This window comes from Pithys albifrons, chromosome 3, assembly GCF_047495875.1.
Source record: "Pithys albifrons albifrons isolate INPA30051 chromosome 3, PitAlb_v1, whole genome shotgun sequence".
NCBI classification, from domain to species: domain Eukaryota; kingdom Metazoa; phylum Chordata; class Aves; order Passeriformes; family Thamnophilidae; genus Pithys; species Pithys albifrons.
In genome coordinates, this window is record NC_092460.1 from 83,091,383 (window position 1) to 83,163,471 (window position 72,089).

Here is a 72,089-nt window from a genome sequence, read left to right on the forward strand (position 1 = left end):
TAAACTTCCTAATCTCTCCAGTGAAAGTAAATATGTGATACTGATTTAAGTTTTTCCCTTCCCCGGAAGCAAACCTTAAAATCTCTTCTTCATCTACAACCTATATTGAAATGCTGGGAAGATGCACATTGCTTTAACATCAGAGAGTAGCAGGTTGTACAGGTTCAGTACACTGAGGATTTGGTTTGCCACTTGAGTGGGAAAAGCTGATTTCTGTTCTTTGTTATACAAGTCTGTTCAAGACACAAGTGCAAGGTATTTGCAATTGCAAGGTGCCGTGTGTTGGAAAGAAGGACAGACATCAAATGAAGCATTGTAACATGTTATACAATATTGACCAGAGTACTAATGTTTTGTAGTAGAATATGTACTACCATGGAAACTTGAAAGGTCTCATTTTCCTGTTTGACAGTATTGCTGACTCACTGTGTTTGTCTAAACAAGTCATTTAAGCTTGCTTGACTCTCAGTTTTGCTGTCTGAAAGACAAAGGTTATGGTGTCTTGTAACAGAAATTGAGAGCTCCAGATTAATGAAAGCACTCTATCAGCAGAAATACTGTTAGTATTAATTATCTAACTGAAATTATATATGAACAATGAGCATGTATCATCATCTGTTTTCTAGGACAACTGCAACACTTCTTTTTAGCTTCTCTGCTCTCAAGACTGTATCTTTATAGCTTAAGAAAGCAAATATTTAAAGATACTGGTATCAAACCAGGAGCACCTGATAAACCTCTAAAATATATTGCAGTGAAGGATGGTAGAGCTGCAAACTGATATTGAAAGACTTCAAACACATGAACTATAATATATTGTTGACTTTTCTTGTAATGCTTCCTAACATTACACTTTTTTGCTCCCCCTACAAAATAAAATCCTTCATTCCTATGTTAATTTCTCCCAGGGGAAGCCAATGAGTCTTGGTGTGAACAATATATTAAATCCAGCATAAGGCATTCTAACAAACGATTGCAACCACTATGGCCACACTACAGCTCTGATTTAATATATCAGTCTGGCAGTTCAGACTTCAACCTGAATTTCTGCTGGGCTGACTTCTCCTGCATTAGGATTTTTCCATTCTTTAGTATAAATGACATACTATGTATTTTGCCTAATGAAACTGGCATGTGCTAGCCTTATTTCGTACTATGTTATAGTAGGAAGTGATGTAGAAATATGTAAATCTGGTAATCAGATGGATCTGACAGATGATTAGCCATGTCTCAGTAGAGAAAGGTAGTCAGTTAAGATTAAATAAAAAAGGGTCTGTTTCTTGCCACATGCATTTTGCCATTGCTTATAATTCACTGCAGACAAAGGTCACTTCCAAGGTTTATGCTATTCTTTACTTATTTAGGATCTGATTTTATGTCTGTTGAAATCAAGTGAAACATTTTTAGGAATGCATCAGCGGATTGAGCATTTTGCCTCAGTAGTCTTATGTCTGTTCAGTCACATGCATTTCAGCTGCTGTAATATGTTGAAAATATGGCCACAACAGAAGTCACTGTAGCCCAGAAAGCCCTTGCTCAGTCACATACCATAATATAGGGCATCCCAAATTGACCTCAATGTTCTCCAAATGCTGTTCTACACACCTTAGATAATCCTTTAGTAAGCAGGTGTGTTTCTACTTCTTGCCTCCACCTGATCAGGGTCAGAAATGGAGTGGCACGCAGGTTCCCAGCTCAGGGGTTCTGAGTTCAAAGCAGCCCTGGCACAGTGACCAGAGGTAGTTGTGACTGCAAAGCCAAGCACATCAAGCAAGGGTTGTCTGTTGGCTAACACAAAACTCACAAAATATTAAAGTATCAGCTACAATGAATATTTCCCTTCCATATAGCAAAGGAGTGCCTCAGGAGGAGTGCAATGCCAAGTGGTGTTAATGACAGGGCTCACAGCAGACACAGTTCTCCCTGTTAATTTGTGTTTTGCCACAACACGGAAGGTCCCCTGATATCTCAGTCTGATGTCTGACTAATCCTCCTGTGACATGCTAGGGTAAGCCTTCATATTTTGGTATCTCTATGGGGAAACCATACAATTCCAGATGAAGCTGAAAAAAAACCAGAAGTAGGTTAAGGAGCCCATACGTCATGGGCAAGTGGAAAGAGATAAAAAATGAGCTTTAAAGTGTACACAATGAGCTTCCTTATTCTCATGCATTCCAGTTATCTGGCCTGGAAGAGAGGGTGAGATATGCAGGGTATGTATCTTATTGCTTGAAAGTTTGTCACTATATATCCTAAGAACTGAGCCCTAGGGTAAAAAGTTACTGTGTTCTGCATATAAAGTGAAAAAGGAAACAAAAGATAAACTGAAAGTTTTATTTGTAAACACAGATGAAAATACAAGAGACCAAGGGAATATAGTCTTTACTATTGACTGTTTAGGACACAATGAAAATTAAACTGGGAATTATTTAATAGCTGTGAGACATGCAATAAAATATTTGTCAAACAAAAGTGTATGTCATTTTTATGAAGATATCAGTTCTTTCATGACATATATCATACCTCACTAGCTATTATTTTGCTTTTATGAACACATCTTCCCAAAAGAAGGAGATTTTTTTCCCTTCTTCTTATCACTGTTTTATTACAATTCATCATTAAATACCTAGAGGTGGAAACTTTGAAGATTAAAAACATATTTACTTTAAATCATGTTATATTGAGTTCTATTTGTATAAAATTATTGAATAATTTTTCTGTTTTATGTATTTGCATCTTTTTGATATAGTGAAAATTTGTTCAAATGTGTTTTCCAGCAATAAAAGTCAAATAATTCAAAAGGGGAATATAATCTTTCTTTATTGACCTAACAAACAACTTCACACACTGTGTATGGCTGTATTGCAGTAAAATCTAGGCATAGACAAAGCAGATTAACTGTCTGTGGTGATTCCAGTTAACAATACAGCAATTGCTGGAGTAGGTCATCCACATTCTCAGTCCGTTCCACTTCTTCAGGGATGGCTTAAGAAATCTTCCCAATTCAGACCTCCTTCACATGCAGATGGTTGTGCAACCACAGGATGTGCAACATCTTGCTGGCTGAAAGCGTCTTGGAAAAGAAAGGGACTTAAGAACCCTCCAGATGAGCTCTGGCTGTTTTGGAAATTGCTACTGCCAGCTGGTATCTTGCCCCTCTGCCACACATAGCACAGCTGGCAGAAAGAAGCATATGCCTAGACTTCAGCACGACCATTTGGAGCCTATATCACTTTGAACTGACTCAAATTTAGCTTTGTGCTTGCACACCAGGCTGAGCTCTGCAGCAGCTAGTGCAGGGGAGCTGGTGTGTGCTGGCTGCTGCCCAGTACACAGTCAGGGCGTGAGGCTGGCAGAGAGGCAGGTGGATGGCAGGGTGTCAGTAAGAATGCAGAGAGCCCTGGAAATACTCAGATGATTCCATCTGGACATACCCTTAATATAACTTAATTTTAGGCCTATTCAACCCTATAAGGATATCTACATTAATTTAATTAAAACAGAAGATAAACACTACATACAATTTTTCCATTGGTTTAATATCCAGCCTTGCATTCCTTTATTTGCTTCCATCAGTACTTTGGTTCTCCTAACACTGCCTTTCTTCTTGCACACCCTTCCTCTTTTTCTTATATCTTTAGTACCCCCCCAAGAGATTTAGCAGAGAATCCCCATATTCACATGCAGCGGGTTTGTAAATACAAGTGCTGTGACTGTAAAGGGGACAAATACCACCCTAGTCTAGGTGGCAGAGAAAAAAAAGATATCAGAAAATATCTGTGCTTGCCATGCAAAGATTCATAGCCACTTTAAGATGACTGGTTTAGTCAGCATATTTCAGCAGACTTGGGCTATTTCGGTCATGAAGAGGTGAACAGGGAATAGAGAAATCAGTCAAGGTGATGGATGAGATGCAGACTTGATTGTTTATTCAAATTATTCCCACAACAACTGAGTCTTCCTGTTTTCAGACAGCATTTTATGACAATCATTAGGAGAGGGCAAAGGTGACAGGAATTTAATGGCCAAATTAGAGTTATTGAATGGTGCCGAGTATGAAAATATTTTTAAACTCTGAAGCAGAAGGCAGTCTTTATCAGTGACCAACAACATTCCAAGCTCCTTTCTCTAAACTATTTGATTCTATGTTTTGCTGGGGGGGCGTGGGGAGTTTGTGAGTTTGTTTGTTTGTTTGCTTGTTTGTTTTTTCTCTTGAAAGTACATCTGTAACTCCAAACGTATTCCAGAGAATTTCTTCAGTAGCTCCCAATTTCCCTTCAGGCCCTTTCTCTTAAAAGAAACATGGATTCTTCCTATTCCCTCCCATGCTCCTTGAGTTATTTGAATAAATACTTCAAATATATCTTTGCACCGTCCCCTCTTTCCCTTGTGTGTTAGTCACCATGTTGGTGCAAGGGAAGCAGCAAGGAGAAGGCAGTAGGGCAGGCTAATACTGAAAGGCGATGTGCTGCAGTGCAGGTCTGCACTGACTTCGGCTTGAAAGGGGCTAAGGTTTTGTACAAAGACTCCAACATGTTTATACAAAATTCTACAATTTTTTTTCATCTTTAAGAAGACTTTCCTTGTGTTTGACTTGAAGAGAGAGGAGAGTGTGATGGGCACAGACACTGTAAAAAGAACACCTTTTTTCTAGGTATGCCAGGTTTTATCCTTTCTTTTACCTCCAAAAATACTGCTGCTTAGGTCAGTATTGTATTAAGCGTGCTGGTACTTTCCCTTGATAGATGATAACCAGCTCATACTTGCATTCCTAACCCAAGCAAGTTGTATACTCCACTATACAGAACAATAAAAATCCTTCTTATCTTGTAGAGAATACAAATGTTTAAAAAATACCTTTCCAACTTCCTTGAAAGAAAAATTACATCAGTCTGGTCCACTGAGTCTTTCAACAGCATTAGCTTGCAAGCAGTTCAAAGGTATTAAAATGTCATATATTAGACATTGAATAAAATAAAATGGTGCTGAGAATTAAAAAAATATTTTTTGCTACTTTATAAAATAATGGAATAAGTGCAGCCTAATTAATTTAGTGGGTGTTAGTGAGATTTAGTCAAGAAGTTTAAAATGATATAACATTAGAAAGACCTCAAAACATATTAATTTTCTTACTTTCAGATCTTGTGGTGAAAAAGTCAAAGCATGTACAGAATGAAAATACAGCAAGAAGAGAAACAGAAAATTTATTACCGTAGATTTATGTAGTTCCATTAAGAAACAAATCTAGGAGTGCATCAGACTTAATGGTAGACTAAAATATGATTTAAGAATTTCTCTTGTCATAAATAATTTCTAAAAAAATTTCCTTTTCCCTATCTTTTCAAATGGCTCAAGTTAACATTTATTTTTGATTAAACAAGGACAGTTTTCTTGAGTTCACTTGATGGCAGGTGTTTACTGTGTAACAGGTTGAATTTGGACTCTTGCCATTACTGCCTGGAGTTTCTGCTATGATCCAAGAGTTCAAAATTTGAAAATGAATGCTTGAAAAGATACAGTTGTGTATAATAGTTCACCAGAGAATCACTGGGAGTCATTGGCATTGTGGAATTGAAAACCAGATCACATCAGGGTCTGTAAGCTGGAACATTTGCAGCATAGTTCAGGACTGCTGACATTATCAGGACTTGTCCAGCTTGAAGAGTACTACATAAAAATCTCGCCACTCGAAAAAGACAAATTCACAGTGCAAGATGTATTGAGAAATGTCCTTTATGATAATAAAAGTGGAAAGCCTTTCTTATGAGAGCAGCCAAAACACTTTGGGCTTTTCATCTTAAGCCCAACTAAGCTAACATGACTTCTTTCTACATACTTATGAGGTTTACTGCATGTAAGTCAAAAATACTAACCAAACTATTTGTAAGAACAACTGGAAATAATCCAATTCTATACTTCGGCTTCAAATTAAAGATTTCTAATTCTCAGAGGAGTGAGATTTTTATACCCTTTTCCAGAGACCTCTTGAAGACAATACTTATTCCCTTAATAATACAGTTTACAAAATACATTGCAAAATTCATTTGCTTAAGTTAGTGAGGCACAATATCTGGAAACTGACTCTCTTGAAGAAGATCCACCTTTGATGATAAATGTTGCGATGTTACAGTTGACTAGATTAGACTTCAAAGACCAATATGAAGTAGTAAAATTCCATACCATCTCCAAAATTATCAGTAGGACAAGTTTTCCATGGCAGGAAATTAATTCTTTGGAGTTTTTCAAAGCTATTAATCTTCAGGAGTAGAGATGAATACGCATCTTCAGCTTGCTTCTCTCTGTCCTCTATCCCTAGATCTCTATTTTGAGGTGACTTATAAAAAGAAACTATATTTCAAAATGGTCCTTTTACAGAATGTAAAATAGTATCCATGATCCTTATTTATTTCTCCTCAGTGCAGCCTTGAAGGCCTCCAGCTACTTTCTTGCTGGTCTTTAAACAGCATACAGTCATGACTTTGATAAATTGCCCTTTACATCGACAGGACTGGGATCTACCATGCATTACTTAACATCCTTTATCTCTGTGATGTATAAATTAAAATCCACTTTCTACTCAAAAATAACATCAAAATTTTACATAAAAGTGTACAGGTTATTTTCATGTTTGTTTCTAAAATTTGATTTAAATTCCAATTTTAAAAGGCATGGTGGAGATTGAAAAGGATCCTGCAGAACTCTTTGTGATCACTCTCTTTGCAAGGTGTGGAAGTAAAAAGGTAAAATGAATACTGAGGATGGGAAGACTTCAGCTTCCAAGCCCTTCATTATGACATGTTTTATGAGGTTTTCATTCTCATAGTCTTAGCAAAATGATAAAGAGAGCTCATAAAATATTGATTTGCATTATGTTCTGTCAGGCTGACTGGAACTCAAGTCAATGCAGAAACAGGTTTGGCAAGCTAAATCTTGATGAGATCTGAAGCAAAACACTGGCTCTTCATTCCTTGTCTTCTATTTGACTAATCAAAGGCAAAGAAATATAACTCTGTTGCGAAGCTTTATTTTGTAAGCCATAGGGAAACATCTAAACATGACAGCATGTAGCAATAATTGTCTGAATTATGCACCATCTTGTAAATACTACAGGTCCTTGTATTGCACTTACGTAATTCAGCATACTTACACCACTGACTACTAACTAGTATATTGAGTTAGAAACAAAATAAAAATCACATATGTTGCTGAACTCTTACTATGTCACATTCCACTGTGAGAGTCTAAATTCCACTTCATGCACATCAGGAAAATTCACAGTCAAGTAACTAGAATGCCTACAGTAAAATAATCAAAGAAGTAACAATGAAATTAAAATATCACCTTCACTAAAGCTGACAATTGTTATTTTGTAAAGGTAATCATTTGAGTATCTCTGTATCTTATGTGAATGAGAATCAACTTCCAGTGTTCCAACATAGTACAGAATACATCCACTGCAGACATTTGTTGGTTTGTACTGCAAACATCACTAAAATAGAAAATGAAAACTGAACAAAGAAGTTTCTCTTGAACTACAGGTAAGCTGGCTTTGCTTCTCCACACTTACCAGAAGATATAGCTTGCAAGCATTGTGCCTTTTCAGCTATTTCAACAACCATAGGGTCATATTATAAATATAATAATTACTACAATAAAAGAAGATTAAAGCCTGCTAATATGTTTATGTTAGTGATGCTTTTATTGTGATTAATGAACTCTTTCACTTTCCTGTTCCACCTTTATGTCTTGAAAAATATACTGTATTGTTGATAGGATTGCTTCTACAAGAAAATAAACAAGTTGTTCATTTAGTCCATTTTTAAACATTCTCTAAAGTGTAAGTTGTTTCAGATGGTTCAGATTCTTATGTATTGGACTTGAAGAGATCAAAAATAACTCATCCAAGATCCAAGAAGAATTCAGGGATTTATCTTAGTAAATATACATACCTCAGGTTTTCCCAGCTGATTTACCACAGCTGATAATTTTGCCAATCATTAATTTCCTAAGTTTTATTTGTCCATTTCAGTCTAGTGACCACATCATTTGGAGCTTTGCAGTCAGTTCTGAAAAGTGTGTCAGGAGGACCAGGACAAATGCCAATGTGAAAGTTTGGTAATAAAAAGATAATGCCTACCACACTTCTAGAAAGCCATTATCAATTGCACCAGAAAGAACAGGAAGATAATTTGCAGTGATGAGTGTTTAACCTTGTTGGGGTGTTTTGTTTGTCTATTTTCTAATGTGTATTTTCAAAAATCAGTACTGAATCCCTTCTAAATTAGCAATAATTAATACATACAACTTAGCTGTCACACATTTGATTAACAGTGAATTGTTTATTTCAATCACCTCTTATTTGTGGTACACAAATGGAATGTTTTGTTTCTTAACCTGCAAATATTTACAGGTCATGAGCATTTGGCAAAAAAAACCCCAAAAAATAAAAAAAACCCCAACAACAACAACAAACTCCCCCACAAACAGCAAATATTCTAAAGATGTATGCTTTTTCATTTATGTTAAAATTTATTTTAATTTCTTGATGTATGAGAAAAAATCTGAAGAATCCATTAGGTCTGCTACTATTGAAAACTTTTAACACTTGCTGCTAACCAAACATATTTAGGCTGTGGATGTGGTCTATCTGCACTTCAGCAAGGCCTTTGACACTGTCTCCCATAATATACTCCTGGAAAAGCTGGTAGTCCATGGCTTGGACAGGGGCACTCTCTGCTGGGTTAGGAGCTGGCTAGAAGGCCAGGTCCAGAGAGTGCTGGTGAATGGAGCTGCATCCAGCTGGTGGCCAGTCACTACTGGTGTTCCCCAGGGGTCAGTGTTGGGCCCAGTCCTGTTTAACATCTTTATTGCTGATTTAGATGAGGGGATTGAGTCCATCATCAGCAAATTTGCTGATGACACCAAGTTGAGAGGGAGTGTCGACTTGCTGGAAGCCAGGAGGACTCTGCAGAGGGATCTGGATAGACTTGAGAGATGGGCCGATTCCAATGGGATGAAGTTCAATATGGCCGAGTGCCGGGTTCTGCACTTTGGCCACAACAACCCCATGCAGCGCTACAGGCTGGGCACAGAGTGGCTGGAGAGCAGCCAGGCAGAAAGGGACCTGGGGTTACTAATTGGCAGGAAGCTCAACATGAGCCAACAGTGTGCCCAGGTGGCCAAGAAGGCCAATGGGATCCTGGCCTGTATCAAAAATAGCGTGACCAGCAGGACCAGGGAAGTGATCCTTCCCCTGTACTCTGCGTTGGTGAGGCCACACCTTGAGTCCTGTGTTCAGTTCTGGGCCCCTCAGTTCAGGGAAGATATTGAGGTGCTGGAGCAAGTCCAGAGAAGAGCAACAAGGCTGATGAAGGGACTGGAGCACAAGCCCTATGGGGAGAGGCTGAGGGAGCTGGGGTTGTTTAGCCTGGAGAAGAGGAGGCTTAGAGGTGACCACATCACTGTCTAGAACTATCTGAAGGGAAGTTCTAGCCAGGTGGGCGTTGGTCTCTTCTCCTAGGCAGTCAGCAATAGGACAGGGGGCACGGGTTTAAGCTCTGCCAGGGGAAATTTAGGTTGGATATCAGAAAAAAATTCTTTCCAGAGAGAGTAATCAGGCATTGGAATGGCCTGCCCAGAGAGGTGGTGGATTCACCATTCCTGGAAGTTTTTAAACTGAGATTGGTCGTGGCACTGAGTGCCATGATCTAGTAAATGGACTGGAGTGGACCAAGTGTTGGACTTGATGATCTTGGAGGTCTTTTCCAACCCAATCGATTCTATGATTCTATGATATCAAAGATTGTATTTGTTACTTACCATGTTTCTCAACCAGTTCTACTTAATATGTAATAACACTGAATTACATAAGAGAAAAAGTGTGAATTTACACTGTGGTGTCCAAAGAAGAGCTGGTGAAGGGTCTGCAGCACAAGTCTTATGAGGAGTGGCTGAGGAAGCTTAGGTTGTTTAACCTGGAGAGGAGAAGGTTCAGGGGGGCCCTTATCAACTCTCTGCAACTACCTGAAAGGGCACTGTAGCTGGAGGGGATGTCAGACTCTTCTACCAAGTAACAAGCGACAGAATGAAAAGGAACAGCCTCAAGTTACATCAGGGGAGATATAAATTAGATACTAGAAAAAGTTTCTTCACAGAAAGCATCGTCAAGCTTCCGAACAGGCTGCCCAGGAAAGCAGTGGAATCGCCATCCCTGGAGGCATTTAAAAGACATGCAAATGTGGCGCTTAGTGGCATTGTTTAGTGATGGACTTGGCAGTGTCAGGTGAATGGTTGGACTTGATTGTAGAGGTATTTTATACCCTAAATAATTCTATGATTCCATAATTATATGGTCAGATGATAGAGGGAAGACAGAGCCAGACTCTTCTTGGAGGTGCACAGCAATGGGACAAGAGGCAAAGGACACAGGTTAGAGAACTGGAAATTTCAGTTGTATGATAAGATTTATTTTTTTAAATCATTGGGATAATCAAATACAGGGACAGAACATGCAGAGACATTACAGCATCTCCATCTTTGGAACTGTTTAATGTTCAGCTACACATGTTGATTTGATTAGATCTGCTCTGTGCAGGGGATTAGACCAGTTGACTTCATGAGCTCTGGTCCAGTCTGGACTATTCTGTGATCATATGTTCACTTCAAATGCTTTCAGAACCCATTTCCTTTACGCAAGTGCCTATTTGAACAAAACTTATTAAAAGGTAGTTATCTCTAAATGTTTTTCCTCTACAAAACTGTGTTGAAATTAGCCAAGAAGTTGAGTGCAGACTTTAAGAGTGATTGCGTAAATCATGTTCGACAAAAAGAAAGGGGGGGGGAGCGGGGGCAAAAAATGTAGTTAATCAAATTTTGGCAGGTAGTTCTTTAGAATAGCCCCATCCAGGTTATATTTAACTTTCTTTCATCTGAAAAAGTAAAAGATTCAGAGAACAAAGCATTGTTGTGCGAACAAAGGACTGTTGTGCGAACATTAATTTTGGACTCTCTTAGCTGGGCCCCAATCAAAGCTTTCTTTGTTAGGTAGTCTTATAAAGTCAAAGCACCATAGAATCAGAGGCTGCACATAAGGGGATAAGAAGACCAAAACCCAGCTGACTTTCCTAGTGCAGCTTCAGAACAAACTACATATCAGATTCAAAGCTGGTGTCAGCCAGACCAAATTACCTAATCATCAGGTGAGCATCTGGTTCTATATAAAAAGTTAAAAAAAAACCGTATTTATAGAAGAATTAATAACACAGGTTGGAAACATGGTGGTTCACACATTTTGGCAAAACTTCTTTGTCGGTTGTATATATGTCTATCCTTGCAACCTTAACCCTAGAAGTCCTTGTACAGTCGAACATAGAATTTTGGCTGTGGTAGCTCACATAATCCTTTCATATAGGTATTAAAGCAAATTTCATTCAGCATTAGAAGAACTTGAGTAGAACAAAACAACGTGAATGTTATCTTTAACTCACTCATGAAAATCTATTTGTGTAAAAATACTATTTTGGATGAAAGACAAGCAGATCTGGAGTGTAAACCACCCAAGTTTAAGAGCCTGCTCTATGAAATATGTAGAAGGACTCATAATCTAACGTAAATTAAGCAAAGTAGAACATGAACACACACATCTCCACTAGTACAGAGCGCATAGGCATGGAAACTGTACTAGCTAGACCTAAGAGGTTAAGTCAGCAAATGTTATACCACTCCCCTAATTTCTTACTTCCTTCCCCTCAGACCCTCAATGCTTTTCCCCAGAAACTTCACTCAACTTAAACCCTTTAATTAAAAATATTTGAGAAAATCTTTGCCAAAACTAGGAATCCTAGAAATTAAATTTAAAAATGCAAAGAATGCACTGATCTTGGGGCAGCAAAATGTCTCCAGAAGGTGTATCTTTAACTAATCAAATATGAGATCCATAATGAATGTGAGAGACTTAGAAACAGTGCAAATATATCCCTTTTACCAAAACCAAACTTCGTTCATCATGGTGTAAGGAAAAATCAGTATTCTTTCAATATGAAATTTCAGCCTAAGAAATCTGTACATGCTTTATCTTTTAAAGGCTGATGAAGAAACTTGATGATAAAATGATCAATAAACATAAATATAATAAAAGTAAGCCCAAAATGCTTCATTGAAGTCAAAGAACCATTTTTGTGTATTTTGAGTCACATAGCCGTCAAATGAAACTCCTATATAATGCACTTAAAGGCTGCTTTTGCTAACCCCAAGAAGCATTAAGATTCTTTACTAAGTGTCTATTTACAAAACAATACACGTGCTACTGCTATCAGGACAGGTTTGCAGTGCACTTTATCACTGTTATATGCATGAAGCAATTGCAGGTTTTAATTTTAGGTTTTCTGAAAAGCTCATAATTTTTTCACTTCAAAATAAAGCATGTGAACAAAAAATACTCAAAATGTTTATTGACATGTAAATTTCAGTAGTTACTGGTGGTTTACTGCTACAAATAACAGTGTTTCATGTATTGTCCCTTACAGTGTAGTTAAGCTCTCTGTGTGGCTAGACACATGGAAAACCTTTGAGTAAAGGCTGTTGACAAGATTTCTGTTAGCAAGCAGGAAATAGAACTGACTCTAAATGCATGAAGATTGTTTATTTAAACGAGAGAAAAAAATAGAGATCTTTTTCTTTGATTATTCAAGACAGTGTTGTAGGAGAGCTGACATTCACTGCCACGCAGGTGCTGTGAGTTGAACTAGAGGACTGAAACGGTCTCAGGTACACTTACATTGATTCCAGAAGGAAATTTTTAAGGGGACATACAGATACTAGCTCCTGACTCAGGATCTTACATGAAACAGGAGAAATAAACCTGCAAGTTCCAACTCAGCTGTAAATTGCTGAGTTTAGGAGTCTTTAAAACAATTTGGCTTCACTTGCTCTCTTGTTATTGCAGTTAGTCTTGCATTCAAGTGTGCACATATAGGTGTCCACCCGTGCATTGATGAGAGGAAGAGAGCAACTTTATTTTCAGAGTTTAAAATGGTACATTTTTTTTGCTGCGTGGTTATCAGTTGTGTTCACCGTGGCATAAAAAAAGTATAAGGAAAAAAGTACTAGCTTTAACCATGACCTAAAGTAGGCAATGCATGCAGTTCATCATCACCCACAGTTGCTCTCACTCTAATGCAGAAAAGCAGAACTTGCTGAATGCACTTGAGCACCCAGTCCCACTACTGAAATGGTTGTTGCCTTCCTGGGGAGTGAGACACTTGGAGGCCTCCAGGGCCCAAAGTCTGCAGTGACCACTGCCATGGCAGCTTAGAGAGCCTAAGGCTGGGGTAGAGCCAGGCCAAGTTTGCTACTATTCTAGAGTGGCTGTTTCCTGTTCGTTCAAATCTCAGTCAAGAATCACTAGTAGACTTCATGGCAAGAACTCCATTTATGCATGAGATTTTGTGTGATTATCAAAGTAACATTCAGGTTTGAAAAAGCTACATGAGAATTGCTTGATGGTCTTAAAGAAGTGAAGGAAGCAATGAAGAGCTTTGAACCTGCAGGATTATATGGGAGAGAATACTGGGATGTTAGCTTTTCCACTGAGACATGATTTCAAAAGTACTGGTAATCGTCAATAAAGAGAAGATAAGATAAAGGCTTATATTTGTCTCCTGTAAAAAAGGACCAATATCATTTCATAGGAGAGGAAAAGATAGTATCTGAGTCAAATCTATAGGTGAATCTGCAGAAGATGGAAAATACAAGCTAACATTCATGTCCCTAAAATGAAGTCTGGTAATTGGAGTGTCCATAATCCATCTATTGGATACACAGAAGGAAAGAGTTCAGCAAGGATCATTTTATTTCTGTCACACATCAAGTTTTCTAAAACTTTGCAAGTGCTATTTCAGATTTCACAGATAAGTATTGCTCAGTTTTGCTGTAATGTGGGCTGAATGAAAGGTGATTTCAGGGTAAAGGACAATTTCAGTATAAACAACTAACATCAAGGCATAATTTCTGTGCAGTGGAAATTCTTGTAACCCTAGATCTGCATTGCTCCTGTGACATCTGTCACTTCGACTCTCAGAGAATGGGAATGGCATGAGGAGATATCTTCCAGGCTGACATATTAAAAATCCTACTTGGAGACCCAAATCAGTTCACCTAAAATAAATATCTATAACTGGTCAGTTGAATATTTCCATGTCCTCCCCAGACTACATTTCCATTGGCTACAGTGAGAGTTTGGGTGCTTTGCAGACAGAGAAACAAAATTGAATCGAAGACGTGCATTGCACAGATGCTCTGAGGAACTGACTGAACAAATAAGGTTCAAAAAGAGTTCTCTTTCAGAGCCAGCATTTGCTAAAAAATCTTCCCGGTGCTGTCAAAGTACTTTGTGATAAATATCAGTAAAGTCCTAAGTGACTGTAAAAGTGCAAACAAGCACATGCCTACGTAAATTAAGCATGTCACAAAAAGCCCGGAGCTTGTGGTGAACAAGTCTCTTAAAGAAACCAAAGCAGTTTACTGGCTTCAGCATTACTAGGTCTGAGCCAGCCAGCCTTTCATTCTAGAAGGGTACATTAGTCTAACTGCAGTGCCACCATAACACTACACTGCTTCTCTGAGCTTTGGTTTCATATTTCTGCCTGGAACTGCACCACACTATACAGGCACTTCGGTTTGGAGACCTTTAACTCCACTGTGATTTATGAGTATGCTCTGTGTTTCCGTTAGAAAGTGGACACCAAAAAGTTGAAAGTCTGAAAGTTCTGAGCAGTCAATTCAACCATAGCCAAGCTAGAAGATGCTTTTCCTGTGTGAGGAGGAGCACATATAATATACTAAAGAAAGCAGAGCAGAAGAAGTCAGTATTCATCTAATCATACTATTGTAGCCAATAGCCAGAGTTAGGACAGAATGGGAGACATATTCATGTACTGATTTGTCTATCTAAAGAAGAAAACGGCTTCTTAAAAGAACAGACTTAATTTTCTATCACTGAAATTTTACTGCATTGTCATAAGACACTTAAGTATCCATTTAAATAAAGATATAACTTCACCTCCCTTTCTTGAAGCCATCTACTACTAAATAAAAGAGGAAGATTTCCTTCTTTTTCCCCTGGGACAGATATCTAGGCCAAGTCTCTCTTGGCAGTGTACAAGTTCCTCAGCATGAACATCAATTCCCTCAGTCTGCACCGTGCAACTGACTGGATGAGTCACCGCACACAGATATATACAACCCAGGCTGCAAATTATTCTCTTTGCAAGTCTTGGGAGAGGGCTGTACACAGCAGTCTCTCTGATTCTGAGCCTGTGCAATATATCACATAGCCTGTAGGTATTCCGGATCTACTGATCAGGTACAGAAAGAGAATCAGGAGTTACCAGATAAACACAGAAGATTAGTTTTTCATATATACAGAACTAGTAGTTGCAAAAAGTTCTGGATTTAAAGCACATGTGCAATGCATCCTACAGTTTCCCGGAGAATGCAAGCACCACAGCACAAATGGCTACCTGACATACAAAATGGGTTCCTTCCATTCTCATGCCAGGTGATGGAGTATGGGTAGAGCAGTGCAATCCCAAGGGAAATGGTTTCTGCAAACAAGCTGGTCTTGTCCCTAAGACAGATTTTCTGCTGTACTTTACCTGTTAAGACTGAACATCTCACATTCTAGGTGGAAGGTTACTTAGAATTTAGGCATATCTATATCTGTTTCCTGCCTTTGTCCTTCTAGCCTGAAGTGTCTGGTTTACATTGCACAGACATTACTGTAGGATATGTTATGTATATTTCCAGGTATGAGTCTTTCTAGCCCAAATTCCTAGGCTAATAGCAGTCACTCATTCGCCATTTGTGTCTCACAAGTACGTCTCCAAATATGTTTTTGAGTATATTGTTGAATTTCAACTTAACTTGATTTTGAGGAGCTGAAGTTCCTATAAATTTTGAAAAATGTTGCAGATTACAAGGATTAGGAAAAGGCCTCATCATAAGCAATTTTCTAAGAGAAAAATGGTGTCTTTAGACACAGCAAACTCAAGAGTATGCAACAAAGCAGAAGGCAAATTCAAAGAAAATTAAACTTTTTTTATTCTAATGGCAATGCCATTATTTATTCAGCAGGACAAAATGCTAAGCTGACCAGCTACTGACCTGACATTGTTGAGGATAGAGATGGCAGGAGTCTGCAAATGTCATCTCAAAAGTAGCAAGATCCTACGATGGGAGGAGTTGGCTATTTGATGTGTTTGAATGTGTAGTTCATATCAATTCACTACAGTATGCAGCAAGTTTTTTAATACAAAAAGCAGAGTCAAATGCTCCATTCCATTTCCAGCCAAACTCCTATTTACTTTGACAACTGAAACAGAGAAAACTTAGTTCTTGTGTGGTCTAGTGCCAATTAAGTAGAATGTTGCGCCACTTTCTCATAAGCCAGAATGATCACTTGAACACAAAAGTAAAAATAATGGTCAGCTTATCTGCAGAGCTGAAGTAAAGAATTTTTTAGGGAAAAAAGAAGGAAGAAGAGAAAAACAAGGAAGTGATTGCAAACACCAGTTCAGAGAATTTTTTTTTTTTGCAAACAAAATGCTGGTACACTTATTTTAAGGACACTGAAAACTTCTCACCTCTATGCTTGATCCTTCTCATACTAACTCCAGAAACTGCAAGACTAGGACATGAATGCAATATATGGGAAAATCTGCAGTTATGATGCTTTCTTGTTTTACACTGTGCACTTAGAGGTGCTGATCCATAGTAGGTCATTACTTTCATTGATAATTCGGCAACATATTTTCTGTTTAGCTTAGGATCCCAAAGCAGCAGAGCTACTGAGGGACAGCAGATCCCAGCACTGCCTGCTAATTAGGAGCCCTACAAATGTAGGTCATGAAAACAAAAGCAAAGCTTTTCCGGAGAAGACAAACGTGTGATTTGTGAATGAAAAGCCAGGAAGTTTTAAAAGTGAAACAGAAGTAAATTCAATCAGGCTCTTCTTACAAATGAAAGCAGTGAAAACTCTTGGCTTTTAGCACTTGAAGAGTGGAGAAGATTTTGTTAACCCTTTGTTCTTCCAGATAAAATGAAACTTAGGTCAATGTCATAAATATCTTTTCCTGTGCTTATCAGAGTGAGTAATTTGTTTTAGAAATATCAGACTATTACAGGGCTAACACTTATATAGAAGCAACAGGAAATGAGGTATAATAATCTGCTGTTCCTGTAGTTGGTGATAAGCTGGATTTGCTAAGTACGACTGTAGCCTTGTTCCCTTACTCAATACCAGACACACTTCCAACCTGTCGCTGGTTGATTATTCAGGTTCTTCAAATTTGCTTTAATTGTGGAATATGTTTTTTAGGTTAGTTAAGCACTTTCACATGTGAAGATCCTTCACTGGGAGAAAGGTGAAGGTTTGTTTTTAATCAAATTATAATGTCTCCACTATGTGACTTCTGAAGATGTAATTATTCTCCGCTTTAGAAAGACTGATTATATAGCCTCACAGATAATAAAAGGATTATAGAAAAGAGTTTACAGCAGTATGGATCAAAACCACACATAATATAACTGTTTGTTATTAAAAATCTGACATTCTGTTTCCTCTTATTGAAGTCAATGTAAGGGTCTTTTCCCTTAATTTATAGGAGCTTGTTTTACCAAGCCATGTCTTCCTTCCCAGCAAATAACATTTCTAACCATGATGAATGTCATGACTAAATAGCAAGGCACCGTGGGATATGTGTTTGTTCTGCAATAACAGTGCAAGTGAATGAGAATTTAGGATATCTAAGTCAGTGACACCTCCTGCTCTAACTCTTTCTTTTTGCTGAGCAGAATTTTTTGCAAATATCCATTGAGTACAATTCTTTTCCACCTTTCTAAACTTTATGAATTCTTGCTATTTGTCATCTTAGAAAAGTTGAAGAGTAGAATTCTAAAAATACTATTACTCTCATCACTCTTTACCACAAGCCTAGCTTTAAGAAATTGCTCTTCTGAATTCCTTTCCTTCATCTGTTTAGTTGCAGAATGCAATTTTAAATTATTACCATCAAAACCATTGATAGGTCTGACACAGGGACTGCTGTAAACCCTCCCCCAATAACTTAAAATAGTCAGTCAGAATATCATCCATTTTATCAGTATATAAAAGGAAAAACTTGGCAACTACATGCTTAAATACATAACCCCCTCCACCCTGTAACTCTTTTTCCCCCATTAAGACAGTGATTTAACATCCAAATTATTTCATAGTCTTTCCTAGAGCCCAGTACTTATGAATTGCAACACAAGACAACTGGATTTCATTCTGTGCTAAACCACAGCTTCTGATCTTGAGAAAACTTCCAAATCCCACAAATTCATACTTAAATTCTGCCTAAATCCAAAACTGTGCCTTTCAAACCCTACTGCTCAACTGCTGCCAACCCTGGGGGCATATGCTCAGACGGAGCAATAATCTCCCAAGACCTAAATCATAACCATGGAACTGGGCTGTGTACAAAATACAACAGAAGACACACAGGTTGTTTTGTTTTTAACTGATCCAAAGGAGATAATATACTTTATTCAGTGTCTCACTAGATTAGAGGGCTCATCCTATGATGAAGTACTTCATTCCCCCAAAATGCTCAAATACAATCCTTCTACAAAAATGGTATCTTGTCCATTGCCCTTACCAAATAGCCTGAGATATTCCTCTGAACCATAGGGACAAACATACTTATTTCTCATTAATTATACATCTGTAGCACATTCCCTGTTCCACCTACAGAATTTGCCTTTATAAAGAGCTTTTATCCTGCAAATGACATATAGATAATGCTTTCCTTCATGTTTATAGAGTCAAACATATAATATTACCTTGAAGTTTGACTCTGATCTGTAATATACAGATAAATTGTTTGAGACACTGAGACCACAAACAGCTCTACTGACAGACACAGCAGAGGTGGCAAATTCCTTCTGAAGAAAGTAACAATTGATTACCATGTGCAGGTTAGGAGCACCATCAACAGAAGGAACTAGGGGTGTAAATAAATGTTCACTAGATGAAACGGAAGGATGGAATTAGGCTAAGACTTCAGTATTTCAGAGGTGTTTAGTGCAAAATTATATATTTCCCTAATTCCAAACTCACAGTTGTTTTGCAAAGACATGGAACACCTAGAACAAGAGATTTATTTGTATTAAGAAGTTTGCTTGGAACAAACTTTTGCTAGTAAATAATGTTATAGGCCTGTAGATAAATTTGTATGGTAAACTACAAGGAATATTTTTGCCTTCCGACTTGAAAATGGGAGAAAATTATTTTCAAATATTAACAAAAAAGGTATCTGTATATCTTTAACTTATAGAAATGTTATGCAAATAGACACCCAATGTTATAAGGCTAATACAGAAGATGCTTTCATTTGCAGATGAAAAATTGCAGGGAAAAAAGGGAAAAAAACAATCTCTGTAATATAGTGCAACATGCAACACAGCAGAACACTAAAGAGTAAAAAAGAATTCTGGCTTGGAGTTTTGGGGCATTTTTATTGTACAATGTATTTCAAAACAAAGTAACAGGTTTCAAATAAGAAGCTAGTAACAGAAAGCATTTTGAAGGATTCAAGTACTGCAGTAACATCTTTCAAGTTTTCCTCTGGAAATTTTCACTGTTCATTCTGAGCAAAAGTATTTCTCCTGAGAAGGCTGACCTTATTTTTCCTCCCCCTTCTCTCCCCCACATTCTCATTTTTTCTCACACCAGACCGAGGAAAATGTTATCCATTTTCCCTCCCAGATGCTCACCCATCTCTCTCCTATCCACCCCTTTGATCTGTTACTAACCTCTTCAATCATTGTTTAACCACAGAGCTACTATTTCTTTTGAACTCCAAGTTGAAAATAAACTGATGTACAGTTTGGACTTTGGTGAACCACTTGCTTTTATAGAGATTAATTTTGGATTTTCTGGTAGTCTAACTGTGTTTTTGCTTTCTCTTCTCAGATTTCAATCAGCATGTGATCTCTTATGATAGAACTCCTTAAAAATGTAAGCTTGTAACTGATCTAAACCTAGGTAAGTGATGAAAAAACATTTTTCCTTTGTCACTGTATTTAACAATGCTTTGAAGCTTCATTTTTATGTGAAGAAATTTTTTAACTTCTGTAATATAATCCCACAAATTAGTATCCTCTGCATGAGGTAAAATATGTCTATCAACATCTCTTAAATATCCTCATAGCCTCTAAACCATGAGTACTCTTTGCAAAACTTTCCTCATTCCCCTATTCATAAGCCCTCAAGAGAATGATACAAGAGTATAGTTTTCAGAAGTGAGGTATTCAGGTCTTTTCACTCTAAATAGGAGACAAATTAGCATTACATCTGTCATTGACTTTGAATGTCATCAGAATACATAGGAGAAGAAAATTGCCACAAAAAGATAATTTCTTTTCCATCTTGCTTCATTTTTCTTCCTCACTAACTAATGCAGTATTTTAGCAGTTTATTTCTGTCATAGGCATATAAAAGTTCAGTTCTTAATATAATTTTATTTGTTTCTTTTCTCATTCATTTGTTCCTTGGTACCCAATTCAAGAAGTATCTCTTTCAAGGAACGTACCTAAGCACATAAGTTACGCATGAACTAATTAAAGTCCATTAGAAGCATGTACTAAATAATTCCCCCAGGCACTCTGGTATTCTATTATGGAGTGCTGTGCTAAACCTGAGCATTTCTTCCTACATCACAGGAATGTTGCATTTTAATTTTTTTAATTAGAAGTCTATATTTAAATATGTCATCCAGATACAGACCATGAGATTACTAGAAAACAAAAACATTTAGGTGGGTTATACAAATATTACAAGTTCGTGTAAACAAACGGGTATAAAAATATAAAGTGAATAATAAAATAACTAAAACTCAAAAGAAAGTTTTAAAATATCAAATAGTATAGTGGCTTGTGATGTCAGTGTTAAAACATAAGAAGATAGTTGTCTCATCTAAACATGCAAAATGATTGCAATGTCACCTTCTAGTCTGCTCAGATATTTTCTGTTACAATTGAGATTTTGTAAATATGCTCTACTAATAATTTATTCTTTTAATCACTTCTTAAATTTGTAAAGAGATAATTCTATTAAACTTGCTAAGGATGTCTTTCCCAGTGCCAGCTGAAGATGATGTTGTTAAAATTTCTTTACTGTGATGCCCATACTGACAGCTTCTCAAAAAGAGATTAGGAAGCTTAAAGGATAATTCTTTAGGAGATCCTACCATTGACCTACCCTTGTTCACACTATTGATTATATTTTTAAAATATTTTTTCATCCAATTTTTCACTTAATGTGCCATTTGAATAGAAATTATTATTGTGAGGAAGCCTCTTGGCACAAGCTCGTTATAGCCATCCACTTTAGTTTTACTGCAGAAGGCCAAAGGACAGTTCTTTGATGCATCTAATTAATTTGCTTTATCACTTTTTTTGCTTACCAAGGGTTAAGGGAGCATTTTTAATAAAGTTTTTCGATACTGTAGCATCACATAGAACAGCTCTTCTAGCTGTAAACATTTACAGGTGTCTCCTCAAAGAAATGTAAGGCCCCTTCTTACTGAATGCCAGTGGGTGGGCTGGCCTCACAAGTTGATGAGCTTTTAGGTCAGGCATTTATTTAATTCTGCTCTTAAAAAATACATAAATATCTCCAAATTCCCCTGAACTCTTAAGCATGACTAGGTGTCTGCATTTCTAAGCAATTACACCACTTTCTTTAGATAAAAATTTTTCACAAGAAGCAGTTTTCCTCTACAGAGTCCTTCAGGTCCTGTATTGGTAAATAATTAAGAAATTAGGACAGTGATCATTTAGTTTTGTTTGCTGGATATATGCCTTTGATATCACAGCACAGTTAGATAATCATTTCATAGGTCATGCATATATCAGCCTTCAACCTTCTGTGAAAAAAAAGGTACACATGAGTGACTATGTTGGTCAAAGTCTGAAATATTACTAGATCCTCCTGGGGAAAGTATGTCCGTTCCTACACAGTTATTTGTCATCATATATATATGCTGGACTTTTAGGTGAGAAAAGAAAGGAGGATTCTTCTGCTGGCACATACTAACCATTAAATCTCCAAGCAGGGAAGCTTAAGTGCTAAAATGTCTTATGAACAGACAACCCAGCACCTCAGATTAGAAAATGAGTCAATCTCAATTCTAGCTTGTAAGGGAGGTTAGAAATTGTCACCTCACGTTCTTTCTCTATGGCCCATTTGGCTGTTTCCTCTCACAAAGATTTCAAACAAAATAAAATTATAGAATTTACATCCATCCATTCAGGCTAAAAATTTCCTTTGCTCTTACCCTAGAGACCCTGAATTAGGCAGCTGCAAAATCCTACTGCATCTTTGTGTCGTTCTCTGTTTAGAATTCTGTTTTAGCTGTAAAGTTTTCTTGTCCCTATGAAGCTATTCCTGCTCTACTACTTAGTCTGCTTTTTCAGAAGTAGTCTGTCTTGGCTTCAGTCTTTTACTCTGGTATTTGATAATTGACTCCTTAATTATATTGGCTAGAGTAAGCTCGGGTTTTTTTATCCACTTCTGTGTTCCTATAACATTAGATCTCATAAAGTCAAGGTTCAAGGTCAATAACGATTCTCCTGGAGCTGACATCAAGTAGGAATTGATTACATAAATTTACAGTAAAATACAAGAAATTTGTTATACCTTTGCATAGGTTGGTGAACTTGGTGTACGAAACCTGTGTTGCTAAACCATGCTAAAGGGACTGAAGACTGCCATACATGAGCTACTATTCTAGTCACCTCTGTAGAGTCAAGGCAATTCATGTCAAGTGAATGTATTATGACCCTGATTCCAGAATTACTCAAATACTGAAAAATGACTGATTCCTAAAATCTCCATTCTTTGGGATGGACTTTCCATTGCATTGGGCCAGCATTATTTTGATATAATGACAGAGGAGTCTTTATTGACATGGCACTAAAATAAGGTAGTAAAAAAATAAGAAGCATAAAAGAAGGGACTGTGCAAATCTTAACACAGTCATAGACACAGGAGAAGTGAGAGCATATTGCAAAACAGAGTCATCATAGGCAGACACAGGAAAAAAAAAAGGAAAAAAACCCAAGTACTGAAACCAGTCTACGTAACTACCAAAATTGAACCTTAATATTAGTAAAGAGTATAGACAACTCAGCTGTTCAAAATATGTAATGCATTAAATCTGTCTAGACTGTATCACTATTGGGACCCCATGCCATATTTCCTACATAGTAAGAAAGGTATAGCACTACAGTAGGCCATGAGATAACCATCACAAGAATGAATCAGGCACTCAGACAATTAATACATGGAAAATGACAAGTTGCTTTCCCTAATTTTTCTGCAGTCCTCAGGGCTGCAGATGGATTATCTCCCCTTGATCATTTCAGAGGTGATCATATTGTACTGGCAGAATCCCAAAGGAATACATATCAGTACCATTTCTGCTAAATTTTCTGACTATAATTTGCTAGATTGGCTAATCAGAAAATATCTTATAACTTGTGGCTATTTATAACTAACAAAAATCCTAATTAAAATAAGAAATACAGAAAAGAACAAGCATCTTATGAGTGAAAAAATTATTACTGAAGTGTTTACCAAAATTATTTTTATTTTTTAGAGGTTTCATTAGTAAGAAGCAATAACTTTAACAAACAAACAAACAAAGTTGTGCATCCAGCTGAATTAAATAGAAAATCAGGACTCAATGAATGCTTAAGTGTCAAATATAAATATGAGAAATAAAATAGCCACTTCTGAATACCTTGATCTCTCTCTTGTTAGACAAGGATGGATACACTCAAGTAGCCTAAATAATTAGTAAGACTGGATATGAAACCCAAGATGCCATGTTTACAAGGCAGTTTTTCACATATTGGTAAGTTCCATCCTGTAAAATTACTCTAATCTCCTGCTATAACAAATGTTTTAAACTACCATTGGGGTTAGTGAAATAAAGGCAGTCAATATACTGTGAGCTGTCCAGTATGTTAAGGATATATGCAATATGTATCTGTTCCTTTAAGCCTCTCTGTTTGAAGCTGACATGGTTTCAGTTCACTATCAGTTTTCTCACATCTCTTTTCCCAGATTTGTTTTCAGATAGCAAAAATAAATCTTTAAGATAATTACATATCTCGTATTTACTAGTAAAGAAATAGCTTAAATGAGGCCATATTTTAAATTTGGCATTAGTTCTAGACTTGACTCAGAGTTACTGCAAGAACCTTGCTTACAAGGATGACAGTGAATGATTCACTCAGTGATGTTTTGTTGATCCAGCTGTAAGCCTGAATTAGACAACAGACTTCTAGAAAGACAGAAAAATATAATTTTACAGTGGACAGCGACTGACATGCCTTGCATCCACCAAGATAACTCACTTTCTTGCAGTGAGAAGTAACCCTTGTCTTAGTCAGTTCACAAACTATCAATGATTAATCAAGAATTAAAAAGCTGCAATAACTATGGCAAAATACATCCCAAATTAAACAAGTCCTTCCAAAAATACTTGTGATATATAATACTTCTTAATATATTCATATCTGTTATAGTTCATTCAACCTGCATCTTACCATTACTGGACTTGCTTGTCACAGAATGTTAGTATAATAAATGATAGCAGAAATTTAATTTCAAAGTCATACTTGTAAGGCCTTGAACACATATGACTTCAAATTTCCAGGTCAGCTTCAGGTTTAGAAATGACTCAGAAAACTGCTTATTCTATTAACCACCCTTTTTCAATTTTATTTTATACTACACCTGGTTTTGTATCTTCCACCAGATTATATAGAACAGATTAAAAAAGTGTAAATTTGATCATTACAGATCTTGAGAGCACCCACCAAAAAAAAAGGCAAAACATTAAACAATAGCAAATAGCAACATACCCAGGGCTGAAAAATATCACTCTGATGATTTCTGTGAACAGAAAATACAGTTCAGAGATCACGTCAGGATCAACCCATAGAGATAATAAGACTGGGAGGGAGCAGGACTTGGAAATCATTGCATTTTTTGCAGACAAATAAACTCGAGGAAACTACAATCTATTCATAGCTACAGGCAGATGGTTTCATAGATTCGTGTCCAAGAGAAGCAAAATCAGCTGTTTGTCAGGGAAGATATATACTGTGAGTTACTCACTCAGCTCAAGTAATAAGTGGTGTCATGGTAGAACAAAATAATACATTGATTTTTTCCTACAAAAAGGCAAAAAAATAAAAAGCTAGTGCAGGTATTCATTTGAACTGCTACACCAAGCCCAGGGACCAGCTGCCTGTCTCTCCAATTAGGTTTCTTTCTCACTGCCCAAGTGCCTGATACCAGGTCCACAGTTCTCAGACTGCTGACACTGAAGTCCCGTCTAAGCCTTGGAGGTGCTTAAAATCAATTTGTTCCTCCATTTCAGTGCACAAAGTTACCAAGGACTGGCAACCACTTAGAGATGCGTTGGCTGAGGGGATAAAACTTCTACACTCCAGTGCAAGCTGATAAAAGGCACGAGGCAGCTAAGCCTACCCTAACTCCTTAGAAAAGCCTGATCCATTAGACATGGTCAGGTCATGCACTGACTTCCACACAATAGCTAACAGAATAGACTAACATTTACAATATGGGAAACCCACGCTTTTGACTTAGTTTGGCCTGTGGTAGTTTTGCATCTGCAGATCCCATTTTTAAGAAGGTGTTCTTACTACAGGGTTATGGAATAGATGAAGACCAGTCCCTAGCCCTGGAGATACCAAAGGTGTGATGCTGAACAGAAGAGAAACTGAGACTTAGGGCACTGGAACAAGACAGATCCAGATGGGGATTTAGGCCAGGAAAGGTACAATGTCTTTATTTTTAGTAGCATAGTTTTGGGTTCACAGAATGGGTTATATAAAAAGATTCTAGGTTCCTGAAGATTGGGAGTCAGCATTTCCTGAAAAATCTTCTCATTCACATTCCCTGCAAATGTATAAATACAATGGCCTCTGTTGCTGCTATTGTTCCAGGCCTTGATTTTCACTCTGTGAAAACTTATATGGTTTTTGACACTTTGTCTACTGAGTAGGCTGTTATCTATCATAGCCTGTTATCTATCATATCCAGGTGTTATTATCATAATTCATTATCTAGTTCCTGATCAAATCTACTCTTACGAGCACGGGATAAAAAGCAGTTTTGCCTCAGAGAAGCTCAGAAGAAACAAAAGGCATGGCTTACTGCAGCTTACTGCGGGCTCAGCAGGAATGCCCACAATGAGAACCCCGAGACTGTGTCTTGCAATCTGGTATTTCAGTGTGTAGTATACATTTCTTCCTTTTTGCTTCCTTTGTTTTGAATGTTGTATAAATATGTGCACTTGCAAACTTTACAAGTTATAATTTCTAAGTTTTTCTTCATCCATTGTCCTGGTAGAGCTGTTTAAAATTTCAAAAATGGGAACGGTGAACTGTTTTAGTTTGGGCTTTTTTTTTATTATCATGTTTGCCAAAGAGAGTTGTATGGTGTATTATCTATTATGTCACAAGCTAGACAAAATATTTGCAACACTGAATGAGTGAGAAGTGGGGGCTACATAAAGATTTTATGCTACTTTGCATTATGTTCCCACAGAGACTTAAATTCTGGACTTCAAAGTATCTTTTCTGAGATGGTGATTAGAATTAGTGCAGCAACAGCTGTCAGGATTTAAACTTCATAACTTGAATTTTGGACACTGAAATTGCATTTCTGACCATATCTGAAAGACCTCAAGAGGGAAATGCTGGACTTGGGACATTATTAATTTCCAGTGTATTTTAAAAGAAAAATCTATTCATGGCTAATGTACATTTATCCTTTCATGCTCTTTAAGGTACATCAAAATACCATCTATTCTCATTTAAGATATACCAGATTCTAGTGAACCACACATTTGGAGCTTATACAAGCAGGCTAGTGTTTGACCTAGTTTCATTACAGGCCTGAAACTGCCCATTACCCACTTAATGATGAGTAAGATGAAAAATTGAATCCAATCTACCTCACAGACTTGAAAAACTATTGAGACAAATCTTGTCCAAGAAAAGCAGCTCAAATTAATATGCCAGACTGTGAACTCCAGTGGCTGAGGGAGGAGCTGTCACACTCATTTCTTCTGCCCCTTCCACAGGTGCAACCTCTCGCTGTGTCCCAGCTGTGGGGCAGGGATTTGGTGAAGTTGTACCTGAGCTGACCTCTAGTAAACTCATCAACACCTTCCTGCCAGAGTACACAGCTTTTCAGTCACCTTTCAAAGAGCAGCAGCAGCAGCAGCAGTGGGGCTGTCATGCCCAGGTTAACAAGCTCTGCTTTCTCAGCAGTGTTTTTTGACTTGGGCTTAATATTTCACTCACCATTACTGCTGGTTTCAAGGATAGCTCAGGCTGTTATTTAGTTAGTACAGTCTATGATGTACACAGCTATACACTTAGGTGTGAAATGGTGTATTTAACTACACAAAATCAAACTCCCTTTCACCAACATAAAGAAATAAAACCCCAGCACTTCAGATCCTCCTTAACTATGGCTGTGTGATGGAAATGTCCTTAAAGTCTTGTTTAAAACACAGGGAAAATCAAGATTTAACACTGATGAGAAAAGATAGCTGATCCTAGATTTAGACTGGTATAATTGAGAGCAAAATTTGTTCTGGAGTGTCAAATCGGTATAACAATGAATTAAAGAGTGCAACCAATTTAAAAGAAAAATGCTCATTAGTATGACTATAAAAACCATTACAGCAGAAAAATGCCAGCACCTACTGCAATACATCAGCTATTCCCTTAGCATAGCAACTAACCATTTCTGGATAGCACAATGCATGGCTGAACAGAATACCGCAAAATGATAGCTTCCATCCACATGACTAAATTACAGTTCTTCTCTGTCTTTATCAGCCTATCTCTCCAGATATTTTACTGAAGAATTTTAACATGGACAGTGAAAAGAAAAAGGGGGGAGATAAAGCTAAAGTTGTTTTACATACAATAATACATGGGATACATGAGTCATACTTATCCTATATATAAATAAATAAAATAAAAATTAGCAAAACCAAACCAAACCTGTGGTTTTAGAAATATTCTCCAAAAGAAGTAATCTCTAACACTGCCCATTTTTGAGCAGAGTGATTCCAGACTGACTGAAAATCCCAGTCAAAGCACATAGTTTTGCAGTAGACTCATCTGGATACTTTCTTAGCCAAAACAATTTCAACAAAAAGGCTGGTTCCAGACATACCATATTAAATAACCTCTGAATTGGCAAAGAGTGATGCATACATTCCATCTGAGAGTCTGCTGCAGGTCTGGTCAGTTGAGGTAATGTAAGTTCAGTTTCACAGCTAGAAACTGTAACAGCATTTTCAGCAAATAATTGTCAAATCAGTCCTTTAGTACATTCAGTGTTGAAATATATATAAAAATCTGACTAGATAGAGTAAAGCACTATTTCAGTCTCTTTAAAATTTCAGAAACAAAACAGCAGAAAAGTGGGATGAGTGGTTAGTTACAGTGAAAGCAGAAATAAATGTGAGTGTGTAATTTTATTGGCAGACAGGAGTATATGGTCATCATCAAAAAAGTTCCTGTTTTTTTCCTCAGTTGTGTCATAGTTCACTGAAATTTCACTTGCTCTGTGGAAGTTACTGACAAGAATTAAAACAGTCTGCAAACTATGAAGGTGGGAAGGGTCCTCATTTCCTCAGCCTAAATTAGTTTTTATCTTCTCCTGACCTCTTCCCTCACAGTCATGGCACATTTCTGCTTACCTCTAGTTTGAGAACCATTTGTCTAGGTGGAACAGAGATGGATGGATGGATGGATGGATGGATGGATGGATGGATGGATGGATGGACGGACGGACGGACGGACGGACGGATGGATGGATGGATGGATGGACGGATGGATGGATAAGTGCAAAGAGGGTTTCTTCCCTGTGGTGGGATGCAGAACTGTGGGCAGAGCAAGAGCAGAGAGGTGGCCATGTCTCCTGGCAGCCCCTTGCACAAGCAGTAGGAGGGAGGGCAGGGGCTGAAAGGCAGGGATGTGGCCCAGCATCCTCTTCCTCTCCCATCAGGATCCTTCCCTATGTATTACCCTTGGCAAACACTCCAAAACTCTGTCTTTCCCACCTTCAGATTTTTTTTTTTAAATCTTTACCCATACTTTGCTCTGCTGCATTCAGTGCAGCCACAAATCTGGGCTTAATGATCGTGGTCTATAAAACTTCTGAAACAAAGCAACTTCTGAAACTTGCGATGTTCTACAGTAACTTGCAGTTAATATATAGGAAAGCTTGTGTTAACATCTCCTACCACATATTCCTTTTCCCAGCATGATTCAGGACCAATCTAGTTTTACTTAACAGTCTTCTGCAGAAGTTTTCCTGGATATTTGAAGAACTAGAAGGCTTAAATACAAATATAATGCAATATTCCATATACAAATATGCAACATTTGCCCTGGCAGCCAAGAAAGCAAACCCCATCCTGGAGTGCATCAAACACAGCATAAACAGCTGGTCAAAAGGAATGATTATCCCACTGTATTCAGTGTTGGTGCAGCCTCACTTTGAATCCGGTATGCAGTTCTGGGCCCCACAATTTAAGACAGATGTGAAGTCCTTGAATGCTTTCAGAGGAGAGCAACAAAGCTGGTGAAAGGCCTGTGAGGAGCAGCTGAGGAATCTGGGCATGGCTAGTTTGGAGAAAGGGATGCTGACACATGACCTCATTTCTTTCTACAGTTTCCTGAGCAGGGTAAGTAGAGAAGATGCCTATCTGTTCTGCGGTGTATCCATTGATTGGACACATGGGAAAAGTTCAAAGCTGCATCAGTGAAGGTTTAGGCTGGACATTATGAAGCATTTATTTTCCAAGAGGGTTCAAACCCAGGAGCAAGCTTCCTGGAGAGGTGGTTAATGCCCCAAGCCTGTCAGTGCTTGTCATTTGGACAATGCCCTTAACAACACGCTTCAACTTTTGGTCATCCCTGAATTTATCAGACAGTTGGACTGGATGATTATTGTAGGTCCCTTCCAACTGAAATATCCAGTTCTGTTTCATTCCAGTAGTTCTCATCTACTTTGAATATTTTAACTATAAAATCAACAGTATAACATTAGCCAGAGAACAATATTGCAACAGTACAGAATCACAGTCACGAATTAAGTTATACTGTTGTGCTGGTTTAAAGATAAACCAGCAGGAGAAATGAACCCAACTCAAAAGAGATTACAAGTCAGAGTTACAATTTACTAAAAAGACTGCAATAAATACAATGATATAGAAAAAAATATTTTAACCCACAAAAGAACAGACATATAACCTGACACCCTGGGACATGATCAGAATGGTGTTTGTCAGCCCCTGTGCTGAGTGCCACCTGATCCCCCTAAGTACAAAGTAAAAGGAAAGGAAAACCTGCAGGTGAGGATGACGGTTGCAGTCTGGTTGAGAGTGGCAGTCACAGACTTGTTGAAGTTCTGGCACCAGATTTTCCCACACACCAAGATTTTATATGCTCAGGTTCAGGTGGGAATGCCCAGTATCTCACCCAGGGCGAAGAGTTTCACAATGGGTGATTTACTCTGTGAGTCATGAGATATTTTTGGAATCTTTGATGGCCCATTAGCAGACATGACCCCTTAAGCTGGGTGTGGAGGGGCTAATGCCTCCTTGAAGGGGAGTTATCATGGTGAGTCATTGGTGTGAAGACAGGAACACTCCCTTATCTCACAGGATTCCTTAACACCCAACTTGTAGCCTGAGGGTTCAGGTGTGCCCTGGGCAGCTACTGCAAAGGATCCATTATCAACAGTTCATCAGAAATGGCACAGAGGGTGTAGAATACATAGTTTTGGTCACACACACAGAGTGATAAACTGGTCTTGGCTGCTGTAACTAGGACAACTTTATATTTATATTTATTTGATTTTTGAAGGTTAATTCTATAGCCTGCCACTTCGCTACATCCATCACAAGGAGGACATGACATTTTTCCTGCAATTCACCCAGAAAAGCCTTTAGTTGAACTAGTGAGTTTCTTTAATTTTTTCTTAAAAAAAAAGCAAACTATACATAGAAAGATTATTTAGATAATGTAATAATAGAAAGAATTTCTGCATCACTGATAGCAAAATTTCACCTACTCCTAGAGTCTCACAAGTGAGAGAGGTACAACCAAAGGGACATATTGCCTACTTGTCGTAAGATTTTTCCACAAGGTATAAGGTATGCCCAAAGAATGAAAGAAGAGAATGTAAAAGAGCTCTGGTGCAGACTGACATGGATTTTTTATAACACGTGAATCTCAAGTGCAGCAAGTGCAGCACACTGATTTGGGTTCATGCAGTTTGAGTGAATTCAAACTAGCCTAGCTTGCATGGCATATGTAGCATATCTACTCATGTGAAAACATATCCCTGTGCCTCTAGAAGCAGAATAGAGGTGACTTCAGTTCACACCTTAGCTACTGTGATCCCCACTTCCAAGGTTAATAGGTCATTGTTTCAGCACTGATTTTAATTCTACAAAGTATCAAAATCAACTCTTCCTCTTATAAAGTCTCATACAAAAAAAAAAAAAACAACAAAAAACCAACCAAACTAAACCAAACCAAACCAACAAAAAAACCAAGGAGCCTTCACAAAGCTTAGAGGATTATTGAAAGGATAGAGCAGAAAAATACATGACTGTGAATTACAAGTCATGAATGCTTCTTCAGTGTCTCATGCTTTGCTTAAGGTCAAGATCTGAAAAACAAATGTCTACAGCAATTGATATCATTAATCAAATTTAAGCTCCCAGAAGTGTTAGTGCTTTCAATTTGGAGGTATATAGTTTGCTGCTCTTTGCAGATTTAGGATAATTTCCATGCTTAGTAACCCGTAAATCTTTCAAATGCAAAATATAACTCGGCTTGGTTTATGCACGTCATCCTGTCTGGATTTATGGATATAAAGAATATTTTCAGTATGTCATAAGTGTCACTCTAATGCCCTTCAAAATAATAACTGCATCATGATGGTAGATATTAGAAACACTTTGGATATTTTGGTGTGTACAGAGACCTTCAGTTCACCATGAAAACTGGATAGACAAAAACATAGAAATTTAAGTTAAATTTGCCAAAGGGGAAAAGGGTCCATAACGGCCTAAACTCATACACATCATAAAACCTCCATCCTTTCCTGACTGCAGTGTTTTCTTTGTTAAATTGTAACCTCCTAGGGACTGTCCCTCAACAGAAAATACTTTGACTAGAACATAAGAGATCGACCTTGTTAGGGACTGTAGATGCTAATGTCATACAAATTATGCAAATAAGTATGACTTTTTTGTAGCCCTTTATCTAGGAATGTTGCAATAAAAAGATGATCACTGAATAAATCTACAAGCAATTGTGGAAGTAAAGCAGAGTCTTAAGACTTCTTTGAGGGTAATCACTCTTTATGTTATCACTCTTTAGAGCTGCACCCTTCTCATTTGTTTTCCCCCTTCACTCTCCTCTGTGAAGTAGCCCAGCTGCTGTGGAAAGCAGCCACATGACTGGTGTCCATCATAGTATTTACAGCTGTTTCCGTGTCTGTAGGAGCTATAGACTCACTCTCTTCAACATGAAGAGTTTCTAGGATGGTGATCTGTGGGAGAAGACCCAGGATTCAATAAATGGCAGGAGTATTTTAAGTGCTGGGTCTATGAAGATGCGGATTCTCTGATTTCTACTGTCCTTAATGTTGATAGGTTAGCATCAGAAGTTTAATTAAAAGTGTGTCATAAACATTTCCTCCCCATTGTATTTTTTCCTTAGTCATTCCCTATCCAAGGTTCTTCTTCCCATAATTCCCTAAGGCTCCTTTCCCGCCACTTCTCCCTATTGGTTTATGGTGAAGTTCTGACCCTACATCCCATTGATCCATTTTCAATCCTTCATTTGCATGCCTTCCTCCCAATGGGAAGCTTAGCACCACCCCTTGTTCTAGAAACTTCCCTGCTGGGCCCATAAAAGTGAGTGATCTCAATAAAGTGTGCTTCTTCTGTCACCGAGCCTCCTGGACCTCTCTTCTGGGTGCGGCGCTCTGGACTCAAGGGGGATCAGCGAGGAAGGAGCTTTCCTTGGCTTTCAGGGGTTAGAGCTGAATCATGCAGAGCTGAGTCCCTCAGAGCAGAATCGTTCACCAACATTTGGTGGCAATCATCCACCATCAGTGATCAAACTGGTTGGCTCCCAAAAAGATGGTGAATAAGTCTTTCTCAATGAAAATAATAACTTTTATTTTTTGCCAGTCCAGCACATCAGACGCGCTCTAAACATGCCTCATGATTCACCTAGGAAAGTTAGGAGACACTTAGGTACTTCCCTAGGCATTTCTGAAATGCTTAGCCAGAAGGTAGGTGCCAAAATGTACCAGGAGAGACATGTCCAGGGAGGCAGAGGGTGAACTTGGAGCTCCACAGTGGAATGATTTCAGGTTCTTCTAAAGCCATCCAAGGTGCTCTCTCAGTCTTAGCTCCATAATACTGTCTTGTTACCAGGCTTGACAAAAAGTCAGGAAACTGAAACTTGGTGTAGACCCTCAGTTTCTTTGCTGTCAATACACTGAAGTAAAACTAGATCTCAGAATCAGCTGAGTTGGATTAACTAAAAAGATCCCTATGTTAGGGCAAGCTAATAGTAAGGGCTGTGTGAGTAATGGAAACACTGAGTAAACGCTTGCAGAGTGCTTTACCACTTCTCAGTCCATGTAAGCCATGAACAGCATGTGTCTAGCATATAGTTTCATGAATAGAGCAATATATTCCCATTGTCCTTGAAAATTGTTGCATTTAAGATGGCTTTCTTCAACTATCCTTGTGCTGAACTAGATGTCAAAGCTTGTGGCACTCCATCAAACCAGATAATCTATTTCCAAAGTAACAGCTCATTTAGCATTAAATTTGGCACTTAAGCATTGATATAAAATGTAAATTAAATGTAAGATATGAGTAAATGAAGCTACTCTTATACTTCAATTTTTATATTGGTCCCAAGGTTGATATTTTTATCCAATCATAAGTATTCTTTCTTCTTTTAAAAGTACAGTTTTCAATTTCACTTGTGGCATTGCTTTCAAAGCAGAGAAACATCACCTTCACTACCAATTCACATGAGAGTAATACAACTATCAATCACAGTAGCTTGGAAAGAGCTAGTAAGATTTCAAAGCTAGGGATAAAGATAAAAGAAATTAAATTAAGTAATGCTAGAATGAAGCAATCAAGATTAAATGTGTTCTCAGCTGTTGAGTTAACCAGTTCTGAGTTTTTATCGAAAAAAAGGTTAAAGAAACGAACCCTTAACAGCAATTTATTTTAGTTTAATGATTTTTTAAGCTCAAGATCACAGCAGCTGAATTTCTTCTGTCACTTAAAAAAAAAAAGTAAAACATCTGACATTATCATGTCTAGTTAATGACTCTCAAGAAGTTAATTTAATACTCATGATGGTCATGTCCAAACCAGCTTTGTGTTTAATTAGGACTCTAAGAGTTTTGAAAATCCTGTATAGTAAGCAAATTTATGGACTGATGATTTAAAAACTGCTCAAAAATATTGAGCCTGAGTTGAATCAATTATTTCAATGAATCAAATTAATCATAACTGAATTAAAGTGAAAATAATGAAAACAATTCTTAAAATGTGAAAAAAAGACCAAGAAATTCTATCTGTTAAAACACTATCCTGGAAGAAGAAAACTTCAGTGGATATGAGAGAATATTCTAGATGAAAACAGTGTAAATTCAAACTTTGGTTTTCATATCTAACAGAAATTTCCAATAGAAAGTGAGAAATCATGTCTCAGTTCTCTTTGGAAATAAGCAACATATTTTGCTGGGTAACTGAATTCTTTCACCTACCAACACCATCACTGCACTAAAGTTCTTGCTGGTGTGTTTTACCCTGCCCTGTGAAACCAGAGATGGAGGGCCAGAGAGGGGTACACTTCAGTGATGAGCCTCATGATGAATGTACCTTGGTGACATTCTGGAGAATAGGCTCACTCCTCCATGTCTTAGGGCTGCACCAGGACATCGAGGCTTTGCTCTGGGTCAACTCTCCCAGCAGAGAACACACGGCCCAGGTCTGCCTGGTGATTATGGTCTCTCTCCTGCTCGTCAACACATGGGTGCAGGCAGCTAGTTCACAGACAGCTGAGCAGGGCTGCCAGTGGCCTGCCCAAAGGGCCAAGAACAGTGCATAAGTTAAGACTACTAACAGAAGCCTGGTAATGAAGTTCACATGAGGTGCACAAGACTCAAGCACACAGTTTCTCCTGGGGTTTTCTTTAATGGTCTCTTATGCAGTGTTGTGGGGAGGGGAAAACAGTTCCCGCCTGCCTCTAGAGCTGAGGGAGCACTGAGAAAGAGATGTTTGCCGTCCGGAGGACAAGAGGTGAAAGAGCTTCTTTGCAAAATACATGAGGCTTTTATGAGGTCCCAGGGGGAGAAGGTCCTAGAGCTGGGACTGGATTGGGTAAGAACTCCGGACAGGGAAGTGGCTTAAGTGCTAAGCTAGCGAATAGAAAAATGGAGGGACCAATACCCAATAGAAATCTATGGTTTGGGGACAGACAGGGATGGTAGACAATAGGATTAGGACAGGGGCAGAAGCCAGCAGCAGCTGCTGTCAGGCCACCCCAGGTGGCAACAGCTCCACAAGGCGGAGGCATTCTGGCATGGAGGCAGCCCTGCTCGTACTGGCAGGGGCTGTCCCCGTTTATCCCACAGCTGCAGGAGCGGCTCCGTGCAAGTTCGGGTTGCTGCTGCAACACCGGCAGTGGGGGAGCGGGCTGGGGGCTCCCTCCAGGTGGAGTCGTGGCAGCCCATGGAGAAACAATAGCTGCCGCGAACCGGCAGAGGCAGGCCTCGGTGTGTTCGTGTGGCTCCTGCCGCGGAAGTGCTGGGAGGAGGGCTGGGATCGTCCGGATCCCTGGGCTCCCCCAAGGCAGGGCTCACCTGGCCCAGGAAGAAATAATGCTGGTGATGACTCACTGGAGAACAAAAAGCCTCTGGGTAGCACAGGGGAAGACAGGGCAGGGGGTGGTGGCAACCCAGTAGGAATGTGATAGCAAGCAAGGAGAGGTGATACAAAACTTTGTAACTAAAACCCCAGTACAGGTAAAAATGCATAATTTTAAAATTTCAACAAGACTCTCATATGTATGCAGCTTGTCAGGTTCAGGGTGCTTTTCCAGTGCTGTTCTTGGAAGTTCATTTTAGCATTTCCCTACAGTCTCTCTCGAGTAAACTAAATTAACTGAAACTCATGAAATTTGGGTAGTGGAGCTAAACTTCAGTACACTCAGTGTAGACATTTCACCTAGAATTATGTGCCTTAGCCTGATTCCAGGCTTTTGTATAAAGAGAGGACCACTCAAAATTCAAGAGGGATTCAAAGTAATAATTTGATGTTTACTTCTTTTCCAACTATGCCAGGCTGGGCCATGCCCACCCACAATTCCTCATTTTTATCCTCACTGCCAGCCCCAGAGGTTCAAGATCTCTGTTTTTCTTCACCTATAGCAGCACTGCTCATGAAGCTCATGCACTGGGCTCCAACATACAGGATACTGCCTCATCCCCCAAACACAGTCCCACATGCTGCCCCATCTCAGTCTCTTCAGCTGCAACATCATGAGACAGACTGAAAAACCGACCAAATCAAAGACATAGCTCTTTGGAAGGGTAGAAAAGAACAAGTTCATGTTTGGCGGCCATGGTGAGAGGGGAAGAAGAGCAGATGGCTTGGAGCAATTTCACAGTGCCCACCACACTGACAGGTGCCTGATGTGTTTCTTCTGCTACCCTACATCCACATCACACTAGGGCTCATGTGGTCATCTGGATCAGGACTTGATCTGGCTGAAAAATAACTCTGTAAATGAGTAAATGTGAAAGATTTATGTTTAACCCAGGTCAATTATCTAGTCAAGTTCTCTGCAAAGCCCTGCAAATGGTTGTACTGAAAAAATGAGGGAGTGATGGTAGAGTGGGAATGAGTAACCTGTGGGATGAAGTAGTATGGATTGCTAGTGTTGTATTACAGTTGAAATAAATGTGGGTCAAATGACAGACTTAGTAGCTTTTTCTTTTAAACTTTCACAAAGGAACATCTCACGCTGGAAAAATATGAGGGAATTGAAAGAAATTGGAAGGTGTGTCTTGGTGACACAGATAGATTGCAAAGAGAATCAAGAATTTTTTAGTCTCAGCTTCCCTTTTTTACTTTCAAACTCGTCAGTGCCACATTCTCAAATGCCTAAATCACATAATTTTCCTCTGAGTACCAAAAAAAAGGTCTCCATTTGGTGCCTAAATGTAGTAAGCATGCTTGAGGAACAAGACCCCTGAGGATGATGAGTGTCTGGCTGCTAATGTGCTTCTTCAGGTTTCAGTATATGCCGAGACAAGAAGAGAAAGAATGGTGAAAGAATTCCAAATGCTATTTCCCTATGCCACACATTCTGCTGTAAGGATAATGCTGAGCTTGCCTTCAGAATTAAGCAATCTTGCAATTTCCTTTCTACAACCAATTTCATTGCTTTCTGGGCTTATTTTCAGTACAAATCAGTGACAGCCAATTTGCTTAGTAGCTGCAAAAATGGATTTCAGAGTCAACCATTGTAATAAATAGCTCTCACAGAAAAAAATCCTTGGTGACAAGGAAAAGCGAATCCACATAAATGCTGTTACATTAAAGAAATGAGTAAATTTCAAGCAAAATTTTATGATTGATCAGCCAAAAGTTTAATCTTGACCAATCAAGCATTTGTCTAATAAAGACAAGGCTTGATGCTTTTTAAAAAAGTAGCACGAACTTGTAAGATTCCTTAAATCAATTGTAAATGCGAGAATGAAAATCAACCCTAAGAACCCCAAATTACATCTCAGAAAACTGAATGGACAAGAATGAATGGACATGGAAAATGTTACCCAACAAGTGAAGGCAAACAGTGCCTGGATGTGGAGGTTCTGAAGAGCAGTCCACCACATCCACAGCTTGGAGGCACTGCGTATGGCTCCAGCCAAGTGGTGGCAGTGGTGATGGTGGTTCCCTCTTCATTCTTCAGCCCCAGCCCTGAATTCTCAGTCTTCCCTCACCACTAACCCTTTTCCCATGACATATCACCAGCCCCATCATGCCACCACGGCTCTTTAGGGCCTGTGCTGTAAATGAGATCTTTGAAATAGTCCCTTTAAAAATAGTATATTTTGGGGTTGCCTCAGTACATCTGTTGGTCAGCTTGACTCTGCAGGGTAAGTTAGTTCAGTGGAACTTATGAGCATGGTTTATTAGTGGACATGGCAGAGTTGGGTTAATGATTGGACTTCATGACCTTTGAGGTCTTTTCCATCCTAAATGAGTCCATAATTTCATGAATTTTTGTGTTAATATTCTCCTTCAATATTCTAATATTATTTCTTCACAGCCATAAGCTCTAATTTCATAAAGGATCCCAGTGAATATGCTTAAGTCCTAATTAGGCTGGACATATGGTTATGTCACTTCCCTGATCAGGCACGTGCATATGTGCTTTCTCAGACTGATCTCTTAGATCATAACTTATTTGAAAAATATGTTATTATTTCTCTGTCGTGTTTTGTTAGTACACAAATAAACAGAAAATAAATAAAGCCAATTTTTTTTTCTGTTGTTTTGTAAAGAGAATTTTTTTTGAGCTAATTTTCCATTGCCAGGTTGTGAATACCTGGGTGATGAGAATTTTTTTGGTCTAATTTGCCTCTACTATGTTCTGAATACAGTTTAAGTGTATTTTTTTACCCCTATTTTGGGGTTTAAAAACAAACAGAAGAAATTTAAAATGATCTTATAGATTTTTAAATGTTATTAACTGGTTTTTGCTAACTAATGGTAAAATACAGTCCCTGGCAAAATATGGAAAGCACTTGGCTGCTTAAGTATTACTGAGGGCTCCAGAGTGATAAAGTCTAAATAAATTCAAAAGACTTGATATATTCCTCTTTTTTACATTATTCAAATAATACAGACCGCATTTACATTCTGTCAGAGACCTTAACAGGAGGCTGTCATTTGTGACAAATTTCACAAAGCAATTCTTGATGTGTGTTTGTGTCTGTTTTGTGCTTGTAGTTGTCATGGAGTGACTAATTCACAACAAAAGCTTTATTTGATAAATTTAACATCTTTATTGCTTATAGAATATCTACACAGAGAATTCAGTTTTAAGGAAACAATCAATTATCCAACTTTTTCAGTAATCACTTTTTTAAACTATTTAACTCTATAATGACTCATGGACACTTGAAAATCAGGCTGTGTTCTGTAGACATGGTTACTCATATCACTCAAGTGGGATCATTTTTCTCTGATATTGGAATGAGCGGGCATGGGAATGTGTCTGGTGAGGACTCTCCCACATGTACATGTAAAATATATTCCTGTGTCCAGTGAGCATGCAGTTTTGAAATTTACTTTTCATAAACACCTATTTCAACTAAAAAAGTCTTTTGGAACTTCTGTAGGAAATTAATTTGGCAAAAAAAAAAAAATATGTAATCCACCAAAAAGCTTGATAAAATTAATTATCAAATATTTGTTAAAATGTTTAATGTCACTCGTCTTTCAACTATGTAGCCTGGACTTTTATCATCCAAATTCAGACACCTGAACAAGATGTGTCACAATGGGAACATCTGATCTGACTAGTCAATACAGACAGCTTTGCCCCTTGGAAGTGACTCAGGTCACCTAAGGTCTGAGCTTCAGTCATGGGTTGCCTCTCCCTCCGAAGTGAATGTATTGAAAGCCTGGGGCAATTAGGCCTCAAGCTGAGATGGTTCAGACAGACGCATGAAGTTAAGTGTCCTGGTTTTAAAGCAGTGCCTGAACAGCTGTGAGGACTTAATTTTCTACTACTTTTTTTGATACCTATCAAAAATGAAGTGACACAAAAGTTTAGCATTTGGAGGCTCTTTTATAAGGAGAGGCTAGCACATGAGCTGATCTGATTTTCTAGAATAAGTGTTCTTGAAGAGGAATCTAGATCAAAATATCTTGGAAAGGTCACCAGGCAAAAGGTAACTTTGGCTTATACTTCTTTTTCATGTGATCAGGCAATCTACCATGTATTCATAACACAACAGAAATGTGTACACTCCTTCTGAACTTCAGAAAGAGGGAAAAAGTAAAAAATATTGAACTGGGCAGGGGGAGGGGAGGGAAGAAAAAAGCCAGCCGAGCTATATTCAAAGTAAGAAATGTAAGAGGAAACAAATTTTTTAATTACTAACAGAAGCATGCTGTCTCAAGTGCCTCATCTGCCTGCAATCTCCATTGGAAAAGCCAAATCACAGAATACAAGAAGCATAATAACTTCTTCATACGGGCAGATTGAGTGAATATTATACATACCTACACTCCCTTTTGCTTAGTTCGGCATCCTCTTTCAGTCATGGTCAGAGAGAGGACATCAGTTAGACAGCCTTTTCATCTGATCTGACATTTGTTTCTTTAAAAAATTACTTTTAAACAATCTGATGGAGTTTAGGTTGAAAAAATATTACAAGATTGTTCCAAGGCCAACCCCTTTCTCTCTAAAATATTTTTTTTCATTCATCTAATGCAACTTTAGATATATTGCACTGATCCATGTAGTTGTTCATTGGCTAAATGGTCTACTTAACTGAAACATGAAGCTCATGAAGAAAGACTATTAATTCATATATGTATTGTTTATACTGTCTTTACTAAAGAAAACATTCCAATTATCATTTAAATAATGGTATTTGATTTTAAAATGGACCAAATATGCAAATATTATTCTAATGTTTTTTTGAGTTGAGCCATTATAGTCTAAAGATCAAAAAAGGGTGGGCCAAATATTCTCTAATTTATAGCTGTGTGGTGACAAAGTCAATTTACTTGTATAAGGAAAATTACTTTGTATTTACCCCAGTGCAACAGATAGTCAGATGTGACCCATTGTAATGAATATCTCTGGGAAACTTTGACATGTTATCTTGAAAAATATGATACTCACTTACTGTTAGGAATGAATTATTTTAATCACACATTTGGGGCATTATTTTCCTTGGGCCATTGCACTTTGCGGACATAAACCTAGCTTTGAGAGAATTGCCAGCTATCTCAATTTCATTAATGAGAGGAACGTCAATCTAGAAATCCATACAAAACATTGCAGATAAGCTTTTAAGTAAAGAAAATGTGCTTTCATGCAACACCAATTAAAAGAAAACTATACTCCTCATGAGAAAACTTACAACACCCCAAATCAAAGCAACCCCCATTCTGCAGAAAAAATTGTGAGGTCAGCAATTCAATACTTTGTTTTTCTTGATCTGTATGGCCACATATTAATAATGTCTGGGGGTGGGGGCATGCTAACTATGAAGGAATTTGGGATGTTTTCATTATTGCTGGGCAAATAACTCTTGAAAAGTAAGCATCTCTTTTATGCGTAGATCAAGTGAACTTGGCAGCAGCAATGTCATTGATGCTAACAGTGTGTGACAGGAAACAAACCCATGTGACTGCTGTGTTTTGTAAGTTGAGCTCTTGTGTAAGATTCCGGTACATTCTTTTCCAGCTATTCTTTCAGAAATTTGAACTTTTAATTAAAAGGCAACATTGAAGCATGTCCAGCACTGACAGTCTTAATGCTGTTTCTTCTCCACATTAACATGCAAACCAGCTTCAGTCAGCATGCAAGGAGATACTGTATAATTAGCTTCATTGTCCATTTTGAACAAATACGTGTTTTGGTGAGGGAAGAATGTACTGGTGTTTTCTAATCAAATGATCACGATTTTCAGGTCTTAGTAGTCATGTAATTTTCTCATAGACAATCTAATAAACATTTTATTTTATCAGTTGGAACAAAATCGGTGTATTGCTTGCAAGGATACATAAGCTATTCGAAAACCAAATCAGTTTGCTTAAAAAATAATTTGGACTGCAACATTCATTAAAGTATGTATTTACTAAACTTATAGGCAATATCCAAATGCAAATAAATACCCAGATGCTGATGTCTGGAAAGATGAGCTATATGTATTATATAACTTCCATCATCTTTTAAAACTGTAGGATCAATTTCCATAACGGGCACAGAGCTTGATAATGAACATCTATCAAATATCTTCAATAATATGCAATACCGATTTTAGTAGTACTAACCTAGGGACTGATATGACAGGACATAAAATGTTTAATACACCAACTGGTGCCTTCAATGTTCTGTTTGAATTCTGAAATTAATTTTGATTGATAAACTAAAACCACATTAGCAGTCATGAAGCAGAGTGTGGAAAATTCAAAGATATGTGTCTTAAGGAAGCTTAATTTTTCTTTTCCCTGAGCTTTGGAGGTGTATTTTATATGTCACACAAATAGTGAAACTCCTACTTGACAAAAAAAAATACTATCATTTTCATTTCTAAAGTAAACATACTGTAATGGCAACATAAGACTATAGGATTAGATCTTAATTTTCAGGCTCACAACATCCGCATTCTTCGTTTTTATAGAACTAGTAATAAAGTATGAAAACAGAACCTGTTCCTTCTCACATTATTAAGTAATGTTACAGAAGCAAATTTTTACATGTAAGTGCATATAAGAAGCAATTTGTGAAAACATATCTAATATTTGTATAGTTAAATCCTTGAGAAATAATCAATCACTTAAATATTATGTCTTCACCTCTAAAGACTGCTACCAATCCTGTGGAAATCAGTCTGGCCATACAAAAATTGATGTATCAAGGAAGTAATAACAAACTATGACAATAGCCATGGAAGGTTTCTGGATTATCCACAGCTCCTTCAGTAGGTGACCTTCTGGCAATTTTGCAGGTAGCTTAATAAGAATAATAGAAACAATCTAAAAGAGTGTATTTGACAGGAAGACCATGGCCAGGTGCAAAATTATCTGTTGTATGTATCTGCATCATTAAATCATCAGCCAACACTTTTTGTTAGATGTTCTCTCATAGACACAAAATTCATGCTCATTAGATATTTCTTCACCATCCAATCTTGCCCCAATGGTTGTTTCCTGGAGAAAGGAAACTTGTTACCTGATTGAGTTAAATCTCTTCCTGAGCGAGATGGTGGATCTATTCCCTACTTTTCTTTTTGTGTTTCACTATTTAGCATTACTTCTTCCTCCAACTGTCTGAAAGCTTTCTGAAAATTCAGCTGTAGGCACTGCAGATGAGAGCAAAGACTTCATCAAAAGTGAAATTCTGCTACACAAATGGCTTATCTCAAGCCTTTTGAGGTAAGTGACAGCCTTTCCAATGCTTTTGGTTGACATGTAATGAAACCTTACTGAATAACAATGTAAAAGGGAAATTTGCTTCAGATGTATCTATGGCTACATTTCTTTATTATTTTAAAGAAGAAAGAGGTGGAAAGAACATCTTAAAGCATCTTCCTGTTATCAGGCCAGTGCTTCAGTAGATTCTGAGACTATTAATAAAATATGCAATCTGCATTATAACACAATTAATTCATCAGTTAGTTACTGTCAGATGTCTGACAGTATACGTAACACAAAGACTTGTTCATAATTCCTATTGGTATGGCTTCAGTTGGCTTAATTTTAAAGAAAATGAATACCTGATATTTCTATGAATCTGACTCACTATGGACTGAAAACAGGGAGGAAAACATATCATGATAGTCCATGAATTTAGAGCTACATAAAAAGTAGTCCTGATTTCTTTCCTCTCATAACGTTTTTCAGTACTTTTCTTAGAGCTAAGAAACAGAGGCTTTCATTAGTTGATCTAGTCATTCAGTAAAGAAATTATGTATGTTTAGGGAAAAAAGTGCCTTTGCCCCCAAAACGAGGGAGATACAACTATAATTCAGTAAAAACTGAAATAGTTCAGGTTCTTTATAATTTTCCTATCAGAACTGATATCATGGTCACTGCTTTCTCCAAAACTGCAAATAACTTTCATTGCTATTCAGAACAAAGTTGATTTCATGTTCTTGATCTTTAGGTAGAATAAACCACTAAAATTTGCTTTATATGGGTATATGCATTTTATAAAGCTGTCTACTCACTGAGTTTGGTTGTGAAAGACTGTAATGAAACAGTTTTTAAGAATAATTCCGTTATCTTTGGAAAACTTAGCAGCTTGATAAGTGCTGTTAAATGCTCTTTCAGATGCCTAATGCATGAGGCAAACCATGCTCTAGCCTCTGGGATCTGGACCAGCAGGGTGGAACAGCTGGTATTCATTACTGATGGGATAGCCCCAGAGAATTTAGGGATCCACCTAGTCCTTTGGTTTTAAACCCATGCTCTCTCTACACCTAATGAAAAATAGTGTATTAGCTCTAAGTTGTAAGTAACTCAATATTAACCTGAAAAATGTTTAACTGAAATGCATATTTAGAGTATCTCTTGAGAACCATTCCAAAATCAATTAAAATATTACAAAGCAGTATTTTTTTTACCATATCAATTTTAGAGGGCCTACTTTACAGAAGGTAGTCACAGAAGTCTCTTACTGATATGTATAAGCAGTGACTGTCCAATTGCCCAAAGGGTATTTTACATTACACTTTTCAAAGATTCAGGTGTTTCTGAAAAGAGAGTGTTCTGGAAGACAATATTAGTTTGTTTCAGCACAATTGTGAATATTCTCATAAGTAACCACCACAATCAGTGTTTTTGCCAGTGGAGTTACACAAACTGGTCCAATGACTGCATAAAATGATGACTTCTCCTATTTAGGTCCAAGGACTTTGCACATACTCAGGATCCTGAGAGGCTTGTGCAGGGCACAGGACCAGGGACATGGTTGCCAGAGTGATTCTCCAAACCTAAAGTGAATGAGAAGGTAGAAATTTTATAGATCTATTTCAGATGTATTCCTGTATTTCTGTTTTACTGTTCGAGTTACCACTTTTATTTATTTATGAAACACATATGTTATAATAACTGTTAAAATAGAAGATCACAGAATCTGTAAAATTTTCTCTTCACAGCATCAATGAGATATGAGAAAGAACTTGTTGTGGAGGAGAAACTGTGGCATGTACACATGTCTACACCACAGCTCCCAGAGCACCAGGCTGACACAAGTCTGTCAGAAGGCATCTCACAGGGGCCATATTCCCCATCTGTCACTGCCACCGGTAGTGCTGCGAGGCCACAGGGTCAGCTCTGTCAAGGAGTTAATTCACGTTCAAATTAACCACTTTTGTGGCAATTTAGTTTTACCCTGATGACTTTCCTGCTCCAGTTCACTATACAGTTGCACAAATTCTTACATAACAGAATGGGAAGAGAGGACTTTTGGGTAGGAGGGGATGGGGCAGATCAGTGAGCTGCTGGAGTACAGTGTGCACTAGTGGACCTTTATGTCAGCTCATGGTGTTGGTAGAAGTACAGCAGAGGCTTATCCTTGAAAATAATTCTGCATCTGACTTCCCCTGAAATCAATGCTCTGGACCTATTTGACTTTTCAAAGGTCATGTAAAACATTTCTAAGAGTGTGCATAATTAACATAATTATGCTGGCTAAACTAGGTGAAAGAAGCCATTTCAATCTTGAGGGTCAAGGAGGCTTTCATATACCTTTGTCAATCCACATCATTATTCAATAACATCACAAAAAATGTGGCTATAGGCTACATAGAATTAAGAATGTTGTAGTTTGGAATTATAATGTAAATTCCCTCCCTGCCACTAACTGCCCATGCCATTAGTTAACAAAAGAAGTAGTTAACTGCTACAGGTTGCTTCTTGATCGTTTGATGGGGGTGGGGACATACTGTCTCTTGTCTTTTTGGAGACCTTCCATTTTTAGCTCGACTGAACACCAAGAGCTGTGTGTGTGCTGCTGTAGAAGAAAAGCCGTTTCTCCTGCTCCTCGCTGCTGCTGCCTTTTAGTGAGCTGGTTCCTTTTCCTTGCCACGGCTGTTCTCCTGGTTCAGCATTGGGCTCCTGGACACCGCTCAGGCCTCACCGTTGCCTGCAGTGTCACGGCTGCCCACCCCACCGCGGCAGCGACCCGAGAGAAAAAAGTCCCAGCTGCTTTCCGGGACATGCTGCAGTTCTCCACTCCCAGCTTTCTTTCTTTGGAACAAGGGACACAGAGGGAGAGACAGAATTCATCTGAGTGCTCACTGCTCGTCTCTCTCTCGCTGGAGAGGGACTGGGAGGTCACCCTGTAGCCAGCCGGGGTGTGACACTGACACTGCCCATAAGTATAACTTTTCTCCACGAGGAAACCTGCCAGTTTGGAGGTTGTTCTCTTTTGGTTTTTTTTTCTTGTGGTGTTGGGGAAGCAGTTTGCTCTGGTCTGTTTACAGTTATATCTATACCTACACACATATATATATATATATATATATCAGTTAAGAACAGTTATCCTTCTTATATCCATTTTCTGATTAAAGTTCCTTTTCTTAAATTTGATAAAGAGTGACGTGATTATTGTGGTGGAATCCTCTCCTCCGCTTTTGGATAAACATTTTGGTTTCTTCCCTCAAACTAAGACAAGAATAATCCCATTTCAAAATTTTGCTGTGAGTCCTTGTTACTACAATATGGTATTTTCACTGAAAAAAAAAAAAGGCGTTAAGTAGAAGAAAAAGGCCGAGAACTTTTCTTGCATACCTACATTTTGAATCTTTGCAGTCATAACTAAGTCTATTATGAGTAGAGAAATCTCAGGGTTTTAACCGATATAAATTTGCAAAAAAAAAAACCCTAGCAGATTCCATTTAACAAGTAAATAATTTCTTTGTCTGTGCAGCTTATCCTGAGAATGGTACTGGCAAACTAGCTCCTGCTCTTGTCTGATCTGTTTCCGCACTGGAGGGAGGAGGGAAGGTGTTAGCTCTAGCAGTATGGCTATCCCTTTTGAGCACAAACAAGCCTTAAGGATACAAGATACTGGCAGGAGGGCCAAAGCAAAAGATACTCTTGGGCCAGTGTCTGTGAAAAGACTTCCCAACTGCTCCTTGGCAAACTTTGAAAACAGTAAAATCTAAAACTGCCCCAAGCTGCTGGATGTTATACCTTCCTAATACCTATTCACAGCATGATTCTCACAAAGAAGTGTGTAGAAGTCAGTTCAGCTTCTTCAGCTGAGTCCTTTTGTCTGGGTAACTTCAGCTGTTCTGCTCTCTCTGTAGCACACTGTGGCTCAGGGTCCTGCATGGAATAAGCAGGATGGCAGAACATTTTACAGAGAAATTCAGACCAGTTATCTTCAGGCACCACATGTCAAACCAGTTATGAGACATGTACTTTAAAAACATTAATTTCTGATTCATTGCAATTAGGTCCTTCATTTCACTAGTTTCGCGGTAACATTCTCCATTTTTCTAAGAAAATGAAAAGAAGGAACATGAAGAACCTGTTGAACTTATGTGTCACATGCAGATGAGAAACCGGTTTCATCCACTCAGAGACAGCATGTCTATCCTGTGTCTGAAGAAGTAAGTATTATGATTGAACCAGATCTGAGATATTTCTCAAAATACTGATAGAAAGTGCCCTGATTCTCACAAGTTTGCCACGTCAGGTCTGGTCAAGTTAATTAGGAAACAATGCTTTGTTCTGTGATTATTTATGATTTATATAATTCCTTATTTCTGTTTGTTGCTGGAAAAATATTAGCAACCCTAACATTGAGGATGAATTGTATTTATGCATGGATTTTTTTTAAGCTTAAAATACAATGTGACAAATCTTTTTTAAGGCTTTGTCAGTCATGTTCCTTATCCATCCAGCATCCCTAACATCAAATGCATCACATACACTCAGTCAGGGCTGTGTTTAGCTTGGTATGCAGACACAGATGAAGAATAAGTACAGCACATTTTTTCTTATCATGTGTTACCCTACATGGAAGGCACTCATGACAGAAGGTCTGCTTTGAGTATTAGGAAGTACAGAGCCACACCTTGTCTCCGAGGAGTGGAGTCAGCAATAGTTTCAGGAAAGGCAAGATTAGGCTCAAAGACTCTGATAATAAGTGATACTTCTGTATGATGGCATTGTTTATATGAATGAAACTACTGTCTGTAATGAAAGTTTCCATGAAGCATATGTCTACCCATTTGACCAAAATCCCTCAGCTGTACTGATTTTGTATCACTTAAAAGATGTGAATGCTTTTAATGGCTTTTGTTTCTGGACAAAATTACCTGGTCATGAGGAAAAAATTTGTGTTTGCTACTACTCAGAATGATTCAAGGATATTTTATGTTCCTCTGTAGGCAATTATATTTGTCAGATCATGTAATTTTTTTGATAAAGTTGCATTTTTTCTAGATTTCTCCTGCGTTTTTTTTAAATTTTTTTTAAGGAGGTGGGAATCCATGTTTTTTTTTTTCTACATGTCAAAAATAAATTCCAAACAAATTAATTGCTATTACTTTATTTATATCTCTGGAATGATTAAATGAGGCACAAACATCCACAATTAAAAAAACCCTAAAATCCAGAAAAGCAGTCCTTTAATTTAGTAGACTGATATTTTATCTAATTAGAGATCTATGCCACATATCAACTGTAGCCTCTAAAATAAAAAGTAATTGCTGAGGCCAGACATAGAGTTTGCTGGTGGGTTTTAGATATAGATTCTAAAAACCCATAAGAGCAGTTCACCTTGTAAAATAATAATTCCATAGAAGCACACTGTATTCTTCGTTATCAGTAAATGCCAGCCACTTTGTTGCACATCCTCTGCCATCCTTGACACTGCTGCCTGCACCTAGTGTAAGACAGTTTGCAGCTGATATCTCCATACAGAAACAAAAGGGGACTTAAGCAGAAGTGTGGTTTAGTGAGACTATGCCCACAGTGTTGCACAGTAAACATTGAAGTGAGGACAGAAGTCAGAGGATGTGTGCAGTGGCAGAGGCCAGAAGCAATCAGTGGTCTCAACAGATCCAACCCTTCCACCTGTATCAGGGGCAGAGAAGCAGCTCTAGCCCTCCAGTCCATATTGGGGGCAAAGGAGCAAAGATTCAGGGGGAGGATATTTCAGGGTATTTTTATCTTGATTCTATGTTCATTTAAACTAAGGCTTTGTCTCCTTTGCATGAACTTTACTTCAGCTGATTCTGGGCATGGTTTGAGATTCATGCTGATCATGTTGCTTTTGATGACTGATACATCTTCAGCAGGTATTTATAGAAATCTCTTGGAGGGGGCTAGATAGGCCACAAGGGCCAGTCTTCAAGACAGGAGCATCTGAACTGAGTCATTCATAAAAAAGTCTTTTAAACCTGTTTTAAAAGTACTTCAGTCCCAGAGCCTCCATCTTCTTGCTCAAGCAATCAATTCCTGCACCTCTCGATCCTTTTCATTAAAGCTCCTTCCTTGAGATTTCTGTACTTTGAAATGTAAGCCACCAGTTCTTGTCCTCTAATGGACACCACAGGGAGCACACCTTGCAGTAAATGAACTGGAAAACTGTTCTCACATTCCGATTTCTGTGCTCTGTGCAAAAAACAGTGCTAACTCTTCCATCGTTTCCGGCAGTTTTCAGACCTTTGGTAATTTTTCCTCAGGTAGTTTCCGTTGTTTCAGAGCTGTCACACCCAAACCCATGTACTTTAATTGAACTGAGACCTTACAAATATTCAGTGGAGTAGACAGATTATTTTATATGATTTGATGACTACCTAACCTAGAACAATTTCTGCCATTTTGCAAAAGTAGGGCAACATTGACTTCAGATCACATTTAATCACAAAAAATTCTTTCCAAAGATCCCAAATCTTTGTCTGTGAACTGATACCTACCTCTTCCCTTACTCATTCATATATTGCCTTTTTATCCCTATGTGTGGCATTTTAACTCTTTCCATAGAAAGTAATCTTACAATTCTGGCTAGGGACTCCCTGGATTTATAGCTACTCAGCAGTTCAGTTTCTAGACTTTAAAAAATATGGAAAAATGCTCTTAGTACTGCAAAGTAAAGATAAGTTGTACATGAGTCTGGTGCTTCTACATTATGTTATCCTTGCTGTGCTTACCAAGCTCCATTGGACACATTTAGCCCTCCCAACAGATGCCATACATCAACTCTGTCATGGCTGGGACTACCAGTGTTACATCTGCTTGGTTGGATCAACAGGAATAAGGAACTAAGTACCTTTTGCAGCTGAATGTTGAAAAACAGTGTCAGACTATAATGGAAATGAATCCTATTACATATAAACCATTGGCATTTAAACTTTACTTTACACTTTTTCTTTGCAAATAAGCAATTCCATCATTATGACTGATGTATTTATAAAGTACTGAAAACACTATATAAAATTAAAGAAATGTACAAATTCCATTTAATTTGTTAAATAAAAAGTAGAAATATGGAAGCTTGAATTCAGGGAAAAAGTCAGTCAATGTCAATCAATTTTCAACTCACTGATCTCAGATTGTGTTTCCTACTAGTCTTACAAATAAATGCAGTTTTTAAATGGAATTTGAGTGGGGTCATGAAATGCCTGGGATAAGGCTGTGCTTTATTCACTGGGAAACAAAAATAAACAGAAGTCAGGAAATAAAATTAAAATAAAAGGACAATGAAATGGTTAACAGATGGACTGCAATAACAATTTCTGTGATGTTGAGATGCCTATATATTAACATCAGTCTGTACTGATAAAAGTGTGTTGTTACACATTTGTGGATTGCATAAACGTCCTAGTTCTTATTTGTGATGATTCCTTTTTATTCTTGAAATAGTTGACTCTGCACTATAACCACAGCCCTCCTATGCTATATAGGATGAAGCCACAAATTATGAGAATTTTCTCATTCAGTATCAGCTGTTTATAATTTCAGTCTGCAATCTTATCTAACTTCTGTGTGTAAACTGTAAAAATATATATGGAGAGCTAAGTACCCTTGGGTGGAATACAGCTCTTCCTATTAGCCTAGGAGGGGATGTGATCAATTAGCTTAAAAGACATGTTTAACTGTTAGAAGTCTAAAGCTAAGTGAGGTAACACCCCTGATGTATTCATTTAAAAGAAACAGGGATGCAGAGCTAAGAAGGTGGGGAAAGCTAAAGGTATAGTTTTGGATTTCTGTATAAGAATTTACACATACTCTATGAAATTTCAAGCAAGTAAATGAGGTGGCTATCCAGCAGCACAAATACACGTGGATTTATGTACATTGCTGCTCAACAGAACAGCTTCTCCATGGCTCTTTCTTGATTGATTTCTTAGCCCTGAAATACTCTTGTATAACTACTCTGTCAGATCAAGATCTTTTCTGTCAGCACAAGAGCTTTTTCCTATGTGCTGGTGACAAACAGGTTGGCCCCATCTGCAGGGCAAAAGAACAGCACTTCAATGCACAGGTGAGAAATAGATCTATTGCCATGCTGCTTTATTGTGTGACAATTCATTTTATGGATTTGTGGATGTTACATGCCTACTAGAAAATTTAAAAACACAACCAAAAAAGGGTAATGTTTTATGGAGATATTTCAGCTGTGGTAAATTAGTGCACTGCCTTTGAGTCAAAAGAAGTGTACCAGTTAATGCAAGTTGAGGGTTTGATTAATAGGACTCCTGGGAAGACAGAAAAGCATGTGATCACTTTGTGGTAGCTATCTCTGGTTCAGTATCAGCTAAATATCTGCATAAGTAGAGATATATTCAAGAAAAAATACTCCCTCTTTTTTTTTCTTTTTTTTTAAATTTATGTGTATGGATTAAATCTAGACGTTTTCATTTGATTTGGAATGTGAGAATGAGCATAAAGAAAGAAACAGAAAGAAAAATACAAGATAAAAAAGAAAAGCAGAAAGCCTTGACCCTGCTGGAGACTGTGTTCAAATAGATCTTTTGAAAATCTCAAATGGCAGAGATCATTTTTCAAAGGTGATTTTTCAAAAATTTGTTACTATTTGTAACCATTCAGTGTATCTATATTAAGAAAAACAAAACCAAACCAAACGAAACAAACAACCTCCCAAACAAACAAAACCTCAGCCCACAGACAGGAAAATATTAAAAAAACCAGATTTAAGATAAAATATAGAACAATATAGACTGTCCTTTGAAAGAAGGGGACATGGAGAAAACATGTGGAAATGTAAGAAAAAGCTGAACGCAAATGCTACAGAAGTGCAAAGATGAAGTAAGAAGCTTGGTGAGCAGGTGGGAGAGAACAGAGCCAGGAACTGTGCCAGTGAGTGGAAAATAGTAGTTTATTGTCTCTGATGCTGGGAAAAGGACAAAATCAAAACACAAATTACTTAAATTGTTTAAGAAGGCAGATCTATGATTTTTCAGAAAATTACTAATTTATGGAACCAGCCCTCAAAATTCACAGCTCCAGCTTTGAGAAAGAGTTGTCTTGTGGTGAAGAGGAAAGCTGGATGAGGAACCACACACCTCCCTCTATCCAGGCTATTCGTGGCTCATTCACTTCTCTGACCACTGAGTTCATTCACAAATTGGGAACATCTCCTGCTGCTACTTTCTAACACATTTGGTAAAGAGCTGAATCTCAAATAAGTAATCTGGTATTGCTTGGTTTTGATAAATGTGCTTATAAATTTACTACAGTATTTCCAGTTTTATCCAGAAAAGCTTCTGCTGTCAAAGACAGGAGTATAGCATGAAATTAAATATTTTTAGGAAAATATTTTGTTAAGGTATAATTTTCTTCACACACAGCTACAAGAAGACCCAGAACTATTTACAGAACTGTGGCATTAACCCTTAGACACAGTTAATATATAGGCATTTAGTTAACCTAACAATATTTTGCCATGTGGCTGACACATTAACATGTCTATTAGTGAGCACTTGTCCATAAGGAATTTGTCAGACTGTCATCAGAGACTAAGACAGGCAGACCAGGCTCTAGGTAAAAACACCTGGGGATCACAGCAATCACTCTGAAGGGAATTAAAGCAATAGAATAATTGCCCATAAGAGTAATTTTCCTTGTGCGTGAATCTGGATTTCCCTTGACTACCAGAATTGTAGATAAAAGTGAAAAACATCCTTGACCTTCTTTGTGAAATAAAATGCTGTTTCCTTTCTCTATTTCTGATTTGCAGAAAAATGTTGTGGTGTTTTTGTTTTGGGTTTTTTTGGTTTGTTTGTTGTTTGTGTGTGTGTGTGTGTGTGTGTATGTGTATGTTTTTTTGTTCATTTGGGTTTTTTCTTTTTCTTGTCTTTTTTTTGAGCAATTTACGAGGTTTGAGAATTGCAAAGAAAAGGTGTCAATAAAATAGTATCCAGATTCTCATTTATTCTGCCATGTCCTGACCCATAAAGAGACATATGAGAATGTTTCAAAAGTTGTCAGCTGCTGCCCTTGTAGTCTGCCACACTTCCTGACATCAAAGTCTGTGGTGAAACAGTTAGCCTGTGAATGCAGTATAAATACTTGATGTAAGACTTCATGGATTTTTAGGAAATGTTACTGTCTGGAGAAAGGTGATAGTTACTCAAATCTTTGCTCAGCCTGTAACTCTCTGTGCAGTCTTTGGCAAGACAACTCATCAGGCTTCCATTTTTTCATCTGAAAAACACCCATTCACAGGAAAGTCAGGACATTTCATTAATCAACTTCTAATTAGGAAAGCACTTAATCAGTTGTTCAGTTAAACCTTTTTCTGAAGAACAGTTTAAATTTGTGCTTAAATGACATCCCGGATTACAGCTTACTTCTTACAAAATGCTTCACATCTAAAGACAAGAGATGGTCCACAACAGTTACATAGAGAAGTTAGCGTTTATTTATATACTGTTCAATAGAGGAATAAAGTGATGATTTGACAGGGAAGTTGTCTTGCTTGCTTTTTTACTGATAGTCCTTGCTGACTCTTTTTATGTGCATTATTTCTGAATGAATTATATTAATGGACAAAGCTTGAATAAGAGACAGGCACAATGTTGAGAGTGAACTATCTGACATCTGAAATATTTTGACATGACAAAAATGTTCCATTTCCATATCACTAGGAAACAAAAACTTTTCAAAGCATTTCAGCAGGGAAAGTATGTCTATGGTAAGGGCATTTCTCTGGGATGCAAGAGATAAACACTCAAGCCTGTGTTTTCTCACTGTCCTGCTGACAAGACAGGTACCCAGAAGCACAGTTCTGAAGAGGGTCTTCCCTGTCTGATCAGAAATTCTACCCTCATCTTCCCCCTGTCTATTTTTTGTCCAAAATTGTATTTTCCTGTGATGTGATTGGATTTTGGGAAATCTACATGTTCTGACCAAATCAGATGACTTTGACATATCTGTTCTCTCAGGAAACCATATCTCCACACCACTTTCAAAAGTAGCTAAGTTCAAAATAGTGTTCAGACTCTCAAGCAGAATTTATGCCAGTCTTTGGATAAGAACAGTTTGGGAGAGTTTTCCATCTCAAAGACCTTTACTTCTAGGTCTTCATCTAATTAAATATTGTTTTCTCAATAAAGCTTGACCCATAAGCAATGACCACATAATAAATGGTTCTGAATATGGAAATAATATTTGCTATTTCAGTTATAGGGTTTTAACTTAGGAAGCAGTGAACCAGCTCAGAGTTTCAATAAGTTTATTCCTTTTATGCTCATTGTAAGAGTCTTTACTTCCTTGTTAAGTTTCATTATTGCATAACAAATAAATATTGAACTATATAGCATATTTATTTTGGAGTAATATTTCATATGCAAGGTATAGCTTCGTGAGTCTGGGATCAGGATTAGCCTCAGTGAACATAAAGGTCTGCCACATTATAACAAAGATACATCTGTCTCTGATGAGATCAGTGAATATGATTTTACAAGATTTGGTCGTTTGGGAGTTTACTAAGAATTATGTCTCTTCTATTTTTTTTTCCTTGATTCTCACATGCACAGATGAATACTTTCTAATCTGTGAGAGTATTGTGAGCATAACTTTAAGGGTCATGAAATGATAAATGACACAAAAGCAACTCTGAGTGGCTCTCCTCTGCACATATGCCCACACCCTCTTACGCATTCTTCTCTGGTTTAGGTTACTGCTCTCACCTTAACCTACCCCATATTTGAAGCTGTTTTTTTTTCACTCTAAGATCAAACATTTCTGTCAGAAGGAGAAATAATCACTAATTCAAAAGCTAAAGACTTTTTCTTTGTTTCTGGAACCCCATTTCTGTCTCATTGTAGAGCGCAGGAAGGGAGGGGGGAAGAAAAGATAATACTAGTGTTTAGTGGTAGGTACTCTACTGCAGAGGGATCAGGTTCATCAACAAAGCCAGATGAGATCGGCTACTGCCAAATAATAAAACCTTGGTGGACATGTATTCCACCAGAATAGCTTGGTCTAACACAGAGGGACTTCCAAGTGTTTTCTAAACATTTACATGTATTCTTTCCTTTCAGTTGCAGAAAATGGACAAATAAAGTACTGGAAGTGTTTTGAAGCATTGAAATGAAGACTACAGATGTAGAAACAGCTCCAACCAGGGCAACACACAACAGCCCATCTACTCAGCCACAGATGTGAAAGTATCATCTTTTATCTCTGTCCTCTACACCAAAACCTACTGGATAATCATTTCAGAGTCTTCTCATCCATGAACCAGATACAAGTTCAATGCATGGTCACCATCACAAGGAATCCCCGAGCTCCAGGGCATACAAGAAGTCCCTATTGTATAGGCAGTGGAACTTCTGGGACATCTTGCCTATGAGTACCCCAGATGGCACATGTGGGCACAGTAGAAAGCAGTTTTGTTTCAGTACAGGCACAAGATGTCTGGGAATATTAGCTTTGACAGGCACTGGCAAACCATCCTGGTAGTTTCTTCACTTGACCCTCCTCAGGGAGGTGGACTAATGGGAAATCACTGACATCTCCTGACTCATCAAAAGATGAGGTACAACTTTCTGCTAGGGGAAATCTTAAGTCTGTGGCTTGTTTGATGCAGAAGTTTGACCACACCTTCCTTGGGCAAGAAAGGAACATCCACAGCTAGAAGAAAAATCAATTTCTACAAGCCAGTTTAACTTCTGTGAGATCTTCATACACTGAAAAGTAATTTTAAATGATCTACAAATGATAAAACCATTTTTGTTACAAATTTGAAAAAATCCACATAAATAAATACATTCATATGTATGTTTGTGTATGTGCCTATTAGAGAGAAGAACTGAATGAGACATCGTTGTTGTAATTCTTAGTTACCAAAATCTCTATATATACTGCAACACAAACCATCTTATTGAAATTATATAATACTTGGATCCTAGTGCATCTCAATGCAAGAGATATTGTTTTTCCTACTGAATTACTTGTAGGAGCAAAAAGACAAAAATATAAATCCACAAAAGATTTGAAAATGTCTTATGGTGAAGTAATCAAATTACTTTCTCTTTAATAAATTATTTAATTGGTTGCTAGACATACTTTAGAATGTATAAAGTTATAACACTATTGAAGTATATTACACTAATAATAAATATTCCTGTTCAATTCAGTCTGGAATAGGACTTCATCTATAGCTTTCCCATAATTTTCTTTAGGTATTTTGGGACTTATTCTCTCTCATTTTCTCAGAAAGTGTTCCCAAGGTTACTAAAATTAGTGCAACTCTCTTCCGTGATTTCTTGTCATCCCAGTGCTTCTGGGATCAGGCCCAAAAAGAGTAAGGAATGGCTCTCTGGAGAAAAGATAGTGTATAGAATTGGGGCAAAGGAGAAGTCTCAGGACAAACACAGGGAAAAGCTGTTACACAACATGGGCTTAATCTTCGCTGGAGCAGCTGGGTCAACAGGGTCTGGGGAAGCCATTCTCAACCCAACAGACCCCCTCTTCCCATCAGAGAGAGATAACATGAGAAACTGGAGAAAGCTTAAATCCCCAGGCTCCCTGATCCCTCCTCACAGAGCTTCCCATGAAAGGCATGAGGTGCCTGTAGGATTTCACATCAGCAGCTGCTTACTTTCATGCACCATTGAAGGGCACTTAATCATGTATATCAGCAGAGGCAACACCCAAAGTTTTCTAGAATTTTTCTGTTTCCCAGTCAAGTATTCTAAGTAACAAGGGGATTTCCATTTCTTTATTATCTGCATTTTTATTTGCTTTTAATGTTATCCAAATAATTTAGCATAGGAATGGCAATATACATTTTGGTATTCAAAGATTTCTAGGAATTTGTAACACACAAATGTCTGATTCATTTTATTAATCTCAATAAAACTTTTTTTGAACAAAAATTAAAAATCCAAATCTAAGATAATACAGGAGGATAAAAAGACACTCACAATCAGAAATCACAGCAAGTATTTTAGTGATGTCATTAACTCTTTTTCCTTTAAGGAAAATTACCTCACTATGCCTCAATTGTATGTATTACTGGAATGCTGTTTGTGGTTTTTCAGCAGAAACACTTTAAAAGAGCTCAGTTCAACACCAATTTGTACTATATCAGTGTCCATGTAGATAAACTGCATCACTGTCTTTCATTTGAATGAGTGCCTTTTTGGTTGAATGGACAGTGCACTAGTTGCTAGTTCATGATGGAAACATATCTCACTAATGGTCATTTCTTCTGCAAATCAAAAATGTTTTGGCATGACGTGTTCTCTTGGGTGCTCTTAGTTTATAACATGGCTAAGGATTTCAGCTAACTAGTCATAATTAGAAGACATGCAAGTACATGATTCACATGCTGTTAATTAATGTTGCTAGTAACACTCAAAGCTTTTTTATGTAACTGATAGCTACCTGGGTACTCAGTACAGGTATAGTCTACACCTGTAAATGTGATGCAGGTGTCACGTGATGCAGAAGACCATCTGGTGAGGGAAAAAACTGACACAAGAAAGAGGACTGAGGGGAAAACAATGCCCAGGCCAGGAAAGGAGACTCTCCATTCCTCTTTCTTTCCTAAATGCTAAGACTTCCCTGAAAGGAAGTACTGAGGAAGGTTTACTAGCACAGTAAACAGCAAATAAAACCACAGATGAACAAGAAATACAAGAATCAGGAAATGATACAGCATCATAGACCTGTCTATAGGATTGCAAATTAGAGTAAAAAGCGAACTTGAGAAGACCCTAAAGAATTCATTAAATTACAAATTTTAATCCTAAGTAGAACTGTAAATTTCAATAATATTTAGTAGTTTATTGTACAAAAGCCAATTTAAGGGTTAAATAGGAAGGATCAGACTTTCATTCATTATAGAGCAGATTTGACTGTAGTGGCAATTCAGGGGGTGTGAGACAAAACTAAAGAAACATGAGATGATTAAAAATCAGACAAATTCAATCCTTTTGTTTAAGGTGAACATTGTCCTGTACTTTCATATATAATAAAGCAGCTCGTGGAAAACGTGTATGACTGAGCACTGAAAAACTAGTAAGTGGCAAACCATTAAAGAGAGAAAAATTAACCAATGCCAGTTCTTTATAATTATGTGATGGTTGACTATGTGTTTAAAACTAGGCAGCAAGTGAAAATGGGTAGAAGAGAGTCCAGCATCTCACATAGTACAGTGCAGGTAGAACAAAAAATTCTGCCTAGTATATCTGTATGGTCCTCCAATACTATCATCTATGAAGAAATAAAGTTGAGCTTTAGAACAAATCAGTCAAAAGGTAACTAGGTCAGTAATTCTGCAAAAAGGTTCCAGAGTATAAATGCAGGAGAAGACAAGGGCAAACACAGAGTTACTAGATGAACAAACGCATTTCTTTCTTCCTTCTGCTTCTGATGCACAAGAGAGAATATCCAACATTCAACCACTTCTGATTGCAGTCATGTGTTTGTTCAGAGAATGCTAAATCTCTGGCCCATATCTGAATTTTCTCTTAATGCCTTTAGTGGACATTAATATTGCACTCCTTTCATTTAGATGTACACTCTGAAAATGCCAGAGCCAGACAAATGCTTCTCTTTGTGAATGCATTAGAATCTACTTCTGGGAAAGCAGACAGTCACTACCATGATTTGCTCCACAAAAGCAAAGCCTGCATTTTGTTGTCTTCTGAGGAGGTCTACTCAAAGTATATGTTAAACCATAGCAGGAAGCAATAAAAAGTTCATTTGTCCATTGAATTCTCTTTTAATTGAATTATTAAGTGATATTTTTTTCTTATTGCCTGGATTTCAATTTACCTTCTCTTTCTCTAGATTTATGCATTGCTTATCCCTTTTCTTGTTTCTCCTAATGGCTTATTTCCTTCTGGTGGCTATTTCATCATACCCTCAGTACGGTGAGATGTCTACTGACAGGAATGAATGAGATGTTTTAAAAAGCACTAACATACAACATGATTTCAACAGAAATTAAGTGTTGAACAACTTTAAAATCTCACCTCAGAAATCATATATTAAGTAACTGGTAGAGTGTGGGTGCTAATGCTCTTGAGTTGACCAAGTCAATGTCTCACTAGAAAAGTGTTTCTTTCTAGTGAAGACAGCAGAGCTTATTCACTGCGGTTCTCCTTCAAGCCAATTGCTTCTGGGCTCCCTGACCCTGCAGTCCTAACCACTGGCTGAATCTTATCTGGCAGATGAGTATCAACTGGCAAAGGAATATCAATAAGCAACTCACAGTACAGACTAGCAGTAAAGATTTCAACAGAAGTTAAATCCCTAAACAAATTCCAAAGATAATAGAAAAATGCTGGTTTTCTACAACATAGTATCTGAGGATTGATAACAAGAAAGCAGAAAACATCTACCTGTGTATACTTGACTGAGGTAAATCAACACCACTTTTCTGAAGCAAATAGAGTTAAAATGATTTATAACAGGAATTTGCATCCCACATTGAATAAGCTTACTGAATCATTTTGTTTTCCTGTTCCTTCCGAGTTACGGGAAAGGATGACCAAAGTAATTGTGCAGAAAACCTGAAAACTCCATCCCCCCATAAACAATTGACCTTAAGATAAAATCCCCCCATGGCCCTTGGCTGCAGAGAAGGGAAGTGTTCAGCATCATGAGGCAGCCTCCTAGTTGTACATGGTTGAGGAAATCCTTTTTGACCAGCAAAGTATTGATTATAAAAAATGCTATATTTGATCATAAATCTTGAGTAAGCTCAACACAGGTCAGTGGAGACAAAATATTAACTGTTCTAAAATGTTTTCAAAGATTCTCTGACTGGTATAAAGAAAGATATGACATGAACACTTATCTGTAATATAGATACTTCTTTTTGCATTTGCATACCTCTCTCATGTTTTCTTCCAGAGAATTATATCCTATGGTAGCACACAAAAACCTTCCATCTGCAATCATATATGTAGACTGGACATAAAAATGACTTGAGGGTAGGAACTTGTCAGAAAAAGTAAATTTATCATTTTTATAAATTGCTTCTGTGTTGTCAGTTGAATTAATCAATCCAGTTCAAACACTGAGCTCCTTCCCTGAATATATCTTGAGTTATCATCTAGCAGTAGGTGATAATTCTAATTAGAATAGATTGAAAATTTAGCAGAAACCAAAGTTTTGGGGAATTCTACTTTGTCAAGCCCAAAAAATTCAAAATACATTGTATATAAGACTTTCCTTCAATTTCAAATTGGCATTATCTGATTATTGATCACTGCTCCTCAGGAGACAGCAACCCATAAAACACCACTCTGGTCTTTTTTTCACAAAGGGCTGGAGAGACAATGAGCTGGAAACCAGGCCTGTTTTCAGGTACCTCAAAACAAGAAGTCATTTAGTAAGAAAAAAGTCATGTGAAGGATTATGTACTTTTAATACTTTTAAGGTCTGATAAAAAAGTTCTAGATGCAAAAAGTGCTAGATGCTTCCTCGATTCAAACATAGACTGGCTAAGAAGATAGTTTCCTCAACTCTTATTAGTCTGAATCTGGAATTATTTTCAGATGGAGCTATTTAATCTACCAAAATTAATTTCTTAAAATCAGTATTTTCAAAATCTCTTACATTCACTTACTGTGCTTACTTACTCACTTTCTTACTTACAGAAAATGGCAATCTTACTTAATTGTGGCTAAGAAACATGAACTGAAACCTTAAGGGAATGGGGACAATTTAGCTCAAATTTTACATGATCTTCTCACCCATAGATATTACAGAGAATTCATTAGCACTCTAGGTTCATATTCTGATTGCTTATATTTAACAAAGTCATCCATAATTTTGTTTGTCTAGATCAGTTTAGACCATGAGAGACCATCTTAGCATGAAAAATTTACAATGTGGTGAGCAGTTTTTATGGTTCTGTTGTTTTCAAGTGATCTCATGAACACTACGCATTAGCTAGAGTTGTCTGATGAGTATGTCAGAGACTGAAATATTTATCTCTCTTCATTCATTCTGCAATCCATTCCTTTAGAACAGGGGTCTCACAAAAGAATCTAATCAGCTCATAATTTTTTAAATCTTTTAATCCTTGTGAATTTGCCCCAGATACAAGCCCCATTTCTCTTTAAGGACTGTTTGAAACCCTGGTGAATATGTTGAAACAGCTCTGTTATTATTAACACTACAACTGTGAGCAAGATGGTCTTCAGATATGTAAAAATACAAGGATATTGTCCAGAGGAGACTTTTTCTGGAAGCATTAACACAACAACCTAATTATTACAGATGATGGTAGGCAGAAGAGAACAGGGAAACTACAAATAAAGAGCAGAGACACAAAATGGTAGCAGAGGGCTGCTTTACAGACAGATCTATATGCTATTCTGTTTGTGTTAGGATTATTTTTTTCTGCAGAAGGTCAGATAGCTGGGAAAAAAACAACAAAGCGCTGATAGCTCTGTAGCAGAGGTCAGTAACAGAAAGGTTGTTGAGTTCTGAGCAGGAATTGAAGGGTTTGTTCTGAAAAGTCACATGCAGCTTTTGTCCTTGAAAAGTAATTACATGTCAGAAACACTAGTTGTTGCTAGATGAAGATAGAAGTTCAGTATTATTTATGGATCTGCACTTCTCAAGTAAATAGATTTCCCCTAATTTGCAATTCTAAAAATACCTTTAAACCTATTTTTAAATGGCCTCTCTAAACACGGGGCAGAGGTGGTCACACAGTTTTTGACAAAGCGTATTTTTCTTGAGAGGTGTTGTTTTATTTAAGCTGAATCACTAATGGAGTTGAACAGATTGAAGATGCTTTCAGTGAGATTTTTTGAACAATGAAATTTTGACCTAAGTTTTGGTAAAATTGTATTTTGATAGTGTGTTCCAAATATCTTGTTTCAACCCAGTTGGTGGGAATACTCTACAGAGCCCTGCACTCTGTGCCATATTCCACAGCTGCCTGCAGTTTTCTCTGCAGTTTTCCTATAAAGGAGCTGCACTTTATTTACTTTCTATATTAATACATGCAAGAACAAACTTTGTAGTATCCTGTTTAAGGTTTGTAGAAATTCTTGTAGAGAATTGCATTGAGTAGAAATGGAACAAAAAAATCCAGAAAAAATTTCCTGTGGATAATGCAATATTTTCATGTGGATTTCTATTGGTTCTGATGGTTTAAAGGTAACTTTGGAATGATAGTCATAATTTTCTATTGCTGCAGTTTAGTTTTCTTTTTTGTCTACCTTTCCATTTGTTATCCCAGTGGAGCTCTTTCTGTAGAGTTCAGGGAGGTTATGACAATTCAGCTCAGAAAAACACCACAATTACTGTGTCATTAACAGATTTTAAGTACAGCCACGCCACCCTGACACCTGATCCCGTCAGATTTCGGAAGCTAAGCAGGGTCGGGCCCAGTTAGTACTTGGATGGGAGACCTCCTGTGTATACTGAGGGCTGTAGTTCTAGTCCTGAGGACTTTACTGTCACCATCCAAGGTTGCTAGGCCATGGCAGATGAACTTTAAGAGTTAAAGGGTGGGGCTGGTTTCTCACACGCTGTGCCTCACCTGAAAAATCCTCTTTGCAGGCTCGAAGGACACACCCACGTGGGTAGAGCCCTTCCCAAATCTTTGTTCACGAAGCCTGACCATGATGATGAACAGATCTTACAGTAATACATGCTATACAGAAGAGGAGGAAGTTATATAGCTCAAACATATAATACATACAGTATGTTTCATATACAACACATTAACATAATGGCTTAAAAGCAAATATGCTTGAACTGAAGAAGGCTATTTACATTTCTAACCATGCATTTTAGGCTTTTATATTAAGGTACCAGTAACAATAAAGGGAAAAATATGCTTGATTATATTGCTTGCCCTGGTACTGTTCTGTGTTGTTTTGATTTGTAAAATAAGGCCAGAAGTCAGGCAAACTGGTAAGTGCTGCTAGTGGGAACTTTTGTTAGTGGGAACTTTTTCAAACAATGTCACTAACAACAGGTCTTTTTTAATGCAACATTTTGTTTTAATGCTACATCTTGAAGTTTGTCAAAGCCATAGTGATTTATAAGGGAACAGGACAGTTCCTTCTGCTGACCCTTTTTCTTCTGAGAATGCTCTTTTTTCTACATACTTTAATTTTATTGAATTAATATGTCTGTCGCTACCAAATTAAGGTTATCTTGTATGATACCCACTCACAGAGTTGAAGAGTTAACTTCACTTAGTAAACTTGCATTACACCCTTTGGAGCAACTTAGTTTGTGTGAGTTTAGCTTCACATTGAGGCTTTCAAACTATCTGGGGCCATTTGGTTACCAAAGAGATCAGAGTAGCAGGGTGAACTCAGTTAAGGAACTGTTCTTGTTTAAGTTCCTGTGCCACCCTTGCATTACAGACAGCCCATCTGTAATGTCTCCTGAAGCCCCAAAGCAAGATGATCATGCAAAAATACAAGTTACACTGGGGTAAAGCTAATATTTGGAGCTCAAAAAAGTTGTCACACAGACATTGCCCCATCTCTACTATAGTCAAACTACCACTGGGCAGTTCACTGAGACAATGGCATCTCCTGTGTAATTCTTGTGAGTATGCAACAGTTTTCAAGAAATTATCATCCTCCGTGTCAAGACTTCAGCAAATACATACCAGTATAAAAAACTCCAGAAAGTTCTTCTGTCTGAAGTCTAAAAGCTTGTCTATATTTTCTAAATGTGTCAGCTTCCTTTACACCTTGCCCCTATGTCTTCACAGGTTCTATTTCTTGAATACTATTGCAGCTCTTACTGCATATCTCATAATTCATCTTGGTTCTTCTTAAGGGACAGGAAAATTAAGATTTTCATTGGCTTTAAGAAGACTTCATAGGGTAAAATTAATTTCTCTTTGGGAATCCTAAGTGAAACTTCAATTCTTGCTTACTGAAAACAAAATTGTTCTGTAAGCACAATCCTGCCTGTGCTGATTTCCCTGAGAGTGAATGTATCCCCAGCTCCGCACAGCAAAACAGCTCACAGAAGCAGGCTGACATGTTGTGTGTCTCCAGGCAAAATAAGAAAAGTCTTATGACAAATCTAAAAACTCAGTACATAGTTCAAAACATTACTGTAAGTATAGTAAATAAGCCATTAAAGGAAATTCCAAACTTATAATTTACTTAAACCCTTAATACAGCTTAGCAATTAACACATTCATTCTTTTCTATTGCTCAGTGTTTATGGCTACAGCACACTTCATTGAAAACAGAATGAGCAGAGATAGCAGTCAAGCTGACCCAATGGGAGCAACTTTGTTTTTATTGTTTATGGCTTTTTTACCCCCAAAAGATTATAGCCTCTTAAAAAGAGGAAAGAGCTTCACGAGGTCCTTTAGAACAAATCCCAAAAGATTTGATCTTTCACTTAGCAGATGAGTCGTAGATTAGCACAGTAAGCATTTTCCTGGTTTTCTAGGATTTTTGGTTTTACTGATAGCTGAGTCTATCTTCTCAGTATTGCTTCATTTATTTGGATCAGTTTATTCTGAGAAGCCACACTGCATACACTGTCTTTCTGTGTTCAGTTGAGGGCCAGACAACTCTGGATGAGGCTGGAGGTGTTCCAGCACACTGCACTTCGTACACCTCTCACTCCAACCAGTACTGCACGAAGTCCTGAATCACAATTCTAACCTGAGCATGTTCCCTTTAAAGCCTGAAAGGTCCACATTTCCTAAGTGTGAGGCTATTTGTTTAATAATATATTTGGTTTATCTCTGTTTTTGCACATCTCCTGATAGCTGCCTGCTGATTTTCTAAGGGAAATCAAGTCTGGACTGGTTACAAAGGTTGTGAACTACAAGGAATTATTAACAACAGTCAACTGAGTCTGGAGCCTTTGATTGCCTGACTTTTGGCCTGCAGCACGTTCTTGTGAGACAAATAGTGCTCTGCAGGAGTACAGCAAGTGACCCTCTGCCTGGGATGTGAGGAGGCATGACAGATTCTCAGGTGCCATGTGCTATTTGTGACACGTGGCAGCTCTGACTGCCCTTCACCTGCCAGCATGATGACGAGACCTGAAAAAACAAGCAGCCTCAAAAGTTTTTGGGCCTGATGCCAATTGTAGAGCTGAGTTTGAAGGAATAACTTTCTTGCTTTCACCAGCTCATCTCCTGACCCTAATTTTCTTTTAGTCCATACTGCTGGAGAAAGTGCAGAGGCTTTTTTCACATTGCCAAGTCTTTCTAAGGTTCATTTCTCTAGACATGGATCAAATTTTTTCAACACTTACCGTAACACCTCACCTCATGTCTGCTTTTTACTTCTTCAGTCTTGCAGCTCTGTTAAGGTGTGCAACATTTCTCTGTGCTAAGATGAAATATACTATTCAGCATAATAGCCTGCAGCGACAGGCATCTGATACCACTGCTTTTCATGGGAGACAAGGGGAAATACTACTTAAGCACCCAGCACAGCCCCAGTAATGTACACAGGGAGCCCAGAGTCCTGGACCACTGTGAGGCATATTTCTTTATGATAGACAAGCCTTAGAAGCTAATAACTTTCCTTGTGTGAGGGAGAGCAGAAAACAGAAGCAACCAGGCAAAGCTCCAAATTGCTGCTGTCACTGTTGAAGTGGGAGAGAATATGGAGAAAAAAGAGAGCTCTTTAGCCTGGGCTCTGTCATTGCCAAAGTCAGATCTCCTTGTCTTGCTCAAGAGAACAACTAAAAGTGGTAAAAAAAAGTCACTTTTTTTCCTTAGATGTTGAGAAGGAAATTCAACATAATGAAATTCATCCCATCTTGTTGATTACTGTTTATTACACCATCATTGTGTGTGTTCCATCAACCCACCAGATTCCACTGTCCTTTTTCACCTTTTATAGAGAAACTTTTACAGTTATGTTTGGACCTCAGCAAATGTTTTTTTGCAAAAATGCATGTGACATAGTGTCACTAAAGCAGGCATCTGTAGTACAGGTGTTGATGGATGTTGTTGTGGTGGCCTAGACTACCTTGGTCATGGAAAACCCTCTGAGAAACTTCTCATGTGGTTTTAATAGAAGAAAGAAACTTCTTCTTGTAAACATAAATCAAATTCAAATATAAACCACTGAGAGCTTTGTTGACCTTGAACGAACACATCCAGGGTTCATACACTCCAGTACTATATAAATAACAAGATCTGAATGTCCTATTTTGACTGTGATGGCCTTCACACATGCAATCAGTACTTGTGAAGATTGCACCTGACATTTAAGTTTGTTAAGATTCTTGGATAAAGGTTTCCTGTATTTTCTTTTCCCAAATTGTGCTCCTCGGCAATGTTCATCAACGTTTTCCCCATTCTCTTCTGCAGTTGCAGAATAGTATTTGTGACATGCTTTGGAGATTTGAAGTACAACGTATCACTGTTGAAGTCTATAGAGAGTGAAGAAACATTAAATCAATGTTCATGTTGGAAGGCAGTGCAATCGGTAAGGAGAAATAACTAAGGACAAAATATCGAAAAAATATATTTTGCTTAGGAAAATACAGTAATATAATTTACTTTGCAGGGAGAGGGAGGAGTTTCTCCCTAAAAGAAAAAGAAGGATAACAAGTGCTGGGCAGCCTTTACAATCTTTGCTGAGATAAACCATACATCTGTTTAATGGGAGGGAGGCAACATACAGAAGTAAATTAGTTCATAGTTAAGCATGCTTGACTTACTACAGGTCACAGATCATGCTGCATGCAGGAACACATCCTTGAAAGGGTAAATAAATTCAGTCAGTTTTCTGATTTTACTCTGGCATAGCAAACTCTTAGCTGGAGTGAGAGATTTTGAATGCATCTGTATTTCTGTAGGGAGAAATCTGAATTTCACTTTATCTGCTTCAGGGTGGTCAACAGAGGAGTTAGAAAAGAAGGCTTTCAATATCTCTCTGGCTTTGAAAAAAAATAAATCATAATGGAGTTTTGTTTTTTGACATAAAATATGAATCACTTGAGGATGATACTTAAAATTTAAAATTCCTGAGAAATCAGAAATGTCTGCTCATTTATAATATAGAAAATAATATTTACCACCAATATATTTAGAATTATGAGCAAATAAAAATAGGCATTAAAGCACAATTCTAAACATACAATGTAACCCTTGTCATCATATATGCTTTTGCATTTCTTATTCTTCTACACATGGAAGAAATAAAGTTGAGATGGTTTTCCCCACTATGAGGGCAAGACAAGCACAGTATTCAAATAGTAGTTAAAACTAAACCCGCTTCCAGACCACTAGTTTTTTAGGTGTTGAATTCTCTTCACACACCTTGAAAGCTAGAACTAGATTGGAAATTCCACTAAGTAGCAAGCATGGAAGAGTATTTGACCCTGAACCCTCAAACCTAAATGATTTTTGAGAAAATATAGACCATACTTAGGACTTAGGAAATGACTGTGGTTAAATAATTATGTTTATTGACTTTCATTTGATTCTTGTTCATCCTGGATGTGCTGCTTTTGGCCAGGGGGAATTCCATACTTGCTTATATTGCACATTAAATAAAAGCAATACAGGGGAACTATGTCAACCTATTGCAAGTCTGGAGTACTCTCCATGTGAGATGGATAACTTGGTATGCAGAAAGCTAATGTACAGGCAAAGGTGCAGTAGACTAAATCATACATACCTGCCATCTGTCATATCTTGCAATTTCTTCAGGGGAAGTACCAGGAAAGGCACATGGTATGACTCTTGGGGTGTCCTGTGCAGAGCCAGGAGTAGGACTCAATGACCCTGGTGGGTCCCTTCTAACTCAGAATATTCTATGATCCTATGGTTTATTGTCATCATTAAGAAAATAAGCAACAATTTCATATGTGTATCTTCTAAGCGGTATCAAGTCACGTTCAATATCTCTCTGAGCATTCTACAGCAAATGCTGTGTGGCAGCACACTGATTTTTTCTAATTGAAAGATGACTGCTATTGAGATCTATTACTTCATATATGGACAGTTGTCTTGGTTTAACTGATGGTTCAGTGAATAGTTTCTTCAGCAAATGCTTTTTTACCTCTCTGTGAAATAGGCATTTCTCACTTCTATTAGCGTGAACTATTGAGAAAGAAAACCAAGACATTTTTCCACAAAAGTGCATAAAATACCCAAAACAGGACTGAACTGCACTCCATATCAGCACATACAAAATAAAAATGTTTTTGCTTACTATCTGCTGGTTCCTCTCAATGGGTTTTCCTGAAGACACAGGATATACGACCTATTATTTATTTAGAGTTTTTCAAATGATCTGCATATGGGGTGAAGCTGGAGAAAAAAATCTAGTAATTGACTTTTTCTTAAAAATCACCTTTAATTTTGACCCATGAAACAGTAAGGATACATCCTGTGCTCAGAGTGTAGTGTGGTTGGGCGCCCACTATTCCACCATGATACCTTTTAGGTGTGTGACTGATCTTAATCATTTTTTGTATATGTCCTAGTTCAGCAGGAGGGACCAGTTCACACTGTGTGGGGGTGATCAAAGCTGTGTATTCTACCCCCTCTATTCATTCCCCAAGGACAATAGACCATTAGCAGCAGCTGCCCAGGGAGTCATTAGCACCTTCACACCCAGCCTGAGGGGGCGTGGCTGCTAGTGGGCCATCAGCGGTTCAACAATACCCCCTGGCTCCCAGAGTTAATCACCCATTGTGTGAGTCCCTGCCCTGGGAGAGGGACTGGGTGCTCCCTGAAGGTACATAAGTGTTTTGTTTGTTTTTTTTGCTTTGGACTTGGAGGGAACCACACGGGTCTCAGCACAAGGGCTAACAAACCCCTTTGGGTTTGTGCCCCAGGACACTGGGTTACACTGCTGGGTTTTGCAAATTGAAAGCAATTTCTCTTTGTGTCAGTGTATTTATTGTAAAATTATTATTAAATTTTAGCCTCTGACTTATAATCTCTCTCGTGGTGAGTTAATTTCCCCTGCTGGTTCACATTTAAACCAGCACAGAAATGTCTCGGTTTGAGGGAAAAACCAAAATGTTTTACCCACAAGCAGGGGAGGGGCCTCCTCCACAATAATCACCCCACTCTTTATCAAATTTAAGAAAAGGAATTTTAATACAAGAAGGATAACTGCTATATAGATATATATATATGTAAACAGACTAGTGCAACCCACTTCCCCAACACCATAAGAGGAAAAAAAAAAACAACAACAACAACAAAACCCAGCAGGTTTTCCTCCGGGAGAAAAGGTTATACTTAAGTGTCCTTGTCACAGCCCGCTGGCTGCAGAGTGAGTTTCAGTCCCTCTCCAGCGAAACAGACGAGCAGTGGGCTTTCAGATGGACTCAGTCTCTTTCCCTTGTGTTCCCCGTCCAAGAAGCAGAAAAGGTACGAGCGACCAGCAGCAAATCCAAGGCAGGTAGCAGCACGGCAGGAAAAAGTAATCCGAAGTAGGCAGCGGCAAGACAGCCAGGGAAAACCCCAGCAGTAACCAGCAGGGCAGCCTGCCTCCTTGGAGCCCCCACTCCCCCGTTCCGCCGAGCCAAGACTGAGGAGAATATCCAAAAAAAAAACCAAAAGAGACAAACCTGCCCCCACCCCAGCGATCACAGTTAACTACTTCTTTTGTCAACCGCTGGCCTGGGCAGTTAAGTGGCAGGGGAGAGAATTTACATAATAATCCCAAACTACAACATTATCCACCCCTAAATTCTCTTCCATGCCGATACTCTACATTAAACTTAAATTTTCTTTCAAATAATTAAGTGTTTACAAATACAGTAATATGAGTCGTTTACCCAGAGATAAGTTCCCCTTGAGGTACACATCGTGTCTCTCCATCTTCCTGCATCACCCACCAGGTGGAACCAGATCCTTGAGCAAAGACAACCCCACGAATGGGTTTGCCTTTGCCTGAGGCAGGGTTGATCCAGACTGTTTTCCCTAGCATACCTCTCAGGTGTATTACAGGGACTTTGTCTCCATCTACAGTGTGAAGGGGTTCTGATTGGGCAGGGCCGGCTCGATTGACAGAGCCTCTAGTGTTGACTAGCCATGTAGCCTTTGCTAAGTGTTGATCCCAGTGTTTGAAAGTCCCTCCACCCAACGCCTTTAAAGTGGTTTTCAACAGTCCATTACACCGCTCAACTTTCCCGGCAGCTGGTGCATGGTAGGGGATATGATACACCCACTCAATGCCATGTTCTCTCGCCCAGGTAGCAACTAAGCTGTTTTTGAAATGAGTTCCATTATCTGACTCAATTCGTTCTGGGGTGCCATGTCGCCACAGCACTTGTTTTTCCAGGCCTAGGATGGTGTTCCGAGCAGTGGCGTGAGGCACTGGGTGTGTCTCCAGCCACCCTGTGGTTGCTTCCACCATGGTGAGCACATAGCGCTTGCCTTGGCGGGTCTGTGGCAGTGTGATGTAGTCAACCTGCCAGGCCTCCCCGTACTTATACTTATCCCAGCGTCCACCATACCACAGGGGCTTCACTCTCTTAGCCTGCTTAATGGCAGCACATGTCTCACAGTCGTGGATAACCTGAGAGATAATGTCCATGGTTAAATCCACCCCTCGGTCTCGTGCCCATTTATAAGTGGCATCTCTGCCCTGATGGCCCGAGGCATCATGGGCCCATCGAGCCAAGAACAGCTCTCCCTTGTGCTGCCAGTCCAGATCTGTCTGTGATACTTTCACTTGCGCAGCTCGGTCTGCCTGTTGGTTGTTGAGATGTTCCTCATTGGCCCGATTTTTGGGCACGTGTGCGTCTACGTGGCGGACTCTCACAATCAGCTTCTCTACTCGGGTGGCAATATCTTGCCATATATCGGCAGCCCAGATGGGTTTCCCTCTGCGTTTCCAATTGGTTTTCTTCCATCGGTCTAACCATCCCCAGAGAGCATTGGCCACCATCCATGAGTCGGTGTAGAGGTAAAGCTTTGGCCATTTCTCTCGTTCAGCAATGTCCAGGGCCAACTGCACGGCTTTAAGCTCTGCAAACTGACTCGACCCACCTTCTCCTTCAGTAGCTTCTGCAACTTGTCGTGTGGGACTCCATACAGCTGCTTTCCATTTGCGATTAGTCCCTACAATGCGACAGGAGCCATCGGTGAAGAGGGCGTAGCGTATTTCCTCTTTTGGCAATTGATTGTATGGTGGAGCTTCTTCCGCACGTGTCACCTGCTCTTCCTCTTCATCTGCTAGACCAAAATTTTCACCTTCAGGCCAGTTTGTGATGATTTCCAGGATCCCAGGGCGATTTGATTTTCCTATACGGGCGCGCTGCGTAATCAGGGCAATCCACTTGCTCCAGGTAGCATCAGTGGCGTGATGTGTAGAGGCAGCCTGTCCTGACAACATCCACTTCAGCACTGGTAGTCGAGGTGCCAGAAACAGCTGTGCTTCTGTGCCAATCACCTCTGAGGCGGCTTGGACTCCTTCATAGGCGGCTAGGATCTCTTTCTCTGTGGGGGTATAGTTGGCTTCAGATCCTCTGTAGCCTCGGCTCCAGAATCCAAGTGGTCGGCCTCGAGTCTCACCAGGCACCTTCTGCCAAAGGCTCCAAGACAGGCCATTATTCCCGGCGGCGGAGTAGAGCATGTTCTGTACGTCTGGTCCTGTCCTGACTGGTCCAAGGGCTACAGCCTGAGCAATCTCATGCTTGATCTGGTCAAAGGCTTGTTGC

At 38.2% G+C, this 72,089-nt stretch overlaps 2 long non-coding RNA genes and 1 pseudogene across 2 annotated transcripts; all 3 read left to right on the top strand.

Moving 5' to 3' along the window:
* The first annotated feature begins 19,936 nt into the window (after positions 1-19,936).
* LOC139669519 (uncharacterized) lies at positions 19,937-28,759 on the top strand. Its single transcript, XR_011697279.1, has 3 exons — positions 19,937-20,083; positions 23,864-23,957; positions 26,180-28,759. It is a non-coding gene; the product is annotated as an uncharacterized lncRNA (long non-coding RNA).
* A 12,836-nt stretch (positions 28,760-41,595) lies between these two features.
* On the top strand, positions 41,596-46,275 carry LOC139669520 (uncharacterized). Its single transcript, XR_011697280.1, has 4 exons — positions 41,596-41,677; positions 43,289-43,415; positions 44,886-44,991; positions 45,949-46,275. It is a non-coding gene; the product is annotated as an uncharacterized lncRNA (long non-coding RNA).
* A 16,494-nt stretch (positions 46,276-62,769) lies between these two features.
* On the top strand, positions 62,770-62,885 carry LOC139670795 (5S ribosomal RNA; annotated as a pseudogene).
* The last annotated feature ends 9,204 nt before the right edge of the window (positions 62,886-72,089 follow it).